General features: G+C 43.3%; 1 protein-coding gene across 1 annotated transcript; it reads right to left on the reverse strand.

The window, feature by feature from the left end:
* Positions 1-5,847: 5,847 nt before the first annotated feature.
* On the reverse strand, positions 5,848-28,329 carry LOC148020332 (uncharacterized). Its single transcript, XM_087700629.1, has 3 exons — positions 27,943-28,329; positions 27,764-27,842; positions 5,848-6,599 (listed from the first exon to the last, which is right to left on the reverse strand). Exons 1-2 carry the CDS (start codon positions 28,102-28,104, stop codon positions 27,777-27,779), a joined length of 228 nt encoding a protein of 75 aa, XP_087556755.1. The 5' UTR covers positions 28,105-28,329; the 3' UTR covers positions 5,848-6,599; positions 27,764-27,776.
* Between the last annotated feature and the right edge of the window lie 43,760 nt (positions 28,330-72,089).

The following is a 72,089-nucleotide window of genomic DNA, read 5'->3' on the forward strand; positions in this document are numbered from 1 at the left end:
TTTATACTTCCTACCACCATATCACATAATGCTTTGAAGAAGAGAGACTATTTACAAGATGGGGAAACTTGAGACGTACTACAAGATGACAAATTGCAATGTGGACTGTCGTGGAGCTTTGGACAATTTTTGCATTGTTGGTACTAAGCAATGCCTATTTTTCTTACTTTGAAGGTCTATTAGCTCTTAACGAAACTGATTCCACATCACTCAAGATCTCAAGTCATAGCAATTGAGGTGGTTTGTTTGGTGGCATAGACTTTTTAACAATCCATTCTCACAAGCCAACTGCATCTCACATTCCATTTGGTGGATGAGATAGCTATCTATGAAAAAATACATGCTTGATGGATGTTCTTTCTTAAGCACTTCTTGAAAGCCTCGAAGGATTTTGTGAGGCAAAATACAAGGCCAAAAAGTAGCATGGTTGAGGCTTGGATGGTGCAAGAATCACCTATGTACATCTAATATGTTATTTCCAACCTATCCCATGGATCACACCTCTCTCTCTCTCTCTCTCTCTCTCTCTCTCTCTCTCTCTCTCTCTCTCTCTCTCTCTCTCTCTCTCTCTCTCTCTCTCTCTCTCTCTCTCTCTGACAACAGTCATTTCTCAAATTGTCATGTTTATATAGCCATCGCAATTCTCTCTCACAGCTTGTGTGCTATCTATCTCCAATTGGTGGTTGTTTCTTTGTAGGCTATAGAATAGGTCATTTTCCTTTTTAGTCTTTGCAAAGTACAACTCACTAATCAACAATAATTTACATTTCAATAACTTGTCCATAATCACCCCCATCCTCAACTCACAAAACTCTCTCTCACCAATCTCATAGCTCAATTGAAGAAGCCAAGTGCTCATTCAAACAATTAGCATCTTCTCACTCTCTCACATATATCTGAACAACAAGGTGTAAATAGTCATCAAAACTTGTCCCATTCTCTCTGTCAATTTTTTCTCTTTGCATTAACTATGGTCTTGCCAACCCACACGTGTCCTTTTCTTTCTTTCCCATTGCATAAAATCTTGTTCGTGCGAATGAGCTAATCTATTCTTAATCCCCCTCATCACATCCCCCCAAGATGCAAAGGAAATACATAGGATTGAGGGTTTCCCTGACAATAACATGAACCCAAAGACTTTGTTAACGGTCTTGGCATCACTACCCAAGCCAAATTGAGAGCCAAGCTCACAGGAGGAGTATTTACATCAAAACATTCACAACTTGGAAGCAGAGAATTGATTTCGAAAGACCGACTTACCAAAGTGCTTAAACGCTGGGTGAAACTAGAGGAAAAGTTGACAACAAACATGGCTACAATCAAAAAAAGATTGAATATAAAATCAAGTAGATAACGACCAAAGTACAGTAGGAAGTATAGAGAGAGATCAAAACAAGAAAGGGTTAAGATCAACAAGTGCAAAAGGAAATCGAAACAAAAAGGTAACTTGACAAGATATGAAAAACACCATTCTTTCAATAGTTAATGCAGCTCTATAGCAAACAGAGATTGCATTCCATGCACTTATAGACCTCCTTGAGAAATGGCAAGTGAAGAAACATGAGAAACTAGCTAACAAAGAGCATCAAGAATACTCAAAATCGTACATGCTAGAGACCGAACTAAGGCCAATACTACAAGAAAAAGGATTCAAGTGGATGGTACCATCAAAAGTCGTCAAGCAAGGAATGACAAGCAAGGAATGAATCAAGCAATCTTGGAGTTTAGAAACATGGAAGATAAAGTCTATATATTAATGCAATCAAAATGTTTCAAGGGAACCAAACTACGGATCACAAATGAACTTACACCAACACAATTTAGAGCGCAACCAGGAAAATTTGCCAAGTTAAAGGCAACTAAAAATGAGGGCAAAATGGGCAATTTATCAAGGTGGCAAAGTCATCATGGATGAGCTCAAAAAAGCCTAAGCAAGAAGTTACTTTTGGTAGGACAATGAATCATGAGGTACTAATAAGTAACTTTGATATCTTTAGTGATTCATTTCCTTTTTTGTGCTAATGGCACCTTCTTGTGGGTTTCTTTTTGTGCCAATGGCTCTCCAAGTGGATAGTAACTAAAAACCTTGATTTGTATATTTGTTTTATACATCTTTAAGGCATCTAAAAGGATGTTAATACAACTCTCTCAAGATGAGCACACCATATACATGTGAGTGAGAGTGTGGTGAGGAGCACACTTTGTATGGCCTCATGTGTTATTTCCCCCCTATGATGTCCAAATACGCTCCACCCAAGGGGTAATCACCATATGTGGCTTTGGATAAGGATATTTGGGAGTTGTCAAAGGAGGAAGATATTATCTTTCTAGGAGTCTTTAATGCCAGGAAAGCCTTCTACGAAGTGTCTTTCTTGATACATGTAAGGAGATGCTACAAGCGCAGGATGTAGCAAAGCTACAACTGGAGAGGACATCTCAAGGCATAAGGGAAGTCACTGAATATGGGAGATGCCTTGTGGAGATGGGCACATCACAGAAATTGGCCACCCTTAATGGCCTAGCTAGATACCCTCTATCCGATGCCTTTACATGTTATCCCCATCAACATGGTTCCATTAGACTATGTACTTGATCCACCAATGCTGATATCTCACATCCAGGACCTCTTAGTATTACCACATCTCCTTAGAGTTGCAGTGGACCATGCCTACTTAGCATTCACCATTGACCTCCAGTTCGTTGATATGCAGATCCATCATGCAGCTCACTAATATCCAATATACCTCTTTTCCAAAGACATAGGATATCTATGAGCCAAAGGTCCTCAGATTGTTACATGATGCAAACTCTAACATTCCATTACAAATGCTAACTTGGCAATTCAATGACGCCCTACACATAACTACAAGTGTAGCCTTCCCACACCCACAACCCACATAGAGAGCCCCCATCGGGGTGACACCTCGAAACAGTTGGTAAGGTTATGAGTGCCATGGGACCAAAGCACTATTACATAGAGAGATTGCACTAGGTTCCACTACCCACAAGCAGGCACAAATACTCTTTAGACGCCTGGCACAGCAAAAGAAGAGAGCATTCTTGGCCCAACTAGAGCAAGATCTATATCAGTTGTTCTTGAGCTAGGACCCTAGAGAGCCTTGGAGTCTTTTAAAAGAGCACTCCCCAACCACACCTATTATATCCACTGCTACAAAAGAGGAGTATGTAGCTAGTCTTTATACTGTAGAGGATCAACCTCCTCTTCTTGATTTACCAAAGCCTTATCTAGAGACCACCACTTTCTTTACAAAGAGTAGGATCCAAGTGGCCATTGATAGACTCAGCAGAGAAAAGACACAATATCATGATGGATTAGTAACTGAGCACCTAATTCATGCTAGAAATCTAGTGGCAACATTTCTAGCTTACATGTTTAATAGAGCCATGTGCAACGACCTCCCAAAGAGCTAAAGCACAAACACTATTGTGCCTATCTTCAAGTTACAGGACGCTACTTTGCCCAATAACTATCAAACTATCATGGTTGGGCATACATTGGCTAAGTTATATGCTTCCATCTTAAGAATGAGTTGAGCAAGTGGGTCGAAATATGGAGTCTTAGAGCACAAGGATAGATTGGCTCTAGGAGAGGCTTCTCCACATTGGATCACATCCTCACAATCATAGCAATCATTGAGAAGGGAAGGACCCATGGCTAATGGACTTGCTATTGCTTTGTGGACTTCCACAAAGCCTTTGATACAATGTCGAGAGACAAGTTGATACACAAATTGCATGCCATGAAAGTATTAAAAGAGTTAGTTGGGGGTATTTTGGCATTGTATGAGAGGGTTATGGGTAGAATACGAACACTTGAGGACCTTTCAACACCTATTCCCTCCACCATTGGGGTGAAGCACGGATGCCCCCTCTTTGCAACATTATTCGACATGTACATTGATGGGATTGTTGATTATATCTCACAAGGATACAACGAGCTCCACTAGTTGGCACCTATCTCATACTATACACAAATGACATTGTATTGATAGTTGATACTCCAAAGGGGTTGCTATGCATTAAACACTAGGCTTTTAGTAAACTTTGGTAAAACCAAGGTAATGGTATTTAATACTACACCATAGTGGGTTGGGAGACCATCACCTAAACTCACATATGGATAGGAGTTGGAGTATGTGGATTCTTATACATACCTGGGAGTCTTATTCACAAGGCCCACCTTTTCTATGCAAGGGGTACAAACGCTAGACTAACTCGCAAGTACACAACACTAAGTGGTTTGGAGAGGATGTGCTCACAAGTATGGTTCCAAGAACCTCGAACCAATGTGGCTCATATCCACACGACTCTATAGAGTACGAATATGGAAGCCAACTCTTAATCACCGCAACATATCAAGGTGCACTTATCACGAATGGAGGTCTATGGAGAGACCCTTGGTGTCCATGATATCTAAGATGATCAAATGTAAGGCATCAATTCCACATGAGATTATCAAAGCTTAGCTAGTGGCTACATCGATTGTGGTAAGATGCCCTCACTCGATCAATCACATACATACATACATACATAACCTATGAGACTTACCCAAACACAAATATGGACGATTGGCTCTTCAATCCTCTAAACACAACTTGCCAAAGAGGGTGATAATTCATGTTCGTACGCACACACATCAGCCTAGTTTGAGCTACATGGCTTTAGCACAAACATTTATACCCCTCTTTCAATATTCCCTTGATGCACCATCTCTTGATATGAGCAAGTTAGAGGTTCACGGTATCATCGAGATAGATCTTACCCAAGTGGGGACATGGTTAATGCCAATGCAACAACTGAGGATGAAATTATCTTTCTAGCACAAAGCATTTTCTTCATACTACAAATGATGGATTTATCGCACCCCCAATATACATAGACACCCACCTTTCACATGGAATCAAATGTACTATTAACCACCTATGCACCTCCTTAAATCAATTGGAAATTGAAATTGGCATATACAAATTCATCCCACCCAAGGAGCGTTTGTGCCAAATATATCAATATATCTATCCCACTACCAGCTTATTATGAGGTTCCAAGCCATTTCCACCATGTATTTAGAGACGGATTTGAACCACTATCCTAAGACATGGATTTTGCCGATCAATGATACCTTGCCCTCTTCCTCCTTAAGATACAATGGCTTCACGATATGCTTCTCAAAAATTCAACTGCTCGAAGATGCCACGACCCCTTTCTAGAGACAATACACTGACTTTTTTGCAAGGAAGACTTTGAAGACCTCAATACAATTACAACCCCAATCTACAAAGGAGACTCTAGGCAACACAATTCACACACAAACAAGTTCTAATTGATCAAGCCATTCAACTTAACCAATCCAAACATCCTAAAGCCTCCACACAAGCACCAATGACATCATAGACTGATTCAAGAGATTATCGATCAAGCTAGAGCTAGGCCCTCCATATCCACATGAGATTGTACCAAGGGGGCTCACTATTACTAGATAAGAGTTCTATGTTTTACACAGTCTTAGTTTGTTTCCTTGTTATTTGCTTTGTGCTACATGTTTTGCTCACATAGTTGTACCATCATACACATGATTGTAACTCGTGGTCTTGTAGGTCATTTTGGCCTTTTGCAAACATTAATATATCATTTCATTTCTCCCCCATACAAGATGGGAACAGAATAATATGGCATAGTTAATGTCTAACACAAGTGATAATCCAACAGGAATGGCAAAGCATAAACCTACATCAACGAAGCCATAATAACAATGAACACGTGCATTAGAAGAAGCTCAATCCTGCAATTGTTGAGAAGGCCTTTTATAAGAAAAGCACTAGATTTTAAAGCAATCTAAAAACAACAAAAAACTGGCCAAGTGCAAGTTTTTATTGGTTAATGTTTCAAAGCCATATGATCCCCATCCCTCACCATTCACTAAGCGTCCTTAGACCAACGCTAACAGATTTGTCATTAAACTCCAAAATACTTAGTTTTCTGGATAATAACAAGAGCCCAGACTTAAACAGGATACGCAGACAGTGGGGACTCAACATTTCTCAAGAGGTAGTCTATGAGATAATGCAAAATCCATGAGAATCATCATTCAAATTGCTTCATAATCAGCCATAAAGAGATCTGGGATTACTATTGTGCTGCTCTGCATCAGAAGAGCAATCTGATCCACAATTGTCACTGCAGCAACCATCCCATGCCCTGCATCAATATGCACTTCCTCAAGTGGGCCTATGCACTGTTCATATCAATCGAAGAATAAATGGAGCCACTCCAAAGTCACCGTTTTCTGGCCTAATCAATGGAGCTCTGCATGGAGTCAGTGGAGGACAAATGGCACCATGGAACCTCTTCTGCCCAGGTAGAGGGAAGGGTACAGCTTGTAGTGGTATTGCAGGTTGTCCAAGTCAGTAAGGAAGTCGAACTCGCCAGGAACTCCGGAAGAAAGAGCTTGCGAGATTGAGCAGTGGTCACAGGGCACCACAATCCCTGTTGAGCAAGCTGCTGCAGGGAGGACACATTGTAGCAGAAAGAATCGAAGGATGTGGGAGGCTGATGGTGAGCAGTACAGCTTGCCTCCACAGCTAAAATGAGACAAGAAAAATGAGGCATATATCACTTAACAGGCTTTCAAGCACTTAAAAATTAGTTAAAATCATTAGCTATGTTTAACTTCAGTTAACTACTGGTAAAGTAGATGTAACTCTACAAGTGCGTGATTCCAACCCCACTCCCGACTGCACCAACCATTAAGCATTGCAATTTACCTTAGGGCACAGCTAGTAAAAGCAGCAGATGGGGGGCTCCTTCTATTTGATAAATGCTTCAGCTCGCAAAAACTTGCACTTAGAAGCTAACTGCATGGAGCTTCTTCTGTCAGATCATGCTTCAGCTCACCCACATCTTGCATTTGAATCTATTCCAGCCTTTCCCTATAAGTCTGAGACTAAGTTGTTCACCTTGTCCCAGATTCGCTCTAGTGAAATTGCTTCAGTTCATCTCCTCTTACTCCACTCAACTAAAAATTTACACCATTGGTTCAGATCTGTTCATGGAGCTGTTTATAACTCACAAGATTAGGTAGCAACTCTATAGAATTGACCATGTTAAATACAGGCTGGTCTTTTATCTCCCGTCCATCATTCTCACATCCTGCTGTACATATTTTTAGGGCATGGTCACAAAGAATGTGAAACCCTGCATCAAAGTCTCAGAGATTAATCTCCTGATATTTATTCACCCTATTCCTGTCAGTCTTTGTACATTTACTTCTTTGCTCAAGAATATGGCATGAGCTGGAGGCAACATTCTGGGCAATTTGTGGCTCATTGACACAGCGAGTATCAATAGCTGGAAAAGGATGATCTAGCCCAGCTGCCCAAGGCTACAGAATGTTGGCCTTGTGACAGGCAGAAGCAAGCCAGCTAGATCAGCTACTCAAAAACAAACTGAAGACAGATCTTCTAGCACCCAAATTGAAAAAGAGGAACATAGAGAACCCACTTCAGAACAAGCACCGGCCACAAAGGACCAACTTGCATACGCTCTGCACATGAAAATAGCTAGCTATTCCGGGTCTGAAAACAATAGCAAATAAGCTCCAGGACAGTTTATATAGAAGCTATGAATGAAAATTCTTTGAAAATATGAAATGGTTCTCTTGAAAAGAGATCTGAATTTGATCAGGGACAAGATCACACCACTTAACCTCTTGAAATGCACAAAGGCCCCATCCTCCATGGAACTCATGTTGGTGAAAGCTCCCCAAACTACTTCAAGTGCTGCTTTCAAATCTTGAGAAAGTAAGACTTACCCTCACAAAGATCAAATTCATGCCAATGCTTGTGAGCCTCCTTTTGTTGTCCTTTATGGATCTTCTCCAAGCCTGCTTCAACAACCCACCAGCTCATCCACTATATATTCCATGGAGAAGTCTTCAACCTCTATTGAGCATATTGGTTATTGGGGCCAATAGACTATCAAACTGTGCAAGCTTGGTAGAAGTTTGAATTGTATTACTAGCTCGACTAATGGCAAGTAATCCCATGACCCATAATGATCCTAATAATGGACCCATAAACCATCTCAAAAACTGTGCAAGCTTGATAGTGTAGTGACGGGGAGGCACGAAGATCGACACAATCGTTGTTCCTTAGGCACGGAGAGACAGAGGGAGTGAGAGAGAGCAAAGTAGAGAGCGTGCACGATTTCTGGGTATAATGACGAGTGTACCACTTCAGGTTTTTAGATAGATATATATATGTAACTAAAAGTGCTAAGGGTGTGTTCACACCCGAGCACATTAAAAGGCACGAGGGCCTTTATTCCCAACAACCTCCCACCTAAAGACAATGTGCCTTAAGAGGAGAAAAGAATCAGCTAAGTCTAGGTATGTACAAAGCTGAAATACATATATCTATCCAACTCCCATCATCTGTCGGCAATGAGCAAACCGCTCTGCTGGAAGACCCTTTGTAAGAAGGTCTGCACGATTATCATCTGTATGCACTTTGACAAGCTCAATGCTCTTGCTGTCAAGTACATCTCTAATGAAGTGGTACTTCACCTATATGTGTTTCGTCTTTGCATGAAAGACGGGATTCCGTGCTAGTATGATAGCACTATGACTATCACAATGGAGAACATGTAACTCTACGATGCCAAGCTCTCCCACCAAACGTGAAAGCCATAAAGCCTCGTTATATGCCTCAGTGGCAACCACATACTCTACCTCTATAGTTGACAATGCAATACACTTTTGTAGCCTGGAGATCCAAGAGACTGCTTCTCCTATGAAGGTAAACACATACCCAAAAGTGGACTTTCTGCAATCTGCATGACCAGCATAGTCTGCATCCGTAAAGCCAACAACAAATGCCTTCTGCTTTCCAAAACAAATGCACAACTCCTTTGCGCCTTTGAGGTATCTCATAATACCTTTCACTACATCCCAATGCTTTTTGCCAGGGTTTGCAAGTATTTGCTAACCACTCCCACTGCAAAGGCAATGTCAGGACGTGCAGCAACCATAGCATACATCAAACTGCCAACAACTGAAGCATATGGTATCTTGGCCATTTTAGCCTTCTCATCATCAAATGTAGGGCTGTCCTCTACACTGAGTTTCACATATGGAGGTAATGGAACCCCAATTGTTCCCCCCCCCCCCCTTCCATATTGAAACACTACAAAACCTTGGAGATATACTACTGTTGAGATAGATAGAGCAATCCTTTTGACCTATCTCTGAGTATTCACATACCAAGAATGTAATTTGCATCACCAAGATCCTTCATGTCAAAGCTGCCATGAAGACTTTGCTTCAGTGAATCCAAGGCATAAGTATCCCTATCAACAATCAGCATGTCATCAACATACAGAACCAAGATAATCAGGCTGCCATCTACTGCCTTCTTAGTGTACAAGCAGTGATCCACTTGACTTCTATGGAAACCTTGAGATTGTATGAATGTATCAAATTTATGATACCATTCTCTTGGTGCTTGTTTCAGCCCATACAAACTTCTTTTGAGTTTACATACCATCTTCTCTTTCCCTTTTTCCACAAACCCTTCAAGCTGCTACATATATATGTCTTCATGTAGATCACCATGTAAGAATGCAGTCTATACATGCATCTATATGAGCTCCATATCTTCAGCTGCAACCAAGCCCAAAATGGTTCTCAATGTAGTCATTTTGACTACAGGAGAGAATATCTCATCAAAGTCAATTCCATGCTTCTCCTTGTATCCCTTTGCAACCAATCTTGCTTTGTACTTTGGTGAGGAACCAGAAGTGACCTTCATCTTGTAAACCCATTTGCATGGAAGTGTTTTTTGCCCTTTAGGCAACTGCACCAAGTCCCAAGTGCCATTTTTCTCAAGAGATTCCATTTCTAACAACATGGCTTTATACCATTTCTTGTTATCACGTCTATCCATTGCTTCCTTGAAGTAAGACGGTTCACCACAGTCTGTCAACATGACATAATCAGCCACATTATTTGCACCAGGAATGAATCTATCAGGTTGTCTAGTAGCCCTAGACGATCTCCTAACCCAATGATCATTGTTTGTTGGTTGTTAAGCATTTTCAGCTTGTTGTCCTAACATTTCAGCTTGCAAATCAACATTAACAGCTTGTTGTCCTGGCTGTTTCCACACATGTAGTGACTCATTATCATGGGCAATAGCTGGCTGGTCATTTCCAGCATTATTTTTTGCATTTACAGGTTCGTTTATAGCAGGTATTTGCTGCTGTACAGCGGGCACATTTTACTGTCCAAAAGGTATTTCTTCCCGGAATACAACCCTACGAACCTCCTCCGTTTTTTTGGGTTGTTTATGCATGCGATCTTCTTGGAAGATAACATTATTGTTGTGTACTACTTTCCTTTTCTCGGGATCCCACAATCTATAGCCCATTTCAACCTCATCACCATATCCTAGGAAAATGTATTTATAGAACTTTGGCTCAAGTTTGCTGCGTTTTTCTTTACGAATGTGCACAAAAGCCTCGTAGCCAAACACTTTCAGGTGAGCATATGAAGATGGCTTACCCGACCACGCTTCTTGGGGAACTTTCAAGTCCCAAGTGCCATTTTTCTCAAGAGATTCCATTTCTAACATGGCTTTATACCATTTCTTGTTATCACGTCTATCCACTGCTTCCTTGAAGTAAGACGGTTCACCACAGTCTGTTAACATGACATAATCAGCCACATTATTTGCACCAGGAATGAATCTATCAGGTTGTCTAGTAGCCCTAGACGATCTCCTAACCCAATGATCATTGTTTGTTGGTTGTTAAGCATTTTCAGCTTGTTGTCCTGACATTTCAGCTTGCAAATCAACATTAACAGCTTGTTGTCCTGGCTGTTTCTACACATGTAGTGACTCATTATCATGGGCAATAGCTGGCTGGTCATTTCCAGCATTATTTTTTGCATTTACAGGTTCGTTTATAGCAGGTATTTGCTGTTGTACAGCGGGCACATTTTACTATCCAAAAGGTATTTCTTCCGAGAATACAACCCTACGAACCTCCTCGGTTTTTTTGGGTTGTTTATGCATGCGATCTTCTTGGAAGATAACATTATTGTTGTGTACTACTTTCCTTTTCTCGGGATCCCACAATCTATAGCCCATTTCAACCTCATCACCATATCCTAGGAAAATGTATTTATAGAACTTTGGCTCAAGTTTGCTACGTTTTTCTTTACGAATGTGCACAAAAGCCTCGTAGCCAAACACTTTCAGGTGAGCATATGAAGATGGCTTACCCGACCACGCTTCTTGGGGAACTTCCCCTCCCCCCCCCCCCCCCCACCCAAAGACATATTTGGTAACCAATTAATTAAGTGTACGGCTGTCATAGCAGTCTCTACCCAAAAACCATGGGGTAATGCAGCATGAGACAGCATCGTACGAACCTTATCTTGTATGGTCTGATTCATACACTCTGCAACTCCATTTTGGAGTAGATTATGAGAGGCAGTGGGCTCTCTCTTTATCCCTTTGCTGTCACAAAATGCCTGAAAGACCTTGGACACATATTCCCCACCATTATCAAAGCAAAGACACTTGAGTGTCTTATCACTTTGATTTTCAACCAATGCCAAGAAATTTTTAAACTTGTCAAGCACTTTATCCTTGCTACGAATAGGATAAACCCATACCTTTTGTGTAGCATCGTCGACAAAGGTGACAAAATATTTCTTTTTCCCTTAAGATAATCCTGGCATCTGATATACATCTGAATGTATTAACTCCAGAGAAGAAGATTTCAATGAAAGAGACTTTTTGTGAGACGTTTGTGCATGTTTACCATAAATACAATGATCACAATGCTCAAAATCAGCATAATGAAGACAAGGCAAGTAACCCAAACGAAAAAGCACTTTCATTCTTGTTTAACTCATGTGTCCCAACCGGCCATGCCACAAAGAAATGCTTGGCTGCTCGGTCACGGCAACAACATGATCACTCGCACTAGATACATGGAGAGAATACAAAGTATCACTTTTATAACCTTTGGCAATCACTCTAGATCCCTTACAGATCTTCCATTTTCCATCACCAAAGGTGGTATGAAAACTATCATCATCTAGCTGCCCTGTGCTAATCAAGCTCTTCTTGAGCTGAGGTACATGCCATACATGCTAAAGTGTGAAAACAGAGCCATATTGAAACTGCAACTGCACATTGTCAACACCTGCAATGTCACATACATAGTTGTCCCCAAAATGGATAACACCATGTTGACCCCCTGTATAGGCAGAGACCTACTCTCGATGAGGGGTGACATGAAAGGAAGCACCTGAATCGAGAATCCAGTTATACATGTCCTCATCTGTATCTGAAAGTAAAGCATGTGCACCAAAGTGTAAAGAGACCAAAAGTACGTCATTCCCACTGTCCTGTCATGAGTGACTACATTCACCTCTTCAATTTTGACACTACTTTTCTTGGGTTGACTCTTTTTCTTCTCTTCCTTGCTATCATCTGTCTTCTTGCCTTTTTCTTTCTCTTTCTTCCATTTGTAACAGTCACGTTTAAAGTGACCCTTCTTACCACAATGGTAGCATTCAACATCTTGCCACGTCATTTACTACATCCCTTGCTATCAGATTTTCCTTTCTGCTGTGATCTGCCCCTAGTATGCAAAGCACTAGAAGACTTACTGGATGCATTGTTCTACCGATTCATTTCTTCCATGAGTAGAGCACTCTCTACATCAGCATACAAAAGAATCGCATTCGAATTGCTCATAGCAGTCCTAAATGTATCCCATCTCTCTGGAAGAGTGCAAAGTAAGAACGTAGCCTTAAATTCTTCATCAATCAAGAACTTCAAGGCAACCGGCTGGCTGAAAATAGAGTTAAACTCACTTAAGTGAATAGACATTGCTGTATCCTCTTTCATACACAATGCTGAAACACTGCACTTCCATGAGGACAGTATGCTTCCAGGCTATCTGATCTGTTTACAGCCTGTTTAAGGCTGCCTTTTCTGTCTACAATCCTTGTTCACCCTGCATTTTGAAGTCCAGACTCGCTGCCCACTTCTTGCCTACTCTCTGATCTTCCTTGCTGGCATCACCAACTCTGCTGTACAGCGGTCAAATAGGCCCCAAACAGGCTGAAAACATCATCTTTTTCAGGTCACTTTCTCCATCAGTTGCAGTGTTTCTTGCGTTTCTCTTGCAGGTTTCTTGAAGGACATCTATGGCAGACCATGACAATAGGCATGATTGGGTGGATTGGGACCACAAGGACTATCAAATTGATGACTAAGACCGCGAAGACAGCATTCACAAAGCCTGTTGGGATGGAGCCCAAGTGTGTGACTGGCAAGTTATGGCAGATGGAACTTCATGGAGGGTTTTGTGTGTGTGTGTGTGTGTGTGTGTGTGTGTGTCGGGGGGGTTTGGGTGGGTGGAGGGGCGCTCTTGCATGTACACAATCTGAATAGACAAATTGATTGATAAGCGAGATGAAAATTTAAAAATAGGGCCTCATTGTATCGGCGTAGGGTTTCCCTAAACCTTTGAACCTTATTTAATGCTAGGAGGTGTAAAAGGTATTCACAGCTTTCACACACAGTGGTGTGTTCACACACAAGGGGAAATTACTAAAAAACCCCTATTCACATACTAAAGATAGAAAAGGAAATGGGAAGGTCTTACCTTGAAGAGGCAATGTCTAATCCCATACAATGATTCTAGAAAGGAGATACGTAAGTGAGAGAGATGTAACCTGAGCTAGGTCCTAACATGGTCTACCAAAAGGACTAGGGACAAAAAGTAAAACATGGTTCATAGGTTTATGTGCATAGCTAGGCTAATCAAAAGCTGGCATGGCTCAAAGACACTGGGCACATGACCAAAGGCCGAATACACAAGTATGGCTTTCACACTCAACTCTAACTAATGCAAAAAGTGATTTCAACTCCCTTGAAACATGACTCTTTTGAAAACTGGAAGGAAATGAAATAAAAAGAAATGTAACTCATTTTGGATTGAATCCAACTAGAGGACTCCACACAATTATTTAATAAGTGACAAAAAGGTCTTAGTGCATGCATACTCTACAACCAATGTCTAATTCCAATCACATTTTAAAAATTCTTTTGGTTGCTCCAAGATATGAACCCTTTATCAAAAGCAAAGTTTTACATAGCAAGTTCACCTTTATTGCAAAAGTTGTTGGCCTAGGCATAACTGTTAGAGATCAGATCAGGGCAGCAGGGCAGGCCTGGTGCAATCAGACTGCATGCAGTCGGACTGCACAGTCGGACTGCCACGTGGCAGTCCGACCTGCAGCCGCCTGGCTATTTCTGGCGCCCTATTTTCCCCCATTTTTCGGCTATTTATACCCGACATTCTCAGCAGTTTGGTACACTACTCTGCTCGCAGATTACAGACGGGTGACACGCGCAGATTCCGTCTCTGTTCGCAGATTTCAGACAGCAGACAATGCAGACTGCAGCGGACTTCGAGGTGGACAGCAAGTTGCATCGTCGAGGTGGAGACACGCAGTCCAGCACACTGCGCCCGTGTATATATCTGCATATCTTTGTATTCAGCATTCTTTATACAGCAGATCTTCATCGTCCACTGTCTCTCTCTCTCTCTTCTCTCTCTCTCAGTCCTACGCTTCCGCACTGCTACACTCTGACATGGTATCAGAGCAGTGTTTGAGGGCTGACTGAGCGCAGAATCAACCTGAAGAGGAGTTTCCATCGCGACACAAATTTGTGTTTTTTGCGTTTAAGGGCAGACAGGAGGGCTGCGCCTTGGAACAAGGCTGAAACGAGTGTGGACGCACAGGAAAGGAGTACAGGTGGTGGATTTGCTGCTGTTTACTGCTGTTTAACGCGGAGGAAGTTTGAGTTTTCAGCCTACAAGTGCAGGTTTTGCTTTTTCATCGCCTCCGGCGGGTGAAGAAGGTTCAGGACGCGGAAGAGCCTTAGCAAGCTGAGTTTTCCCAGTCAGAGGGGGCTGCTTTTGCGTTTGTGAAGGCATTGCAGGTGAAGATGTCTACAGAGATTGACTTGGAGTTCCAGGCGATTATGGACCGGAAGGTGCCTGTCTTACCGGCTCTTCCTACAGATCAGAAGCTCGACGGTGACAACTACCACATTTGGCGCGTCATGATATTGGCCATTCTTGAGTCCTATGATTTGGCAGAGTTGGTACAGGAGGAGATTGACCGGCCGTCGGTAAGAGATGAGTCCAAACTCTCTTCCGATGCTCGTGCGGAGTTGGCCAAGGCCCAGTCTCACTGGGACAAACTGAATGCCAGGATTCGATCCTTTCTCTTTCTATCATGCACTACAGCCGTGATCGCTCACATCGAGCACTTGACGGTGGCTCGGGAGATATGGCTGGAGCTTGATCAGATGTACAATCGAATGACCCTAATGAAGCGGGTTTCTTTGGAGGTACAGATGCGGACCTTGTCCGTAAATAAGTCTTCTTCGCTACGGGAGCACATTAACAAGCTAAGGCAGCTACAGATGCAGGTTCAGAATGCGGGGAAGCCGATTTCCTCCGAAGACATGGCGATCACACTATTGTCCCAGTTGCCGCCACGATTCGGTACATTTTACTCTGCCCTTATTGCCTCGGAGCGAGAGTCTACTCTTCGGTGGGAAGAGTTGGTTCCTATGGTCTTGGACCAAGAGGAACAGTTAAAGGAACAAAATGCTTCCAAGTCGGAAGCGTTGACAGGTCAAGCCTCTCAGAAGAAGGGGAAGGACCAAAAGAAGAAGAAGGGGGATAACAAGTCCAAGAAGGACAAGGAGAAGGACAAGGACAAAGACTCCACATGCCATATTTGTGGAAAGACTGGCCATTGGAAGAAGGATTGCCCTGACAAAGACACGAAGGACACCAAGAAGAAGGACACCAAGGATTCCGGAGCGGTGGCTGCACCCTCATCAGCTGCATTTCTTCATCTAGCTGTCATTGAGGACGCTTCACCAAATGCTTCTGATGTTGCGATGACGGCTCCCCAGGCTCGAGAGTGGATTGTTGATAGTGGTGCCTCACGGCACATGACTCCTTCATCAGATGGTGTTGCCCAGTTGCGACCCTCGCGTGGGCAGATTCTCATTGGAGACAGCTCTTCAGTTTCTGTTGCAGGTCGGGGTAAGATGCAGCTTATTCCGGATGGACGAGGTGGTACCCATACCTCAGAGGTTTTGCATGTACCAGGATTAGGGTACCATCTCCTTTCAGTTCATAAGATTTGCTCCCTTGGTCTTCTGGTGGAGTTTGACAGTACTACGGTGCGCGTCCTTGATCGTGGGTCGAGGAAGGTTCTCTCATCCGGATATGAGGAGAACGGCATTTACAAACTGAAGTCTTCCACCGCCCTCTCTACTCTTCTTCTTACCTCTCAGTCACAGTCCGAGTTATGGCATGCTCGGTTTGGTCACCTGAACTATGACTATCTTCGGAGGGCGTCACGTGGACAGCTTGTTCGAGGGTTGCCGGATATAGTGGTGAGCCAGCAGCCATGTGTCTCCTGCATACGGGGGAAGCAGCATAGGGATGCCATTCCCCACACAGCTTCGCGGCGATCTACTTCACCGATGGAGCTAGTATCTACGGATCTATGTGGCCCTATGAGGAATGAGTCCTTGCGTGGGAGCTCGTACTTCATGCTGATCGTGGATGACTACAACAGGATGACATGGGCCTACTTTTTGGCACTAAAGTCAGAAGCTTTCTCGCACTTCAAGGATTGGCTTCTCTTTGAGGAAAACCGATCAAGCCGGAAGTTGAAGACCTTGCGATCCGACAAGGGAGGTGAATTTGTGTCTAATGAGTTTGCTCGGTTTTGTGCAGATAAAGGAATTCACCAGGAGTTTGCCAATACCAATACTCCTCAAGAAAATGGTATTCTTGAACGGAAGAACCGCAGTGTGATCGAGATGGCGCGCACCATGATGGAGCACCGACAGACCCCTCAAGTTCTGTGGGCCGAGGCTGTGGCTACTGCAGTCCACATCCTTAATCGATCCCCTACTTCGGCCGTGGAAGGGATGACCCCATTTGAGGCTTATTTTGGGACGAAGCCAGATGTTTCTTACTTTCGGGTCTTTGGGTGTGATGCCTATGTTCACATTCCCAAGGCTCACCGTGATAAATTTGAAGCAGCTTCCCGAAAACAGGTATTTGTTGGCTACAGCTCCCAGTCCCAAGGCTACCGACTGTATGATCCCGTCAAGCGGGATGTGTACACTAGCCGTGATGTGCGTTTTGTGGAGGTTCCGGCTACTTCAACGGGTGAGGAGCATCCCGTTCTTGGAGATCCAGGGGAGAGTTGGGCTCCTTCGACAGTACCACTGGAGCCCGTGCCTTTTGATTATGATTCTGTTTCTGACACGGAGTCTACTGTTCCACCGGACACCTCTGAGGAGTTACCGCCGGTGGATATTCCAGAGTCTTCTGCTGATGGAGAACGACGAGGGGAGGTTCGGCCTCCTCCTCGCTGGGCCCGTGACACACTCCGTGATTCAGGGATCGAGAGGATTCCTGAGGAATGGGGACCGCAGGATGGTCCGCGGCAGTCACGGAGGCACCACGCACATTCTACGGAGCTTGTTTGCTCCAACTATTGTTTGATGACCCGTGTTATGCAGGATCGAGAGCCCACCTCCATGAAGGAGGCTTTACAGTCCGCACCATGGAAGAAAGCTATGGAAGCCGAGTTGGAGGCTATTGAGAGAAATGGCACTTGGTCACTCGTGCCTCGCCCCCCGAAGAAGAAGGTGATTGGAGTCAAGTGGGTCTTCAAGACCAAATACCTCAGCGATGGTACTTTGGATAAGCACAAGGCTCGCCTTGTTGCTAAAGGTTTTGCACAGCGCCCAGGGATTGACTGTCATGACACTTTTGCCCCCACAGCTCGTATGGCGACCATTAGAGCTGTTCTTGCTTTGGCTGGTCATAGGAGATGACCTGTTTATCAATTGGATGTGAAGTCGGCCTTCCTCAATGGTGATTTGAAGGAGGAGATCTATGTTGAGCAGCCTCCTGGCTTTGGATCTTCCGATGGGAAAGTCTACAGGTTGAAGAAGGTCTTGTATGGCCTCAAGCAAGCTCCGCGTGCATGGAACGAGAAGATTGATTCGTTCCTCCACTCTCAGTTGGGATATCGGCGTTCCAAGGCCGATCCGCAGCTGTATGTTCACACTTCCGAGGATGGTTGTGTACTGTTTGTATTATATGTTGATGATTTGATTGTCACAGGTGATGATGCACAGCAGGTCCAAGAGACGAAGTCAGCTTTACATCGGACGTTCGAGATGACGGACTTGGATCTACTCCATTTCTTTTTAGGCCATGAGATTTATCAGTCTCAGAGGGGGATCTTTATCTCTCAACAGAGATATGTACAGGAGCTCTTGGTGTCTTTTGAGATGGAGGATTGTCGGGCCCTATCTACTCCTATGGATCCGAACTGGAAGGCCACTTCCCATTCAGCTTCTCCTTTGGCGGATACGTCCCGCTATCGACAGTTGATTGGATCCTTGATTTGGCTTCTCAACACGAGGGTTGATCTATGTTTTGCTGTTGGGCTCTTGGCAGGGTTCATGAGTGAACCTAAGACGGTGCATTGGCAGGCTGCTCAGAGGATACTTCGGTATTTGAGGGGGACGTCTGATTTAGGGATTCATTACCCCGCAGGGACAGATGGGTCAGATCTTGTACTTGCAGGTTGGAGCGACTCGGATTGGGCCGGTGACGTGGACCACAGGCGGTCTACTACAAGTTACTGTTTTACTTTGGGTGCAGGTGTTATTTCATGGAGTAGCAAGAAGCAGCCCACGGTAGCCCTTTCGTCTACTGAGGCGGAGTATCGGGCCGCGTCTTCCACCACCTGCGAGGTTGTGTGGCTTCGGAGATTATTGGAGGAGCTTGGGTGCCCCCAGACTCGTCCTACATTGCTGCGATGTGACAATGAGAGTTGCATTGCCTTGGCACGGAACCCTGTTTTTCATGCCCGGACGAAGCACATTGAGATCCAGTACCACTTCATTCGAGAAAAGCTTCTGGATGAGACCATCACTGTGGAGTATTGCAAGACGGAGGACAATCTTGCGGATTTGTTTACGAAGGCGCTTCCTCAGGCTCTACTTCAGAGACATTCCAGATCCCTCAGGCTTCTGCCTTGCCCAGGCTCTGAGAGGGGGTGTTAGAGATCAGATCAGGGCAGCAGGGCAGGCCTGGTGCAGTCGGACTGCCACGTGGCAGTCCGACCTGCAGCAGCCAGTCGGCTGCATTTAATGCAGCCGCCTGGCTATTTCTGGCGCCCTATTTTCCCCCGTTTTTCGGCTATTTATACCTGACATTCTCAGCAGTTTGGTACACTACTTTGCTCGCAGATTACAGACCGGTGACACGCACAGATCCCGTCTCTGTTCGCAGATTTCAGACAGCAAACAGTGCAGACTGCAGCGGACTTCGAGGTGGACAGCAGGTTGCATCGTCGAGGTGGAGACACGCAGTCCAGCGCACTGCGCCCGTGTATATATCTGCATATCTTTGTATTCAGCATTCTCTATACAGCAGATCTTCATCGTCCACTGTCTCTTTCTCTCTCTTCTCTCTCTGCGTTCTCTCTCTCTCAGTCCTACGCTTCCGCACCGCTACACTCTGACAATAACGTGATCACACGATGAATTGATAGAGAATGAAAGATAATGAATGAATCAATTGATGCACAACAGCTCAATCACAAAATGAAAGGCAATGTATTAATGAGTAAGAGAGAATACAACGCTCAAGACGATCACAATGAATAATGCTACACTTTTGTGCTAATGAGGCACAAAGTATCTTTTTTATAATAAAATCAAACTTAATGGCTTAATCATCATAGGAAACCCTAAATGAAATCCTAACCCTAAGTGACATTAGTGCCTAGGACATTAGGGGCAACAACTATGTTTAATAACACTTTAAATGCCTAGGGTGCCCGGATCATGGATCAAAGAGTATCACTATGTGCCCATGAGATGGCCCACAAACAACCCTCTATGAAATGGGTGAATTATTCTAATAACAATGACAAAATTCTAAAACGTGAAAGAAAATATAAGGTCATGGCTGCACAAGTTCATCCAAGTGGACATAGCAACCTATGATAATACAGAGTATAACAAATCGTAGAACAAATGGAATCAAGCTCAAGCCTTGCCAAAAAGCCTAGAACTTTGGTCGAGAAAGAGCAATCGTGAAAAGATCTACCAAGTTGTCTTTGGTGGATACATAAGACAACTCTATTTCTCCAACCAGTATTTACTCACAAACAAAATGGTAATGAACTTCTATATGCTTCGTACGGGCGCGGAATACTAGGTCCTACAAAATAGCCAACGCACTATGGCTGTCAATGTAGACAAGTATCAGAGCAGTCCGGTGCACATGAACATTTGCAAGTAACTTATAGAGCCAAACACACTCCATTGTGGCTATGAATATTGTTCTGTACTCAGCTTCACAACTAGAAGAAGCAACCATAGTTGATTTCTTACCGAACCAAGAAACAAGAGAAGTATCCAAGAAGTAGCAAATGCCACTATGAGAGAGACGAGAATCTGAATATCCAAGCCAATCACTATCAAAATATCCATACAAAGAGAGTGAAAAATCAGCCTTGTAGAAAAGGCCAAGGTCCAAAGGGTCCAAAGTGCCCTTAAGATACCAAAAGACACGCTTCACTGTCTACCAATGAAGTAATGAAGGGTTGTGCATAAATCTTTTCAACTCTGAGACAGCAAACTAAAGATTAGACCTTGTGTGACATAAATAAATCAAACATCCAACAGCCTGCTAATATAAAGTAGTATCAAAGGATCCGCTACCATCATCAAAAGTGAATCTGAAACCAAGCTCCAAGAGAGTACACACAGGCTTGCAATCCTCAAAATAAAAGCACTAAAGCAGCTATCTAATATACTTGGACTGTGACATGATGTTGCCCCCCTCAACAATGGCAAATTGGATACCCAAATAGAACAAGATCCATCATGGCAAAGGTTTGCTGTAAATCAGCCTTAAATGCTGCAATTTGACCAACATTGGTCCCAGTGACAAGCATGTCATCAACATAAAGCACAAGAATAATAAAATCAAATCCCCCATGTCAAATGTAAAGAGTAGCCTTAGTACGGCTATTCTGAAATCCAAGATGCATTACATGAGAATTTATGCAAGAATAGCAAACACGTGGAGCTTACTTTAAATCATACAAAGCCTTCCTGAGACGACAAAGCCTTCCTGAGACGACAAACTTTGAGCTCAGAGCCTTTAACTGCAAATCCTAGAAGTTGAGAAACATATGCCTCTTCAGTGAGATATCCATGGAGAAATGTTGTCTTAATGTCCAATTGAAAGTGGGTAGCAAGGGCAATAATACTCCTGATGGTAGTAATGTGAGAAATAGGGGCGAAGGTCTCCTCAAAGTCGATTCCTTGTTGTTGGGCATAGCCCTTGGGTCCTAGAAATAAGGCGGGCTTTGTACATGTCAATAGAACCATCTAACTTTCTTTTAATTTTATAGACCATTTAGTACCTATTGGACACTTGGAGCCATTATGAAAAAGTGGTGGTAAGCTATCAAAGATGTCCAAGCATCAATAATTGGTTGTTTTTGACACTCCAGCAAAGGGTGAGAAGCATTTTCAATGAAGATAACATCTGGGCTGACAATAATCTTGCTTATAGAGGGTTGATAAAGGCAGTACCCCTTTGCTTTCAACACTATATCTAATAAGTATGCAGCAAACAGCCTTATCATCCAGCTTGTATCTGTCAAAAATGGAGCAGCAGTGAAAGCATAAACATCTGCTATAATAAACTACTGAAACACTAGACAAAAGAGAAAGGGAAAGAAACAACATTGAAGAACACAATACAGATGAAAACTCGGATATATGCTCAAGAAATGGAATCCACATATCCAATACGAGACAGTCGCATACAACAGTGAGTCACTGGCTGCGTGGACACCGGCATTGGTGTAGGGACCGATTAGGCACGAAGATCGAGGCAAGCAGTCGTTACGTGCAGTGAGAGACAAAGAGTGCTAAGAGTAGAGTAGAGAGTGAGCACGTTTTTAGGTACAAATGAGGAGTGTACCTTTAGGTTTTTAGATAGATATATGTGTGTAAGTACAAGTGCTAAGGGTGCGTTCACACCCAAGCACATTTAAAGGCACGAGGCCTTTATTCCCAACAACCTCCCACCTAAAGGCAATGTGCCTTAAGAGGAGAAAAGAATCAGCTAAGTCTAGGTATGTACAAAGCTGAAATACATATATCTATCCAACTCCCATCATCTGTTCAGTAATGAGCAAACCGCTCTACTGGAAGACCCTTCATAAGAAGGTCTGCAGGATTATCATTTGTATGCACTTTGACAAGCTCAATGCTTTTGCTGTCAAGCACATCTCTAATGAAGTGGTACTTCACCTGTATGTGCTTTGTCTTTGCATGAAAGACAAGATTCCGTGCTAGCATGATAGCACTCTGACTATCACAATGGAGAACAGGTAACTCTGTGATGCCAAGCTCTCCCACCAGACGTGAAAGCCATAAAGCCTCCTTGCATGCCTCAGTGGCAGCTACATACTCTACCTCTGTAGTAGACAATGCAACACACTTTAATAGCCTGGAGATCCAAGAAACTGCTCCTATGAAAGTAAACACATACCCAGAAGTGGACTCCCTGAGCAATCCGCATGACCAGCATAGTCTGCATCCCTAAAGTCAACAACAGATGCCTTCTGCTTTCCAAAGCAAATGCACAACTCCTTTGTGCCTTTGAGGTATCTCATAATACCTTGCACTACATCCCAATGATTCTTGCCAGGGGTTGCCATATATCTGCTAACCACTCCCACTACAAAAGCAATGTCAGGACGTGTAGCAACCATAGCATACATCAAACTGCAAACAGCTGAAGCATATGGTATCTTGGCTATTTCAGCCTTGTCATCATCAGATGTAGGGCTATCCTCTGCACTAAGTTTCACATATGGAGGCAATGGAACCTCAATTGTTTTCCCCCCCTCCATATTGAAACGCTGCAAAACTTTGGAGATATACTCCTGCTGAGATAGATAAAGCCTTTCAATCTATCTCTGAGTATTCGTATGCCAAGAATGTGATTTGCATCACCAAGATCCTTCATGTCAAAGCTGCCATGAAGACTTTGCTTCAATGAATCCAAGGCATGAGTATCCCTGCCAGCAATTAGCATGTCATCAACATACAAAACCAAGATAATCAGGCTGCCATCTATTGCCTTCTTGGTGTATAAGCAGTGATCCACTTAACTTCTATGAAAGCCTTGGGACTGCATGAATGTATCAAACTTATGATACCATTCTATTGGTGCTTGTTTCAGCCCATATAAACTCCTTTTGAGTTTACATACCATTTTTTCCTTTCCTTGTTCAACAAACCCTTCGGGCTACTGCATATATATGTCTTCATACAGATCACCATGTAAAAACGCAGTCTTTACATCCATCTGTATGAGCTCCATATCTTCAACTGCAACCAAGCCCAAAATGGTTCACAATGTAGTCATATTGACTATAGGAGAGAAAATCTCATCAAAGTCAATTCCATGCTTCTACTTGTACCCCTTTGCAACCAATCTTGCTTTGTATTTTGGTGAGGAACCAGAAGTGACCATCTTATAAACCCATTTGCATGGAAGGGTTTTCTACCCTTTAGGCAATTGCACCAAGTCCCAAGTGCCATTTTTTTCAAGAGATTCCATCTCTAACAACATGGCTTAATACCATTTCTTGCTGTCCTGTCTGTCCATTGCTTCCTTGAAGCAAGACGGTTCACCACAGTCTGTCAGCATGACATATTCAACCACATTAATTGCACCAAGAACAAACATGTCAAGTTGTCTGGTAGCCCTAGACGATCTCCTAACCCAATGGTCATTGTTTGCTGGCTGTTCCTGCAAACTTCCATTTTCAGCATGCTGTCCTGGCATTTCAGCCTGCAAATCAGCATTAACAGCTTGCTGTTCTGGCTGTTCCTGCACATGTAATGGCTCATTTTCATGGGCAATAGCTGGCTGATTATTTCCAGCATCATTTCCTACATTTACAGGTTCATTTACAGCAGGTATTTGCTGCTGTACAGCGGGCGCATTTTGCTATCCAAAAGATATTTCTTCCCGAAATACAACCATTCGGACCTCCTCAATCTTTTCAGGTTGTTTGTGCATGCGATCTTCCCGAAAGATAACGTCATTGCTGCATACTACTTTCCTTTTCTCGAGATCCCACAATTTATACCCCATTTCACCCTCGTCACCATATCCTAGGAAAATGTATTTACAGACCCTCGTCACCATATCCTAGGAAAATGCATTTACAGGACTTTGGCTCAAGTTTGCTGTGTTTTTCTTTACGAATGTGCACAAAAGCCCCACAGACAAACACTTTCAAATGAGCATATGAAGGTGGCTTGCCCGACCACGCTTCTTAGGGAACTCCCTCCCCTCCCCCCCCCAAAGACCTATTTAGTGACCGATTAATTAAGTGAACAGCTGTCATAACAGCCTCTGTCCAAAAACCATGGGGTAATGCAACATGAGACGACATCATACGGACCTTATCTTGTATGGTCCGATTCATACGCTCTACAACTCCATTTTGGGGCGGATTATGAGGGCCAGTGAGCTCCCTTTTTATCCCTTTGTCGTCACAAAATGCCTGAAAGACCTTGGACACATATTCCCCCACCATTGTCAGAGCAAAGACACTTAAGTGTCTTATCTATCCGATTTTCAGCCAATACCAAGAATTTTTTAAACTTGTCAAGCACTTCATCCTTGCTACGAATAAGGTAAGCCCATACCTTCCGTGTAGCATCATCGACAAAGGTGACAAAATATTTCTTTTCCCCTAAAGATAATCCTCGCATTTGGTATACGTCCGAATGTACTAACTCTAGAGAAGAAGATTTCAAAGAAAGAGACTTTTTGTGAGACGTCTGTGCATGTTTGCCATAAATGCAATGATCACAATGCTCAAACTCAGCATAACGAAGACAAGGCAAGTAACCCAAATGAGAAAGCACTTTCATTCCAGTTTGACTCATGTGTCCCAACCGGCCATGCCACAAGGAAACGCTTGGCTGCTCGATCACGGCAACAACATGGTCATGCACACTAGATACATGAAGTGGATACAAAGTATCACTCTTGCAACCTCTGACAATAACCCTAGATCTCTTACAGATCTTCCATTTTCCATCACCAAAGGTGGTATGAAAACTATCATCATCTAGCTGCCCTGTGCTAATCAAGGTCTTCTTGAGCTGAGATACATGCCGCACATGCTGAAGTGTGAAGATAGAGCCATACTGAAACTGCAACTGCACATTGTCAACACCTGCAATGTCACATACATAGTTGTCCCCAAAATGGATAACACCATATCGACCCCCTGTATAGGCAGAGACCTACTCTCGATGAGGGGTGACATGAAAGAAAACGCCTGAATCAAGAATCCAGGTATGCATGTCATCATCAGTATTTGCAAGTAAAGCATGTGCACCAAGTGTGAAGAGACAAAGAGTACGTCACTCCCACTGTCACTGTCACTATCATGAGTGACTAGATTCACCTCTTCAATTTTTACACTGCTCTTCTTAGGCTGATTGTCCTTCTTCTCTTCCTTGCTATCATCTGTCTTCTTACCTTTTCCTTTCTCTTTTTTCCATTTGTAACAGTCACGTTTAAAGTAACCCTTCTTGCCACAATGATGGCATTCAACATCTTTGCCACGTGATTTATTGTGTCCCTTTCCATCATATTTGTCATTTGCTGTGATCTGCCCCTAGTATGCAAAGCACTAGAAGACTTGCTGGATGCATTGTTCTACCGATTCATCTCTTCCATAAGTAGAGCACTATTCTCTACATCAGCATACAAAAGGATTACATTAGAATTGCTCATAGCAATCCTAAATGTATCCCAACTCTCTGGTAGAGTGCAAAGTAAGAAAGTAGCCTTAAATTCCTCATCAATCATGAACTTCAAGGCAACCAGCTGGCTGAAAATGGAGTTAAACTCACTCAAGTGAGTAGACATTGCTGTACCCTCTTTCATACGCAAATCCATAAGCTTTTTCAGCCAATACACTTTGCTTGCAGCACTCTTCTATGCATACAGTTCTTCTAGTCTGGTTCATATAGCATATGCAGAATCCAAACCTTCAATGTTGAAGAGCAAGGCATCAAAAATCGATAGCTCTATGGTTGAGCGTGCAAGCTCATTCAACTCATCCCAATCATCCTAATCCATGTCCGCGGGCTTTGCTCCTTTGGTTTTGATCGGCTTTGCCTGCTTCTTTTGTAACATGATATTGTAGCAGTGCTTTTGCCAAACTGCAAAATTGTGTGCGCCTTCAAGATTCTTTATGTGCATCAGATTACTACTGTCATTGCTGCCAGCCATGATTTTCAGCCCAAATGTGACCAAAAAACCAGCAAATGCAAACCCAAACTGCCACCCAAGTGACCAAGGTACAAACAAGTACCAATCAGCAATAAATGACCACGCAGAAGTACAGATCTCAGATCTGTAATTAAATTTTCAGGAGCACCAAACCATGTGCATTATCCAACTGATTACAGCTGTTCCAAGGGCATGTGCATCACATTACATGAGGAATCCCAAAATTTCAGCTGCAATTTCTGTTGTATATGTACCCACAGGCATAAAATTTGACACGAACGGTCAAAAGCCCCAAAATTTTGTGCTCAAAGCATCAAACACACATCTACATTTCCTCTGTCATGCTAGGACAGTCCAATTTTGCCAAAATAAAGCAATTTCAGCAAAACCCCCAAATTTTACCAAGTGTTGATGTCCAAATTGCGCAGAATTCAACCTACATGTACATAAAATGACCAAATGCTGCACAAATTTTGCCCAAACTGCAAAAGCCCCAAGTCGCACGGGGTACAATGTGCATCAATGTCGAGAAATTGGGTAAATTTCAGCCCAATTTGCACATGTACATTAAAATTCCTGCAATTTCTGAGACGGATATCACTGTCGCATCTTGCTTGCACCAAATCTAGACAAATTCCCAAATTTTCCAACTCCTGCGTGCACTAATTTCAGTGAAATTGAAAGAATTTCACTAAAATCTGAAAAGCCCCGAAAAATTCCCGGGAAAATGTGCACCGACTTTGCAATCCTTACGTTTATCATAAGCCAAAGTTCTTGACCTCAAATATCACCTATATGATCCTTACAACGGTCAAATAGTGGGACTAAAATAGTTTAGCTGATTGTGCTCAATTTCAAATGTTTTTGTGTGACGTTCTCAATGACTTGTAAAGCTCAACGGTCAAATAGTGGGATTAAAATAGTATAGCTGACGTTCTCAACTTCAAATGTTTTTTGTGTGACATTCTCAGTGCACTTCAATCAACGAAAGGACTAGTGTGGCGGAGAAAAATAATATTTTATGAGGGGAGACCATTCCGTCACCCGTGCCAACAGGAAGGCTAGTGGCTCGCCAAGCATCTTCGAATTGGCGAAGAGCCACCAAACCAAGGCCTGCCTCCGCCAGAAAAGGGTGAGAAGTAGAATTGATAATCCTGTGTAGTCGTTAACGAAAGGCTATGCTCTTATGAAAAGACGTTTGCGAAGCTATCACAAAAAAGAAAGCAATGCACCGTACCTGCTAAGCAAATTCAGCGTCTCAAGGGAGGGGGCTGAAGCAGAATCTGCTCGGTCTCGATGGGATCAGACGTTAAAAGCTGCAATGTAAAGCATGCAAGTTATGATGGAAACACGGTTGAGAGAGAGACAGAGAGAGAGAGAGAGAGAGAGAGAGAGAGAGAGAGAGAGAGAGATTACAGGGTCCTTTAGCACGGGCTTCGAATCGTCGAGCACCACGCGGAAAGGAGGCTTGCTCGAGGAGAACAATGGTGCTGCTGCTGAGGTTGATGTTGTGGTAGTGATGGGAGGTGGAGGAGGCGGAGTCACAGACGAGAACTGGAGATCCCAGCCCGTCGACATAGCTACACCTAGAACAATAACAGATCGTAGGCTGTGAAGAAATACGTATCACACAGACTGGTAGGCTACATGAAGATGCAAACGAACATCAAGATGGAGAATATTAGGGTAACTTCACATTCGTCCGGACAGGAACCAATCCCTAATGACAGAACAGAAAACCTTCTTGGCTTTGATTCAAGCCTTGATTTCGAGAATTTTTAAATTGGTGGATCAGTTATCGAAACTGCCCATTGTGCCTTTGGCTCAATCCTTCATTTCGCCTGGTTTTTATTTTATTTTGCGTTTGGGTGGCATGGACAAGCCATATGGAATTTTTGGTCACGGATAAGTTTTCGAACATTTCCGCAACACATCTGCATCACGCCTTGTGTCCATAACATGTCCGCATTGGTGTATAATCAACATGTCTCCCTCCCTGCTCCATGGTGGCTATGCCTCATGGAGCAACCATCGTTCTTGCCTCCCAATGTGCAGGGTTCTCATTTAGAGCAAGGCAACCGGGCCCCTTGCTCTGAGTTCAAGTCGAAATGACTTTTTCTTAGGACAGGTAGGATTCGACCCGTATCGCCCCTGTGGCACCATGGTCCAAGATGATTGAATAAGGATCCTTGTGAGCTCGAAACTCCTCCGTGTGGCATGATTCGATGTCTCCAAGTGCCAAGTTACCCTTGCGAGTTAGACAAACACGTTACACATGCTGTGTGCGAGCTACGACACGGGAGGGATATCAACAGCGTAACAGCCCGTGACGCAATGCAACGCGATGGGTGCATGCTATGACGCGATGGCATCGACTTGACATGTCTTGCGAGTTGGCTTCTGCTGCGTGTTCAAGACATGACCCAATGTTGCGTGCCCACGAACCATGTTACTTGTGCGGGACCAGGAGAGCAGCATCACACTATTGTATTTTAAGTTTATCCTAGGGAAATTTGACTATTTTTTTGCCATTGTAGTTACAAAACCAGCTCATACCAATTTTTCTTTCCCCCAAAGCCAGTCACATTTCAACCTTTCCACTTTTCCAATGGATGGGGAAAAAAGTTTTTCAAGAACACCAATCCTCTCCATCCATATTCATCTAGCCAAATTTCACCATAGGAGTTTCTTATACAAACTACGAGTGCTTGCTCCTTTGAGAAAGGGAGAAATTAAGGAGATGGAATCAAATTGTGCCAAGATTATCCTCCTGTGGATAGTTTTACTTTATATTTTTCTGATGGAATGATTACAATTAAGTGGTACATCCCTATATCCTTATATACTGAAAGCCTTATACAAGCTACAAGTGCTTGATCTTTTGAGAAAGGGAGATTTGGGCAAATAGAATCAAACTAGGCCAAAACTCTATCCTCCCATGGACAACTTTATTTTATGTTTTCTCGAATGGAATGATTACAATTAAGTGGTACATCCCTATATCCATATATATATTAAAAGCCTCCATATGTCTATGAAACCTCCATTCCTTCCCAAATCTTTCATATAATTTTTTGCATTGTACAAAGATTTATGCGTGACTTATGTTGACATGTCTATTCAAGGGGTAGGAAAAATTATCACTAGGGATCTATAAGAAGAGGAAGAGGCCAGTTCATATCTCCTCTTAGCATATCGAAGACAGCATTTCAGTCCACTAGAGTTGTCTTCCAATTTTCCATTTCTACTCTTGTTACAGTCTTCTTATTGCCTAGGAAGACTAATCCATTAAACCAGCCTCAATCAATTTTACATTCCCTTCCAAATATATCTAAGTAATAGATGGTAAAGTGCTCCCTTCATCGCCACAAAATTTACTAAGAATGTAATACGTGCAATCTTGGCATGCCAATCTTTTAACACCCTCAATCACAATGGGCCTTAAAACCATTAGCCATAGTAAGATTGAAGTGCATGCTCTTAATAGGTGGGTTCTCCCAAGCTTCTTGATTGACTATACTACCTCCAACTCTCCTGTCAATGATTCCTCTTCTTACCAAGTCACTATGGCTTCTCCTAGAAAGTTGACACATGCTCTTGTTGGGCTTTTCGCTCAATGTTGGGACTTAGGTGGAACTCTTATTTATTTAATAGCTTTAGCCATATTGGCTACACTATCTCTCACCTAGCTACCTACACTCTTTCTCTATCCAACCAAGCACTCATCATTCTACCAAGAAAACAAATGCATAACTAGATTTGAGGTGTAGCAAGCTCGCCTACTCACACGTCGCATTGTAATCGATGCTCAATAAGCTTGTAAATGGCTCCACAATCTAAGCACTGCTCCTTGATCCACTTTATTCACTCCTTTACAACCAACCTGCTATGCAAGTGCTCCATCATAGAAAGAAAGCATAGAAAAGAAGGAAGTGTACCAACTTCAACCTCACACTCTACCTCTGACCCTCCAAGATATGGAAGAAAAAGGGGAAGAAGAGAAGAAATGCAAGAATAAAGAAGAGCTTCATCCTCCAAGCTCCTCACTTGTACTTTCACAATCCCTATCAATAAGTGAATAGAAGCTCAATGCCTACAACCTTATCTAGTTTGCAAGCCTTCTAACCTAGCTCAAAGATGAGTTTCCTAATATATGATTTGCCAATCAAGCTATTGACTCAACAAAGGCATGCAAGGTCTCCCACTCTAATGTTGTGATTAACAAGATATCACTCAAAAAGAAGAATGTAGATATACTTCCCCAACACCAACCTTATGATTGTGCCATTGAGTTGCAAGAGGGAGCTCAACCACCCTTTGGCCCAATGTACAAGCTATCTCAAGATGAATTGGTAGAGCACAAAAATGTGTTAGTGAGAATCTAGTCAAGGGTTTCATATGACACTCAATGTCACTGACAAAGAGCTCCAATGTTATTTGCCAAGAAGAGGGATGGTTCTCTCTGTACGTGTGCCAAAAATAGAGAACTCAACTACATAACCATGAAGAATCGTTGTCGACTTCCCTCGATCCCAAAACTCTTGAAGGGACTTAGAAGAGCAAAGCTATTTACAAATATTAATCTTCATGGAGCCTATGATCTTGTTAGAATAAGGAAAGTAATGAGTGGAACACAACTTTTTGCACAAGATATGGCCACATTGAGTTTAGCAATCTTCTGATATCTAATGAATGGCTATAAAATTTTTAGCAATTGAAATCAATTATGAGATTCATGATAAGGAAATTTTGGTCATTATTGACTCTTTTGAAATATGGAGGCATCTTCTAAAAGGAGTAACCCACAAAATCACAATCTATATAGACCATAAAAATCAGAGTCCTTCATGATTGAGTTCTCAAGTCTTAAATTGATGGAAAGCAAGATGGAGCATCTTCATTTCTAGATTTGATTTTATCATATCATAACAACTTGGCAACCAACAACTGCAACCAATGCAATTCATGACCAACAAGATTCTATTCACTTAGAACCAGAAGATCCAACCTTCCTTTTGCAAGTTAAGAGAGAACTTTTCAAGGATCGCTTTATGTAGAATATTAAGCAAAAAAGCAAGAAGGGTGTACAAACATTGAGGACTTCCAAGAAGTTGAAGGTTTGCTCTATTATTGAGGGCTACCATAAATATCACCCAAATCACTTCAATTACACATACTTGAAACAAGGCATGGCATTCCAATTGCATCAATAAAATAATAGAGCTCATCTCTTAAGAAATTTGGTGGCTTTGGATATGAAAATTACTCAAAGAATTTGTATGCACATGTGATACATACAACAAAGCCAAAGTTCCTTGCCATTGATCTCATGGGTTGCTCCACCTCTTGCCTATCCCTAATCACCCTTAGTCATTTGTGTTAATGGACTCCATCATTGGTCCATTGTCTTCAAAGGGGTTCGATTTCATTATTGTGGTGGTTTATACATTTACCAAGATGGCACACTTTATCCCCACTTGCAAAACAATTACTAGCAAAGGTATGGTCCAACTTTTCCTTGAAAATTCTATTGCTATCATGGGTTATCTGATGACGTTATCTTAGATTGAGGACCATATTTTGTATTAAGTTTTTGGAGAAGTCTCCTCAAGCTCCTAGGTATCCAAACCAACCTCTATTTAGCCAATCATCCATAAAGAAATGGGTAAATAGAGAGAGTAAATCAAGTCTTAGAACAATACCTCTAGTGTACAATCAACTATCATCAAGGTAGTTGGGTGGATTCACTTTCCTTCGTTGCATTTGCCTATAATGATGCTAGTCATACCTCTATTGGTGAATCCCATTCTTTACTAGCTATGGAATGCACTTAAATGGCCATTTATATGAGCCACCTGATGAAGAATCTAGTAGCTATAAATCTAGTCAAACAATTCTCAAAGATCTAGTAGCTATAAATCTAGTTGAACACTTGTCAAGATCCATAAGGAGTTGAAGTCGCATATTTAAAAAGACCAAGAAAGATATAAAGACAATGCCAATTGTCAATAGATGCAACATCCAACTTATAATATTGGAGATAGAGTTTGGCTTTTACAATGTTGTGTGGTCATAAATTCAATAAAACAAAATATCTGGAAAGACCATCTACAATAAGATTTTAATTGTATGCCTATGGGACAAGGTTCATGTATTCTTCTCCTTATTGTGATGCTAAAACAAGAGAAGAACCAATAAGCTATCCAAGTAGAATCAACACCACAACATCAATTATAGAAGCAATAATGACAATAGTCAAAAAGTCATCAAACCATACAAAAATTGAGAAGAACTCTTGTAACTCCCTGACTCAAATTTTATAACCAAGACATATATACACGGTGTATGTATAGGTGTCTACTATACAAGCTATTCTTTGATGAGCTTTGTGGCCATGATGCCATGAGGATATTTGAGAGGGATAGATAGAATATGATATATAACAAATACAAAGACACTCTCCTTGGCAGACATAATGGCTCCTTCATACTCAAAGTCTCCATCCACAAAGAAACAACTATCAATCCAAGGTTTGAAAATGAGTAGCATCAACATACCTTCACACACCAGCAATTTCTATGAAAATCACAGGGGAGAGGGAGTCAATTCTTGATTGCCACCTACTCATGGTCCTCAACAAATCACAAACTACCTAGGGACATGCTCAAGGGATTCAATCAACCCCACACTTGTAGTTACCACTTGGTCTTCCACCACAAACTTCACCCCCTACTTGCAAGTAGGGAGTTTGAACTCATGAACAATAGCACCTCCTCTATACTCATTATCTTCTTTGTTTCAAAATCCTTCAATCAAATCTATGTGTGATGATGTTGCTCCACATATTTGCTCCTTGTAGTAGTACCTCATCCTTCAACTTGTCACTTTTTGCTTCACGTAGCATATCTTACTCACCTCTCTCCTCATGTGTGTGTCCATAATGAGTGCCTTCACCTCCTTATGTAGCCTTTAAGGTGTAGCTTTTCGATTGCCTTATTAAGGTTATTCTCATCCTCACATAAAAAACATTACTTTATCATCATCATTCCTTGTTTAAAATCCATCATCATCATCCTATTCATCATGATTAAGTCAAGAGGATATATTTGGCTTCTTTCATTGAAAAATCCCAATGATTGCTCTAGATTGCATATCACCATCACACATGATACTTCAACATATAAAGCATTGCATTTCTAGCATCAATTTGGTAACAAAAGCATCATGCTTACCATCACACATGATGTCATATCCTCACAAAAACATGGCAATAACTTTTCCTTCAAAATCATCAAGATGGTAGATTAAAGCATGCCATGACATTAGCATTAAAAGCAAGTTTATCTTTATGCTTAAAAAGCATAACACCATACCATTTTTACATGCCATAGTGTATCTTGTGAAGTCAAAGTATCATCAAATAAAATCTCCTCCTCCCATTATGCAAATACCTCATTTTATCATGCCTAGGGTTGATGCAACAAGTCTTGTATCCTTGGCTCAAAATTGTCCATGATGATAGTTTTTGAATCTTTAGTGCCTTTAGAGACCACATAGGCTCAATTCTTACTATAATGATTGCGACTCCAAGATAAAACTATGCTATCCATGGAGAAGAAGCTCGAAGTACTATTCTTAATCCTTCACAACGGAATCATCCAAATCCTTTGTGCCATTGATGTACAAAACCATTCCAATTGTCTCTCAAACATGTAAGTATGTTGTAGTTCCCTTAGTCCAACTTTGGGTTTCAAGAAAAGTTCTCATGTCATGGTTCTTCTATATATTATATTAGAGTATCATTCAAAAGATGAGTACAATTAGAAATTTAGACCCACCAGTCCTGGAAAGATTGATATATGCTCTTGACACCACTGGAAGTTTGGTCGAGTGGGGCAACTAAATCCAAACATTGAGGTCTCTGATAGAAAGGTCATGTATTTTGTAGTTGATATCCAACGATGGCATATGGCAAATGATAGGGGAGCCTTCTTGGGTCTCTTCATGAAGTTGCTTCATGGCCAAAGCAATCTTAGCTAATGCAAACTTGAGTAGGTCTAGGACATTCTAATGGTAGATGATCTCCGTCAGTGTGTATACATTGAATAACTTTGTCCATATATCCTTGGTCACTTTATGGTTTCTATGAGCTTTGAGAGCTCCTTCATTGTTGTTTTAAGTTGTTAACCCTCAAACGAACAAGGTGGAAAATGCAGAAGACAAGGCCAAGGCAAAAGTGAAGAAGACGAAGGTGAGCCAAAGAAGAATCTAGAAACACAAGAAGTGCAAAATAGTCCTAAATCAAGGAGAAATGCGCATAAGAAAAATCACAAGTCAATACTTTTGTAAAAGAGCGGATTTATTTTAAGAGCGTCGGGCTCTCACCCGTGCAAATTGTAAAAGTTGATGGACAGTAGGAAGGAAGCTAGGAAGATAGGAGGACAATGGGAAAAAGGGCCGGTCAGCCATATAAAAAAGGGGATAAGGGGATGACCACCCAAAAGGGATTTAGGTTTTTGTATATAAAGTTGAAAAGTGAATGAGAAGCTCATTCTTATGTGTGGCCAAAAGTGGCTCTCTTCTTCTTCTTCTTCTTCTTCTTCTTCTTCTTCTTACCTGCTTGAGCTTGTGCTTGAGAGAGGGAGTGTGAGAGTGTGAGGGAGTGAGTGTGTGAGGGTGAGGGACTGTGGTGGAGAAGCTCTCCATCTTCTCCTCTCTTCTCTTCTCTTCTCTTCTCTTCTCTTCTCTTCTCTTCTGTTCTCTTCTCTTCTCTTCTCTTGCTCGCGGTAATGGAGCTTGGAGCGTGGAGCTTGAGGATGGAGCTTGCTTGAAGCTTGCACTTGGATTGTGGAGCTACTCGAGTGCTCAGGAGAGGAGGTAACTCGATCAGGCATGGAGGTAAGCTCACTACACCCGTAGAGATGGATGGTGCGTCGGCTATGTGAGAGGTAGCCATTAGTGCTTAGCTTGGAACGCTTGAAGCAATAAGCAGTCCGTAGGTCTTGGCGGTTGATTGTCTCAACATTTTGGTTCCATTGTCGGGACCAATGGATTCAAGCCTTGAGCACTTGCACGCTTCAAATCGAGCATTGAAGTAGGGTTTTTCCTGAATCGGTGCTTGAGCTAGATAGGTAGGAAGTGAGGGAGTTTGAAGAGGTATTCGATCTCCTTAGCAAGTAGGTTTCTGGTTTTTTGGATTTGAAAAAGTAGGTTGGAGTAGTATAGGTATTTTCTTTATGTTTTTTGCTTCCACCTAGGTAGGATATGAGCAAAACATTTGAGCACATAGAAGGGTTTTCTGTTGTTGTATAATAGACTGAAACAGGGAAAAGAATGGTAAAAAATGAAAATTTGGGTTAAATATTGGTGAGGGTAGCAAGACTAAGGTGAATGTAGGCCTTGGCAGGATAATAAGAGGCCAGGAGTGGCAGGAGAGACCTTAGTTTGCATCTCAAGGATTTAGGGAGCTGGAGAGAGAGGAAGGCCTGATTGCGTGGACCTACTTCGATTTTGCTATCGAGGAGTTCTTTGCCCACTACAGGTACTCCCACACCTTCTCTTGCATGAGTAGCTAGGATTTGGAGGTGCTCGACTAGTAGAAAGACCTTGATCATCCGGCGTGATGAATTCTTTGCAAGTCCGGTGAAAAATGCATCGCGTCCGACCCATTCGAGTGACAACGATTCGGGACCGAGTCCCAGAATCGGCCCTTGGACCACCTGACTCAGACGCTGACTACTTGGCCCACTTGATTTGGCCCTCGATCATTTGGCCATTCAACCCATTTGACTCGAACATTTATCTCTCGGCCCATCTGAGTCAACCATTCATATTAGCTTGATATTCAGCCCTCGGCCTTGCGGGCTCAGCCCAATCCCACTCAAGGACAAGCTGACATTCGGCCGAGTCAAATTCACCATTCAGACCAATCGTCCAATCGGATACCCAATCGTCCAATTGGACAACCTTTCCCAACCGGACCACCCATCCAGTCGAACACCCCGTTCGTCCAGTCAGACATGCACAACAATCAGATCACTCTATAGTCGACGGACCAACCATTGGACTCGGACCCAACTACCAATCGGACTACTCTTTGGAATCGGACCCAATCCAGTTGGACCGTCTGACTCTGAAAGCCGGACCACCCAGAATCGAACAGTCCGATTCTATGAATCGGACCAACAAACCAGAACAAGAGAATACAGACTCAGAGACCATATAGAGCCAAAAGCACATTATAGATCTATCACTGGGCTGAAATCTAGAGTAAGTAGTTCAAAACTTGAACGGCGGTCCTTCAAATCACGCATGGTGTTTAGCATAACGGCCTTGCAGGCCAGGGGGGGGGGGGACTGCCCCCCCGCCGGACCCCCACAAAGGGGGCTTTGCCCCCTGCGCACCCGCGATAGGTCCTCCAAAGTAGATCCTAGTGTAGTAATGGCTCTACACAAGCATAGATTCTCACTTGCAAAACAACACCATACCCAAACAAAGACAAACAGAGACCCTAGAACCTCAACGGGCCAATCTAGCCAACAAGGGCAAAAGGGCCACACCACAAGAACACATATAGGTTGCATTCGGACAGCATCTAGTCAAAGTGCAATGCAACAACATCAAGCTACGATTGCGAGGATGACTAGACATGACAATCTTGACAATAGATGCACCTTGAATTTCACTACACAGTCGGCCCAAGACATCAGTGGAGAATCCACATCTAGTTGTGCAGTTGGGGACGTAAGGGCATTTATTAGAAGACTTAAATTTATTAGCCAAGACCCAGAAGATGAAGACATAGTACCACTTACTTATATCTTAGGGTCAAACTCACCGCAAAAGGAGAGCCCTATGTCGATGCTCTTATTGCTGACGGAGCTGATTTTAACATCTTGACCTATGAAATATGGACCCTATGAGGCTAACCAGAGCTCACACCAACTGATGCAACTCTTAATCCTTATGGGGGATATCCACAAACACTTATAGGGAGTGCAAAATCCTTGTAACTATTGAAATGGAAAGCTTGCCGTTCCTATTCCATGTTCCTCCAAATAGTGCTAATTGTGGAAAGGAAACCCTCCCAGGAAGACCCTTCAAAAGGGCGATGAAGTGTGAGGCTGATTATGTAACTCAGAGGATACACTTGACACTACTGGGTGTGAAGATAATCACAACCTCTAGTAAGCGTAACCTCATCAAACCTCGGGGGAAAGACAAGGAACATTTTGACATGCCAGGCAATCCTAGTAATGAGAGCAAGGACTTATTGAAAGAGTTGATAGAAGCATATGTTGAATAGAGAGAACCAGTGAGCGAGGCCATGCTTGAACCAAGAAGGTCAAGTGACAATGCCAAGGATAGGCTTTGGACTTACAAATATCATAGAAGACCACAAAAGAAGCCCAAGCCTTATAGACAAAGGTATAGATGGAGAGTTAGCACAACACCGCGATGGATATCCAAAGCATCGTTACGTGCTCAAGGGTATTACGCAGGTAACCGATAGATTTGGGTACCAAAACCCCATGCTAAACCACCTCTATCAGTTGAAGGCCAGGACATATCTACAACAAAGAAGCACAGAAAGACATCCAAACAAAAGAACAAGTCTCGAGTCAAAAACATTGGAGTGACCAAGCCTCTCATGATTGAAGTCCAGAAACCAAACGGGACTGCTCGAAGGATAGATCCCTAGACTAGCGTGCTTAACAAGCAAATATCAGATGTAATCGTTGAGGATACATGAAAGCCACTAGTGCCCAAAGAGCCTTTGGTTTCCTTAGAGGATAGCGAGCATCATAGACACAACATTGCTCGTGGTAAGGTTGATTGCTCAACAAAGCAAATAACAGAATCATCTAACATCCACGAGCAAATCTTCCAACTAGTGCCAAGTCCCCCTAGGAGTCCCAAGTCTCCTACACCCTTTTTCCCTAAATGGACACGAGAAGCACAACAACAGTTGTCAAGTGCAATTGCTCGATCCCAATCTCTATCAGCATCTAAGCTTCCAAATGTCCAAGAGGTGAGACATGACACCACCCTTAGCTCTTAGCCTAAGGATATGCCTGTGCAATCCCTTAGCTCAACTAATGCTCAATTTGCACAAGTGAATGTGCAAAGGGCAACAAAAGACATGGCCAAATCATAGCAGTCACAGCCTTTGGCCGTGATGATGCCTCTTGTGGAACGTGTCCTTAGCAATTCACCCATGGAAGAGGCATCGCAACCAACATTCCTAACACCTCTAGCACTACTAAAGCACCTAAAGCCTAGGCTTGAGGAGAAATCTCTCAAAGATTTGGCCAAGGAGATGGTACATTTGACCAATCAACCTAGCGAGGCTATCTAGCACGTCGTGGCTATGTCCCATAAGGGCACACCAAAAATAGAGAATGATGAGGCCCAACCAGGCACATCAATGACTGGCCTAGTTCAGGGTCCTGAGTCCTTAAGGGATACATCACAATTGCCCAAGAAAAAGAGGAGAAAACAACAAAAACAACGGTAGTTGCTAATGGCTGTAGATACTAAGAAGATTGAGACCAAGAGCGCTGAAGAGCTAAGGAATAAAGCATCGAGTCCATCCACCAATTGCCATCTCTCCTAATAGCAGTGAAACCTCAGACACATCCGTGTGTTTTGCAAAATCAAAGAAACCATTACCATCAACGGTTGCTTGCAATACTCTCCACCGACCAACAGAGCTCACATTGGCCAATCAAGAGTGGATACAACACTGTCACAACAAGTTGACAAAACTATACCAGTCACATCCGAGGAGAACCATAACGCAATAGCAACGAAGCCTCAGGAGAAACATGAAACCCCGAGGATATAGGCAATCCTAGCATTGACCAATCTTGCTCATCTAGGCCCGATCCCCCAGCTATGCTAAAGCCTAGAGAGACTCCTAGAACCTTACATGAGATAGCAATAGAGCAAGCCTTCATAGAGCATAGAGGTGTCACAGAGTGCTTGACTGATTTGGTCGCTAAAATCAAATTATTTGCACGTGTTTACGTCCTTGCAGATATGGGCACATTCCCTAGGGAGCAGCTTGAAGAATACTTGCCAGGTCCTCTATTTTTGGGAAGAGCAAGAATATCTTAATGACCACTATGACACGCTCCTACATGAGCACATGCAACTCATCTTTGACGAGGAGGCTGATGAACTACACTTAACTGTGACATTCAACGAAGCACTTTGCCAACCAAATCTCTTAGAGATAGAGCAACTAAAGCAACAATTAGAGGGTTGAAGTCAATTTGAAAAATGTTGGTTTGAAAACCGCGTTACAATGGCCAAACTAGGAGCCTAGATTATGACGGTCTCAGAGGATCAGTTGGCCAAATGGCGGTCTCAAAGAGACCCAACCTATGTGGCGCCAACTTCCCTTTGAGTACTGATTGCCATTCGGGGTATGGACTTAGTCGGAACTAGCCACGAAAACTCTCTGATTGATAAGATTCTCATTGAGGAGGAGCTACATGTTGCAAATAGACTTGGACAAGGTACCATGCTACTCGATGTTGCAAAATATCTGTTGTTATTGAGTAAGTTGCCACAAGTACTGGATGTGTGTACCACACTCCAGTACAATCTTGAGTTCTACAATTGGTTCTTATCCTCACAAAGTGACATGGGCTCATAAATATGTACATAAATAAACAATGAGTTTTGTAACAGTGTACAGATAATACCAACACACACAAGTACTGGTAGTCAAGTGTAGGGAGAAAAGTTTGGGTTTGACAGGCTGAGCCCCTAGGATCCTCCTCTCACCACACATCTAGAAGTTGTGGGACTGCTTCCGCCTCCAGGTGGAGGGCATGTAGTCCTCATGGTTGCCATGGGAAGCCTTGACCAACACCTTTGAGGGCGTACATAGGGCGCTGCCCCCTTCTATAGGCTTTCCCCCTTTTTTGATCTATCCTTCCGAGGATGAGCCCTGCCCCATTCCATCACAACCAATCCATGCAACTTGGTGTGAGCAAAGATATGCTATTGACTGAAATACGCCCTGTAGTCGAGGCCGAACAAACACCATCATGGGGGCCGTCCCTCTACTGCAAACATTGCATGCCTCACCTCACCCCTCCTCGTCATATGCGCTTGATAATCCACTGTTAATCTCTTCCATGAGAATAGTTCTATCCTACCTCAGGGCACCCTTGGTTCACATTTTGTAGGTTTTCCCACAGTAGCCGTCATGGAGCACATAATGTAGTTGGCCTGCAAAGAAGCTCTCTACCATTGGAGAGAGCAAAAATAGGTACCACTGATTCATTCACTTTGAGGAAAGCATCCTTCTCATCGTCATCCACTTCCTGGACCATATTCAGACCCTATGCATACAATGCTCTAGCTTCTCTGGGCAAGGTTGCAGTTGGTATCATACTCATATGTACCTTCTTCTTTCCCTTCCTTATTGTTATCTGTGCTGCCCCCCAATCTTGCCTGACTTTAGCTTACTTTAGCTTACTTTAGCCATGGCCTTCCCAACAGAATGGGTTATGGATTGTCCCCTTCATCCATTTTCAGTACCACAAAATTAACAGGAAAAGTTAAGCCTGAAACCATGATATGCTGGTTCTTGAGTATTCCCAAAGGGTGGATCCTTCTCTGATCTGCCATTTTCAACTGAAAGGGTGCTTCTTCTAAATCAGGTAGCTTCAGTTTTGAATATAAAAAGTTAGGTAAAATGTTAACACCTGAATCTCCATACAGCAATGCTCCAGGGATTTCCTGTTCTTGAAAAAACACAGTAATTTTTGGCACATAGTCCACATCCTCAGGTTCAACTTGGCAAGCTTCAGGATCATACTGCTGTTCTTCTTCATAACTAAAACTCTTCAACACTTGTCTTTTAAATTCAGGAACTAGACTCAGAATTTGGTCCATTGTCACAGTAGTATTCCTCAACACTTCCTCTGTCAATGCTGCTTCCTTTGTCGCTTGTTGATATATTTCCTCTTGTATTATCAGTGGTATTTCAGGTAAGGGTTGATGTATTTGTTTCCCAACAGAGTGTGTTTTTTGAATTCTTTGAATCTCCTTCACACATCCTTGTCTGACTTGTCTTTGCTTATCCCAAAATTGAGGATTTTTCATTTCTTTATGAGAAATAACAGGATCAGCTACATACTGTGCTCTAGATCTGGTGATGACCAACACATGTGCTGACTTGTCAGAAATCTCCTGTTGCTGCAAACAATTAGAACAGTCACACTGCACATGCAAGACATTCAAATCATCTTCCTGTTGCCTATGCACAATAGCTGCATGAACTTGTTTGCCTTCCTCCACAATTACTACATTAGCTTGTGGTGGCCTGTTCTGTTGTGCCTGTGCAGGTGATCTCTGATTATTATATCTGATAATGGGAATACCTCTCTCCTCTCTATGCTTACACCACAAAGGGCAATTGGGTCCTTGCATGTGACCTAACTCTGCATAATAATTGCATGGATCATTAGGTCCCTGTTGATTGGGTGGTACCCAATTATTTCTTTCCTGAAATCTATTTTGCTGGCCATCCATTGCCCTGTTTCTGTCAAGTTGCACTGCATTAGGAGCTGGTGCATTTTCCCTCTATGCTTGCTGATTTGGGTTTGCCCTATTGTTAGGGTTATACCAACAGTTAGCATTAGTATGCCCCTATTTCTAACAGGTATTACAATAGGGTTTCTCCTTTTTGGTAGAAGTGGAAATGCCCATGCTCTTTAAAGTTGCAACAATCTGTTTGTTCAGATCCTGGACTTTATTTTTGGTCTTGCCCTTTCCTTTCCTATTGACGAAGGAAATTCGGTATGGTAGCCTCTATACTATGTCAAACTCCCTTCTGCCACAAAGTGAATGAGGTAAGGGCACCATCTAGTCATGGAAGAGCAGACTAGGACACTATGCAAGAGGGAGAGGAGCTTGTGAGGGAGAAGAGAGGAAAACAGAGAGAGAGAGAGAGAGAGAGAGAGAGAGAGAGAGAGAGAGAGAGAGAGAGAGAGAGAGAGAGAGAGAGAGCTACAAAAAAATAAATGAATCAATAAACTTAAGAGATGGAGAACCCTCGAGACATAACCAATATACACAATATGGACACCAATAGCATGGGCTTATTACACTATAGAGCATGTATAAGATATAGTAAGGGAATGAATTGCATAAGCTCATGAGAGAGAATGGGGAAGGCTCAATAGGGCTGAAGAAGGCCTCTTGGTTCTCTCTCTTCTTGCAAATTACAAAGGGGAAGGCCTCTTTATATAGGCCTTGAGGGTGTTTAGGGAGGAGGTTAAGATAGAATAGGAATTAACACTACCAAAGCTGCATTAAGGCGGTTCCACCAATGTGGAAGCTCCACCTAGATGTTTTGTTGACCAATTTTGTACTTAATCAAGTTTCATCATAGTTGAGTTGTCTCCATTCTCCCCCCATAGCTTAAGTCCAAGAGCTCTCCTATAAAAAAATATAGAGAATCTTCATAAAATAAGATCATATCTAGCAACAATAGAGAGAGAATAGTGAGGATTCATACATTACTACTACAATTAAGGATGATTTAAGGGTGATTTAGGAGGGAAATTCTAATGGTTTATTAGCTTGAGAGAGAGGAGAAGAGAGGGGAAAGAGTTGGGAGTCTAATGAATGATATTTTATGGAAGTGTTAAGTGTGGGGAAGAAAGTGTGGGTGTGTATAAAATTGGGAGGTGGTCTCCACCGTAGTTGGAAAAAGTTGGCATCCACCATTTTGGCCATATCTCCCGACTCGTAGCTCCAAAAAATTATAAAAAAATACCAGCCAAAACTTCAACTCACGTGCTACAACTTTCATGTGAAAAGTTTTTTTGGATCGGAGTGGAAGTATTTTTTAAAAAACTTACAAAATCATGTGCATGATTTTTTTTTCCACTAATGTTTCCAAGAAGGGCCCCATTTGGTTGAATTATCATAAGGCTCCAAAGTCATGACATTATGAGCCTCACATGCCCTTTGGATGGCTCCAAATCCATTTCATGTCTTTTCTTTTCACATTATATATTTTCCCTTCACCTTCCTCCATTGATCTTTACTCTTCACCCCCCCTTGGTAAACCAGTCCATGAAATATTTCCATCCCATGATTTCTTGGAATTCCCAAGAGGTTGTTCCCACCCTCTTCTTTATTTCAAAGCTCCAAATGTACAAAAAATCAACAAAGTGTTAGACAAATATTTTTTTGTGATTTTCTCGGATCATATAGCCCCCTGCCCCCCCCAACCTGGCTAGAGGTATTTATGCCTCTAGACACTCTTTGGTATCTTGAGCTGACCCCACCCTGATGTGATAGGGTTTTAAGCGCCATCCATTTACCCTGGTCTTGTGCACTTTTCCCTCAATGTCTTGAAGTTTGTAGGAACCATTGTTGAATTTTTTTGTGACCCCAAACGGTCCCTCCCATCGGTAGAGAAACTTGCCATCCTTTCTTTTATCAAAGCAAAGCACTAAAGATCCCTCCTTGATGTTTTTATCTGTTAGCTTCTTGTTGAACTTTTCTTTACGCTTCTCAGCTTCCTGGGAGTAGTGGTTGATGGCTTCTTCACGATCCAATTGTAGCCTCTCTAGGTCCAGTAATCTTTGATGTAACTTCTCCTTTTGAGAGCCTACTCTGCCACCTAATACCCGAAGGCTAGCTAATTTCACCTCAATAGGCAAAAGAGCCTCTTGTCCATAAACTAGATGAAAAGGTGTGAACCCTAACATGGTTTTGAAGGAGGTTCTGTAAGCCCATAGAGCTCCACTAAGGTGCTTATCCCAATCCCGGGGCCTTGAATGTACCTGTTTGGTGATGATTTTACAAATCATTCCATTTACCTTTTCCACCAATCCATTGCATTGAGGGTAGTAAGGGGTAGAGTGTCGTCATTGAATATTTAGCTTTTGCATGAGTTCACCCACCACGTTAGCTCTAAACCCTGGTCCTCTATTTGATAGTATTTTAAGAGGGGTACCAAACCTATAACAAATGTGTTCAAAGATGAATTTACTCACTTCCTTAGCAGTGATTCTTCTAGTTGGCATAGCCTCGGCCCATCTAGTCATGGTCTTGAGGGCCTGCCGTGACCTGCTCTTGTGACCCTTCGATCCACTGCTTAAGATCTTGCCATAGGGTAGGATGCTGCTTAAGTAGATCTCCCAGGCTAAGTGTTACAGGGGTAGTCACCAATGTGGTCAGGAGATCGTTGGAGACTCGTCCCTCCCCTAACCCAGATTATTCGGGCCACTGGTTGCGACTGACCTGTGGCTTTGTCGGGTCAAGACTTGGTCTCAGCGGCACTGCTTGTGGCGCAGTTGCTTCTGCCGACTTAGGTTGAGGTGGTGATATTGGCGTGCTTACACTGGAGAGATCATCGATCTCGTCCTCTATGATGGGCTCAGTGCTTTGAGATGCTCTTGAGCCTCCTTCACCCATTCCTTCACCTTTTCTATGGCCTCTAACTGTTGCTTCGGATGCGGGTATTCCCCTACCTTAGTGCTTCCCTTTTCGGCCATCTTAGGGGCTGAAGTCTCTGCCTCTGCATCTGAAACCTTCTTTCCCACAGGCAGAGTCGTAGCACTCTCGGTTTTTAGTGCGACTTTAGCTTCCGATCTCTTCTTTTTCCGCCTGCGGCTTTTCTTCCCTATGGAGGCTGCATCAAGATTGCTAGGTCCTGGCAGAGAGATGCCGGCTTGCTTCGTTTGGGCTCAGGTCATGACCCGCAATGGAATAGGTGTGGCCTCCCCATCGGGGTTTTCGACACCAAACAACCCCAATGGGACATATGGCAAGTTGACTGAGCTAGAGGATGGCCTTCGCTTTGGGCAATCTATGAAAAGATGGGTGATTCCGCACTCTGCGCACCTTTGGTCAGCCTTGTCTCTGTTTTGTTGCTCTCTTTCAGGGCAGCGTGATGAGACATGACCGGGGTGACCACAAGTCCAGCAAGTGACTGGATCCTACGGGGCTGCCCTCCTAGGCCTCTACCTTGTCCTTGTCCTAATGCCATCACTGGCACGGGTCGATAATCCATGAGGACCGCATTGCCCTCATCGTCATGCGAGACGTAAGGGTATATGTAGGTCTCTTCATCGTTCGGCTCCTCCACGTAGTGTACTGGAGCATCGCTCGATGGGTGGGTCATGTAAGGACCCGACAGTCTAGGAATGCCTGTAGGATTTATGTCCATTCTAGGGATGGCTGGTTTCATATCGTTAGGTGCGGGAAGAGCCAATGGGGCTCCCCTTCCGAAGAATGGTTGCGGCCTGTTCGCTAGGTAAGGCTGGCCATAGGGTTGCGAGTATGGAAGTCTTCTTGGTAATCTACAATGCGTGACATCATGGCCGAACCTACCGTAGTTAGCACAAGGTCTTGACCTAGGGTCTTGACACTCGGCCGGCAAGTGGTTTCCGCCACAGTACACGCATTGGACGTGCGGACACATTGGTAATCTCAACATGTCTTGTAACTTGGCTAATTCCATTTTGACCTCAGCCAAGCCTTGGTCTGTCTCGGTGGCCTTCCCCTTATCTTGGGATGATGGGATTGACCGCTCGCTAGAGGCTGATATTCTCTCTGAGCTTCGCGAGTTGGTCTCCTCTAGATTTGAGCTCCTGGAGCTCCGCTCTTTCAGCTGATCATCGACTCTGATGGCTTCCTCAAACAGTCTAGCCACCGCGTCCCATTGCAAGCTTGAATTGCCTACCAAAGCCTTATACAACTCCTCATCTCGAATTCCGCTAATGAATACAGTCAAAACTGCTCTATCGGTCGGTCGCTCGCCTAGAGGGATTCTCTTAAAGAGACTCTTTACATGGGTCACATAGTCGCGGATGTCCTCCTTCTCTTTTTGCTTGATGTTCATCAAGCGTACTAGCAGGTTATTGGAGTATCTGGGCTCGGCAAATCTCTTGACGAAGAGATCCTCGAGGTCATTGAAACTGGCTCGCTCTATAGCATCTAGGCTCGTATACCATGTCCTACCCTTGTCACCTAGGCAAAGCCCGAATGCTTGCGAGCGTTGAGTTTGGTTGTTGAGGCCATTGGCTTTGCAGACTTGCTCAAACTACTCAACAAAGTTGTATGGGTCGTCATGAGGTTGGTACTTATCGAGTTGCTTGGCAACAATCGGTATTTTGGCCTGGCTTTTTGAGCCTTGGTTTGCTCCTAATCCTGCGAGCAGTGACGTTGCTAGTGTGGTGGCACTCTGCTCTACTGCGGTGTTATCGAGCAGCCGTTTCATGAGGAGCTCGCTCAACATCAAGTCTCCCTCCAGTGCTCTCTCATGGTCCATTCAGTTTCGGCCAGCCAAGTTCAGCACTCGCTGCACCTCATGCAGCTCCGTGCTTTGCCTTTGGCTCCTAGCCTGCTGATCCCTATTGTACTCAGCTATTCCTTGCAATGCCTTGTGGGCTAGCCTTCTCTCCTCCTCTAGATCTGCAATGATTGTGTCTGTTGTTCTGCCGCAGTGCTCGTACTGGGCGTGCGCGTCGTAACTGCTCACTAGCTCTGCTGAATAGCATCTGGGAATATGTTCAAATCGAGCTCCTCACTAGACCGATGGTCGGAGCTCTCTTCTGTCATGATCAAGTTCTTGCGCTCCACTATGCTGTCGATCAGGTTGAATAGAATTGACAGATCCTAGTTGTTGGAGCTCCTTGCTTGGTCCTATTCTGTGCTTTGATGGTTTGTCTATGTCTTGGTTCTCTCCTGCTGGTGGGTTCCTTGAGTGGTTTTATCTGGGTGAGTTCCTTGACTTATTGAATACAGTCCTCAATTATTACTCACTCAGGGTGTGTCTTTTCTCGTGCACTTGTGGTCAATCAGGCTTTCAGCTTCCTCATGTGTACTTCAAGTGCAGAATTCAATGTGAGTGCATCAACAATCTCTATATGCTTATGCTCTCTTGTCTCGTCTCGGGCCTGATAAGCTTCGTCGCTCAAGTCCTGGCCATTCTAGTGGATTCTGGGGTCTGCCTTGCTTCTTGCTGTTCACTAGGGGATCGATCACAGGTCCTACGATTGGATTTCCGTTCTCAACGCGTCTGGTCATTGGGGGGTGCTCCAGCACTGTCCCCCTATCCCCTGGTCATGACTCCTACGTCGGGAACTGCCTACAAGGCGTTCGCTATGTTGTCCTAGAGCGAGTTGCGCTTCTAGTCAGTCGTGGGGGTAAATTTTCGATGTTCTCTTTTTCTTTTCTGCCTAAGGGTGTGTCCGATTTACCAGTGGTCCGATTCTAGGAATCGGACCATGTGGATTCGAGTTTGAGCTGTTCGAGTCTCAGAATCAGATGGGGGTTAAGTGTCAGATTTTTGAAAATCGGACAAGTGGTCCGATCAAACCAGGCATGTGGTCCGATTGCTGACGTGTCCTAACTCGTGAGTCCGATTTCCTTGATCGGACGATTGGACTAAATCGGATGGGGTTGGTCCGAGTGTCCGAGTGGTCCGAGTCCCAAAATCGGACGGGTTGCTCCGATCGGACGGTTGTTCGAACGTCTGATTCTGAGAATCGGATGCTCAATCGGGTTTCCGATTTCGTCGACCCGAATGCACTTTCGAGCATAAATTCGTCCAAAATCTTAAGATATCGATTATTATAGGCTACAAGATTCAACAGAAATGATGGTGGAGTGATGGGGGAGAAATCTATATACCTGGGGATCGCCGATAGCAACATAACTCCTCGCACTGATCGATCGAACGGGTCGCCCAAGCTCTCTCTCTCTCTCTCTCTCCCTCACTCTCAGCTGGTTGTAAATGAGGATTCCCTTGCCCTTCAAGAACTTATAACCCTACTGAACATTACCCAGATGTTACCGATCACTCTCCTTGCGATTCCTACACATTCAAATGAGCATTTCCTCCATTTTCCACCTGTTTTTCTCGATTTTCTCCTTGTTTCACAGCAGCAAACCCTATGCCTCTCGGGTGTGATTTCCTAATGTTAACCTACTCTAAATGCAACAAAAATCGAAAGCAAAACATTGAACTAATTTCTCCATGTTTTCGAATCATCAAACAACCAAAATATCCCAAAATACTTACATGTTTTGAAGATAAAAAATACCCAAACTTCCTACCTATCTCGAACTCCATTTCGGGGATGAATACCCTACTTCGATGCTCGATATGAGGCGCGCAAGTGATCAAGCTTGAATCCGTTGGTCCCGGCAACATAACCAAAATGTGGGAGCTTTCGCTCAACTACTAAGACCCACGGATCGCTTATTGTTTCAAACGTTCCAAGCGAGCTCTAATGGCTATCTCTCACCTAGCCGACGCGCCATCGATCCTACGAGTGTAGTGAGCTTACCTTGATGCTTGATCGAGTACCCTCCTCTCTCTTGCACTCCGGTAGCTCCACCATTCTCGATGCTAGCTCAAGCATCCTCAAGCCTCCTCCATCTCTAAGCTCCATCCTCCATAGCCGCGCATGCAAGAGAAGAGAAGAGAAGAGAAGAGAAGAAGAGGAGAGGAGATAGTGAAGAGCTTCACCCTCTTGATCCCTCACTCCCACACACACTCACTCCCTCACACTCTCACACTCCCTTCCTCAAGAGCACACATAAGCAAGAAGGAGAGAAGAAGAGAGGAAGAAGAAGACTCTTTTTGCCACACACCAAAAGAATGAGCTTCTCATTCGCTTTTCAACTTTATATACAAAGCCCAAAATCCTTTTTGGGCGGTCATCCCCTTTTCCCTTTTTTACATGGCCGGCCATAGCCTAGGCCCTTTTTCCCATTTCCCACCATTCTAATTTATCCTATTCCCAACTAATGAGTACACTTTGCACAGGAGCGAGCCTGGTGCTCTTTTACAAGGGTTCGGGGGCGCTTCCACATTTTAATGGTGCGCCTTTTACTCTTTTGTTGTCTCGGGGCGACACTGAGACTTTCTGAGGGTCGTGCCCGAACATTTAAATTTTTCAGGGTCTGGTTACCGGTCAAGGCACATTTTTCCACTTTTAGCCTTTTTTGCTATTTTCTTTTTTCCATTTTTCGCTCCTCTGTGCTGCGGGAAACATGGTAACACCCACGAACCGCTTATTACTTCAAGAATTTCAAGCTGATTCACCTTCGATCCTATGGGGGTGTAGTGAGCTTACCTGATGCCCAAATGAGTAGCCTTCTCCCTCAAGCAAGTCGGTAGCTCCACGATTCGAGATGCAAGCTCAAGCAATCTCAAGCCTCCTCCTTTGAGCTCCATCCTCCTTAGTCATGCATAAGACAAGAGAAGAGAAGAGAAGAAGAAGAAGAAGAAGAAGAAGAAGAAGAAGAAGAAGAAGAAGAAGAAGAGAGGAGATTATGGAGAGCTTCTTCTCCAAGATCCCTCACCCTCATTCCCTCACACTCCCTCTCTCAAGCACACACAAGCAAGCAAGAACGAGAGAAGAAGAGAAGAAGAAGAGACCACTTTTGCCACACACCAAAGAATGAGCTCCTCCTTCACTTTTCAGGTTTATATATAAGCCCTAAATCCCTTGGGCATCCATCCTCTTTTTGACATGATCGGGCATCTTGCCAAGGTCCTCTTTTTCTATTCCCTTCTAGTTGCCTTATCCCTTCACCTATGTCTGTTTAGACTTTACAACTTGCACAAGAGGGAGCTTAACGCTCTTGTCAAATGAATTACATTGTGACCCACACTTTCCTTGCAAGAGCTCTCAAAGGTTCTCCTTGATCCTTGAGAGAGCATCATTCATCCTTGAGAGAGCCTCCTTGATCCTTGAGATGGTGCGCAGATCGGTCGCAGATAGCTCACGTGGTGAATCCCGAAAGGTCCCCAAGAACAAAGTACTCTACTTTTTAGCACAAAAACCCATGTAAAAGCAAGCACGACAAGAGGCCAGAGACAAATTGGGTTCAATCTCCCCCATGCCTTGTGTGAGCGCTTCACAAAGCATGTATTTTATGTATATTTCCAATCTTCATGCTCAATAATAGCCCAATTACAAAAATATGACAAGCTTTTAGCTTTTGAGTTTGCTTTTCTACAAAAATAGTAAAATAAAGCTAATGGACGGTGCCCATAGTGTCTGGCACGCCCAATCTCAATGTCCAAATAGAAATAACATATCCAGGCACATAAGCGCATACAAAATAATAATAAATAATCGATGTCTCAATAGACATAACAAAATATAGGCGTGGCGCCTATCAAAATCTAGTCCAAAAGTCGAAAACCCGCTAGACTCCAATGCTTTCCTCCGCCACTGCTGCTATCTCTACACATCAACTGAAGCATTCACAATCGTTAGTAAAATAATACAATTAAACCGACAAAAGTGAATACCTAGCAGTCTTCAGCTACATAAATAAATCAACTGGTTAGAAATAAATCCTAACCTTAATTTATTACGAGTGTGCACTCTAAACTCATAAACGTTTATTAATTTAATATGCATTTTGCGGAATCACCCGCTATGGAATCACCCATGTACACACTAAATTAATGAAACGCCCGAAAAGGACAGGCGTCCCCATCAACTTCTCGCACAAAGAATCCTCTTTGTGTATGAGCCCCGGTCATCTAAGTTTACGGAATCCACCGTAAAACCTCACGGAATCCACCGTGGAATATGCCTCCTGGCATCATACCCCAGGGTGGGATAGCAATTGACCTCAATTCCTATTAGCTCAATGTGGAGCTAACAGAGTGGGGAAAGCATTTAAGTCTCTAGCGTGCATCCATTGTGCTTCCTCTATAGGATGGTTCTTAAATTTCACTAGATATCTAGAATACCTTCGGCCAGTTCTAGTGGTCATGTAGTCAATGTTTATGATGGCTTCGGGTTCAAGTATTTCAGTCTCTTCTTCTAGTAAAGGTGGGTTTTCATAGATAGGGTGGATAGGTAATTGGCCTCTAAATGGTCTCAATAAACTAATATGAAATGTATTATGAATTTTCCAATGAGATGGCAATTCTAACTTGAATGCATTGTCATTAATCTTATGAATAATTCTAAATGATCCGTAGAATCTAGGAGCTAATTTGACAACTGGATGTCTATCTACACTTTGCAGTCTACGCTTTTCTATTCTAAGCCAAACATAATCATCAACTTTGAAATTCATGGCTTGTCTTTTCTTGTTGGCTTGTTTGGTATATGATTGTTGGGCTTTAGCAATCATATCCTTTACCTCATCAAAAATAGAGTTATGCATAGTAGCAATATCATCGGCACTTTGTATTCTATTAGACAAAGATACAACAGGTGTAGATAATCTATATCCATAAATAACTTCAAAAGGTACTTTCTTTGTAGATGTGTGCGGTGTATTGTTATATGCAAACTGTAATAAATGTAAATGAGTATCCCATGTCTGAGGTTTAGAGATAGTGTATGCACGTAACAGATCTAGAATGGTACTATTTGTGGCTTCTGTTTGTCCATTTGTTTCTGGATGAAATGCAGATGAGAAATCAATCTTTGTGCCTAGATTTGCAAACAGTGTAATCCAAAAATTATTACAAAATCTAGAATCTCTATCTGAAATAATCACTTTCGGCAATCCATGGTTAGTAAAAACAGTTTTCAAAAATAACTGTGCTGCTTGTGATGCTGTTAAAGTTTTCTTACATGCAATGAAATATGCTTGCTTACTAAATCTATCTACAATTGTCCAAATCATGTCATGGTTAGATTTAGTATTTGGTAAGCCAGTAATGAAATCCATAGATATATGTTCCCAAGGTTTAGATGGAATAGATAAAGGCATTAATAGTCCATACTGTTTACCATGATGTCTCTTTATTCTTTGACAAATCAAACATTCAGAAACAAAATTAGATACATCTGCATCCATATGCGGCCAATAAAAATCTTCAGTTAACATGCGTAATGTAGAGATGATACCTCTATGACGTTGATATGGGGGACAATGAATTTCATTCAAAACAAAAGATCGGAATGGAATAGTAACACACAGTCTCTTTTCAAAGAACATAAATCCATCATTATATGACAATGAATCAACAGGAATGAAATTATTTTGAACTAATTTTTGCCAATCAGAATGAAAAGTAATATCCTGGTGATATGTGTCTTTCATAGCAATCAAAGAATCAAAAGATATGATAGAAATATTATGAATTGCAGGTCTTCTACTCAATGCATCAGCAACTACATTTTCTTTTCCAGGTTGGTATTGAATGATAGGATGGAAACTTTGAATGAATGAAGCCCATTTGATATGACGGTCATAAATTTGGGGTTAGCTAAGTAGATGTCTAATGCTTTGCTGGTCAGTCTTTATCATGAATTCTGAACCCATTAAATAATGCTTCCATTGTTTTAATGCTTGTACAACTGCTAAGAGTTCTTTGTCATAAGTGGAATATTTAAGCTCAGAGGGTTTCAACTTAGAACTAGAATATGCTATTGGATGGTTGTCTTGCATTAGTACGGCTCCTATTCTTGATCCGCTAGCATCGGTCACAACTAGAAAGAATGGTCTATTAAAGTCAGGCAATTGTAGAACAGGGGCATTGGTTAATGCACGTTTGAGTAAGTCAAAGGATTTCTGCTGATTTTCAGTCCATTGATAAACAATTCATTTCTTAAGAAGTTTGGTCAATGGTAAAGCAAGTAATGAGAAATTACGTACAAACTTCCTATAGAAACTAGCAAGACCAAGGAATGAGCGTAATTCATGTACATTTTTAGGAACAGGCCAATGCAATATTGCATCAATTTTCTTAGGATCAACTTTTATTCCTTCTTTTGATACAATATGACCTAGATATTCTATTTCTGTCTTAAAGAATTCACTCTTGTCAGGATTTGCAAACAATTGATTTTCTTTCAGTAATTGAAAAACTAATGATAAATGCTCATAATGCTCTTTTTCACTTTGGCTGAATACTAAAATATCATCAAAGAAAACAATCACACAATATTGATATTTTAGAAAAATACGGTTCATCATTCTACTGAAAGTAGCAGGTGCATTAGTTAATCCGAATGGCATGACTAAGAATTCGTAATGGCCAAACTGTGTCCTGAATGCAGTCTTAAATATGTCGGATCTATCTAGCCTCACCTGATGATATCCAGACTTAAGGTCAATTTTACTAAATATAGAAGATCCTTGCAGTTTGTCCATAAGGTCATCAACTCTAGGTATAGGATACCTATTCTTTACAGTGATCTTGTTTAATACTCGGTAGTCAATACACATACGATAAGTATTATTCTTTTTCTTGACTAAGAGCACAGGTGCACCGAATGGAGAACTGCTAGGTCGAATTAAGCCTCTATTTAGTAATTCTTCAACTTGACTCTGGATTTCTTTTTGCTCTATTTGATTGTGCCTATATGGGGCTTTGCAAGGTGGTTGTGTGCCAGGTATTAGGTCAATCTTATGGTCTTCTGGACGTGATGGAGGTAAACCTGGTGGTAGGTCTTCTGCAAAACAGTCCTTAAAATATGCAAGAAATTCCTTATGCCTAGGGTGCATATGATTTTCCTTTGCATGCAATTCATTCACCCAAATGAGATATGATTTAGTATTCTTGCGTAGTGCACGTTTTGCTTGAGTATGCGAAAGCAGTGGAAAAATAGGAGATGCATGCATACCAAATAATGTAATAGATTTTCCTTGAAAATTAATATTCATTGTGTGTGTGGAATAATCTATATTGGGATTATGTTGGTGTCTCCATGGCATTCCTAGAATAATGTCGCTTGACTGTAATGGGACAACTAAGAAATTTCTTCTTTCAATATATGGACCAATTTGAATTTCTAAATCTTGAACTTCTTGTGTGCCATTGTACCTAGTGCCTAAAAATGCAGCTTTTATGCGATAGTGCGTAGGTACAGTATATAGTTTCAATTCCTTTACCAATTTGGTTGAAATAAAGTCATGGGTACTATCGTCATCATGCAATATAGTTCTTTCTTTTCCATGCACCATACATTTCATAGTCAACAATGAATGTGAAGTGGGCATACTTGGTAAAGTGTCGGAAGTAGTAGTAGGATCATCTTCTTCTTCAGTGAAATCTGGCATATCCTCATGCTCTTCTTCGTCCATGGCTCCAAGGTAGTTGATATGTGCTGATGGCTTCTTTGAATGACAATTTGCTGCGAGATGCCCTGGCTGGTGACACTTGTAGCATACGATGGGCTTGGCTTTGGTCACATTATTTGCAATGGCTGGGAGTCTGGGTATATTTGGATTTGCTTGTGGAATAGGCTTAGGATTTGGATTGACAGTGGATGGTAATACAGGTGGTTTAGGCCAATTCTTGCGGAAAGATGGTGATGAGAAACGACCTGGATTAAACCTTTTGAAATTGGAATTGAATTGTTTAGATCCATAATTACCGTTTGCTTGGAATGGCTGTGGTCGTCGATCTCTTCCGCGTAACTTATCTTCAGTGTCGTGAGCTAAGGAGATGGCGTCTTCAAGGGTAGCAGGCTTGAACATGTTCACTTCAGCGTAGTAATGTCCAAGAAGTCCAGACATATACTTCCGCTTATGTGTCGTCTCTGGTACGTCTTCAAGCATGCGTAGCTGTAGGAGTGCATTCCAAAAACGCTCTGTATACTGTGGAATAGGCTCACGATCGCGCTGTTGAAGTAAATCCCATTGCTTGATAGCCTTCTCATGAAATTGCGGTGGTAGGAAATTTTGCATGAACTTCTTCTTGAAATCTTCCCATGTGGCAGGACATTCTATGCTCTTGCGGACTACAGTCCACCAAAGTGATGCTCTGTCTATCAGATGCTTAGTAACACACTTGATTTTATCTTTTTTAGGATAAGTTTCCTCATGGAAATAGTCATCAAACTGGCTAATGAATGATAAAACAGTCTTTCCTTCTCTTATGCCATTGAAAGTGCGAAACTTGAAACTTCGTTTACTTATCTTAGATTCCTTGCGAATGGTTTGTGCTTCAAGAGTGGCGTTGATGGTACGGCGAATCAAATCTTCAGCTTAAGGTTCTTCTTTATCAGTGGACGCTCCTTGTAGATTTGTCAATTGCGCTTGCAAGGCTTGCCTAGCTCTTCGCTCTTCTTCCAATTGCAGCATGATAAGATCCAGCTTTTGTTCCATGGTAGGCTCGGGTAGATCGTCTTCAGCCATAGGATCATCCATATGTGGGGTAGTCATCCTGTAAAACTCAACAAACCTTTCTCACTCAAAATCAGTTAGCGGGATGAGCGTAGCTCAAATTTGGGGTTACAAGGCTATGTATTTTTGGGTATTTCTTCTTCAATTTTCAGAAATTCTGCAATATTTCTGTCTCCGTTTGCTGAAAGTACTTCAACGAACTTGTAGATAGGTAGAACAGCTTGCTGCAAATAACTTTCCAGTTCAGAGTTTTTGCATACGAACAAGTCTTCTATGAGTTTTAAGCACTAGTCAGTTCTGATTTAGTCTGACTTGCAGAGTTGCAGACTTAGCAGACTTGCAGAGTTGTGGACTTGCTGAACTTAGGCCGACTTGCAGAACTTGCAGGACTTGATTCTACCTGACTTGTAAAACTTGACTTTGGCAGCGCAGGACCTGGAGTTTGTGGACTTTGTTGCCCTGTGTGACTTGCAGAAAGCTTAGAAGCTTTGTTTGACTTAATGGATTAAGAAGCTTTAAGCTTCTTAATCCGTCGTGGATTTTTAGGACAAGAGTATGTCCTTCACGGATTTGTGCCGCCCTGGACAGCCTCACGCCGCTTCGATTTCGATTTGCTTAAGAGAAGCCTTCTTAAGCTTCTGATCAAATTGATTAAGTTGTAACTAGAAGCTTTGAAGCTTAATGAAGAAAAAGAGTTACTCTTTTTGTCTGTTATCCACGATTTTGGTGAAGGAGATGATTGCGTGGTCCTCCGCCTGCAGAGCTTGGTCCTTCGCGATCTGACTGTGGAAACAAGGGTTCTTGATCGCCAAAAGTCTGCCTGTATCGACGGTTCGCGACGAGGTTGACTGTAGAGGCCGTTTGTTCCTGGAGCTCCGCCTTCGCCCGAGATTGGTAGCGATTGGAAGCTCTTGATCTCTGCTCCGCTCTGATACCACTGGTGCGCAGATCGGTCGCAGATAGCTCACGTGGTGAATCCCGGAAGGTCCCCAAGAACAAAGTACTCTACTTTTTAGCACAAAAACCCATGTAAAAGCAAGCACGACAAGAGGCCAGAGACAAATTGGGTTCAATCTCCCCCATGCCTTGTGTGAGCGCTTCACAAAGCATGTATTTTATGTATATTTCCAATCTTCATGCTCAATAATAGCCCAATTACAAAAATATGACAAGCTTTTAGCTTTTGAGTTTGCTTTCTACAAAAATAGTAAAATAAAGCTAATGGACGGTGCCCATAGTGTTTGGCACGCCCAATCTCAATGTCCAAATAGAAATAACATATCCAGGCGCATAAGCGCATACAAAATAATAATAAATAATCGATGTCTCAATAGACATAACAAAATATAGGCGTGGCGCCTATCAAAATCTAGTCCAAAAGTCGAAAACCCGCTAGACTCCAATGCTTTCCTCCGCCACTGCTGCTATCTCTACACATCAACTGAAGCATTCACAATCGTTAGTAAAATAATACAATTAAACGGACAAAAGTGAATACCTAGCAGTCTTCAGCTACATAAATAAATCAACTGGTTAGAAATAAATCCTAATCTTAATTTATTACGAGTGCGCACTCTAAACTCATAAACGTTTATTAATTTAATATGCATTTTGCGGAATCACCCGCTATGGAATCACCCATGTACACACTAAATTAATGAAACGCCCGAAAAGGACAGGCGTCCCCATCAACTTCTCGCACAAAGAATCCTCTTTGTGTATGAGCCCCGGTCATCTAAGTTTACGGAATCCACCGTAAAACCTCACGGAATCCACCGTGGAATATGCCTCCTCGCATCATGAGAGGACCTCCTTCATCCTTGAGAAGAGGACCTCCTTCATCTTTGAGAGAACCTCCTTGATTCTTGCTAAGAGAGCCTTGCTAGAATATTCGGTACTCTCCCATGTTTTTTCTGAGCTTTTCCTATTGGGCAGAATGAGCTTCTTCATTCACTTTTTGACTTGGGCTTTCTTGGTCTTCCTCTACTTCTTTTTGGCTGCATGTTCCATAACCATGACATATCTTGTAACATTACCCCCCCTCCTAGTGCCAGTCCCATGGCACTTGCGGTTTTGAGTTGATGAAGATCCGGTGATTTGAGGGGCGGTCGTGTGATTCAATGATGATGGGGCCTCTGAAGTTGGTGGCTTGCATTGTTTGGAGTTAACTGTAAAGAAAAGAAGGTGCACTACCTAAGGGTGTGTCTACCTTACCGTGTGGTGCATTGTGCTTGTGCTAGTGGAACTAGGAGTTGGGTGGTAGGCTTGGGTGTTGTCCCACACTTGAGGACCTAGTTCTTGCCTAAGTCGGTGCGATGAGTGTGGCTTAGGAAGACGGGTCCAAGATGACCTTCCTAGGTATGTCTTGCCCTTGATGTGTTTTAAGTGTGATGTGGGGAATCAAAATGGGCTAGGGGGTTAGGGACAGAGCCGGTCGACCAAAGCCACTGGACGTTCCTAACTTGAGGACCCCTAGAGGTGCAATGACTATGGACTACATGTAACGAGATCATTCGGTTGCTTTCTCTGTGATTTCCTTCTAGTGATCTCTTATTCGTTCACTTTCCTTTTTTAGTTTTCTTTGTCTTTCCTCTGCTTTACTTTACTTTTCTTGTTTCTTTCTTTCTTTTCTTTCCTTTTTTTAAATGTATAAATAGACGAAGATCTAGTCCTTGTCACATCAGAGTCATGTGAGGGGAAAGTTGGAGGCTTAATGGAATTGCTAAGTAAGTGTCTACTTTGTATGTATTCCTTTATGCCTATTCGAGTGTTAAGAGGAGTGGTGGATAGGAAGGGATAGTTGCAGCTACTGAAATGGCTATCGCTCATATCCTCTTCTAAGAGGGCTATGCAAAAAGATGTGTTGAGTGTTGAAATGACTTGTTTTTTGGCTGATTTTTGTTATTTTTGAGAGCTGAATGGTTGATTTTATGAGATGATTGATTGGTTTGGAAGTGGTTTGAGAGTGTTTTGGATGATATTGAGAGTGTTTTGGAAGATCATGATGTTTGTTGATGTTTTTATGATGTTCTGATAGGTTCTGATTGGTTCTGTATACCTTCTGTTTTGTTCTGTTTTGGTCTGTTTTTGTTCTGATTGTCTTCTGTAAGGAGGGAAGGAGTATTGATTGATGAAGAATGAGATATTGTGAAAGCTTAGTGAATGGTTTGTGAGAGTTTGGAATGGTTTGAGAGTGAGTTATGAAGTTTTGATGATCTTCTGTAACCTTCTGTAGGTCTTCTGTAGAGCTTCTGTTTCTGTTCTGTTCTGTACTGTAACTGTTCTGGTACTGTTCTGTAGACTGTTCTGTAAGTGTTCTGTGGAATGTATGTGTGATTTTGGGGAAAGTTTTCTAGCCTTGGAAAGAGGTGAATACAAGTGCAAAAGAGCTGAAGGAAGTGGAAGAAGTAGCTGCTGAAGACTCAAGAGAAGACTAGAGTGAAGTGACAGTAGTGAGCTATGAAGAGACACTGTAGTGGCTCTGGTGACCTTTCATATCAGACATACCTCTTGGGAGGGGTATCCACGACCTAAGAGTGATTATTGAGAGTAATTTTGAGAGATTGTAGTGAGGATATGATGTATTATTGATGGAGTGTGTGAGAGAGAGTCAGAGATAGCCAATTCTATTGAAACAGAGTGATTGTATATGAGAGATTGAGAGAGAAGACTATGAAGATATTGAAGATGAATACTATGTGATGTATTTCCATTCAAAGATGGTGTATTTCTTTGCTTTCTTTGTGATATTGATGGATTTTATGAGGATGTTGAAGAATATGGTTGATTCTATTAAAAACCGTGGGAGATTTACATGATGCTGCATGAAGATTTGTTGTGCCTGGTGTTCTTTTCTTCATTGTGACAATATGAAACATGATAAACAAGCTTGTTGATGTTACAAGATAGATTTTCTTGCAAGAGAATTCCCTTTTCCTTGGTGTTCCTCTCGGGGCTCCATGTTTTTGGTGCGCAGCCGGGGAAACTTGCCATCAACAAGCACCAAAAGAGGCTGAAAATGAAGGAATTGGCATTGCCAAGAAGAGAAGAATTCAATGGATGTTTGTAAAATTCCTTCTTCCACTGAAGAGTTGGAATTTCTCATAATCAAAGCCACTTTTCATAAGAAGTTCATCCCACAATGGCGGAAACACATCACCATCATGATGCATGCTCTATGTGGTGGACAGTTTCCTCTTCCTATTGAAGCAGCAGAAACTTGCATCTTGGTGGCAAACTGTTTGGGAACAAACTGAAGAGAAGAAACAGAGAGAATGAACATCCATGGAAGATTTGGCATTCATTGAGAAGTTTCCAGACAACATCAAGTGGGAGATTGTGAAGAAGCTACAGGAGTCTTGGTCTGTAGAGGTTCACAGGGACAAGAAGGAAAAGAGTTGGAATTTGTTCGTGGATGCTCAACAGCAAGATACATGGGATGCTTGGTGTACTGATAATCTTCTGTTTGTTCAATTAGCAACCCACTGGAAGTTGGTAGACAGAGTGTTTTTCACAACATACACTATTGAAACCATCAGAAGCTGGCATTACTATGATGATGGCACCACCACGATGCTCAGACGTATGCATTTTGACACCTTCAGAACCGAATACCTTCCTCTGTGCAGTGGCATGAAAGCAGAATTTAGGGACGTTGAAAAGAAAGAAGTAGAAGAAATGTTGGCAAGAGAGTCCTCCAGAGACTGAAGCCTTCTGTTAACCCTCTGTGGAGCACTAACAACATAGTGGAGTCAACCCCCTGATGAATGACGCAATAAAAAGGCAAGCGTTAGAACGAGTCCAGAGGTACGTAAGAAGAGAGAAAGCAAGAATCAAAGCTGAGAGCGAGCTCGCAGCAGAAGCCGCCTTGGACGCCCTTGCGGAACTCTTTACAGAAGTCCCAATGGCACATCAAGCCCTTCCTCCTCCTGCTGGAGGTCCACTTCCAAGCCAGATCCGTCCTGGAAATATTGATGATAGACCAGCGAATGTAGTCCCATTGCCAGTTTTTAAGGGAGAGTACAATGAAGACCCCGATCTTCATGTAGCAGAGTTTATGGTAGCGTGTGTGGCTAACAATGCCAGAACCCCTGAGCATTGGTTAGCAATATTCCCCGCCACTTTCAAGGGCGCGGCGTTTCAATGGTATGAGAGACAAGCAGCAGGAACTTTTGGCACATGGGACGACCTGAAGTTGGCCTTCCTCACTAAATTCAGGCGTGAAGGTTTTGAAGAGCGGATGCGAGAGGAATTCATGAACCTAAGTCAGTCCTCTGGAGAAAGAGTAGAAGCTTATGTCTCACGAATGGAATCCATCCTGAAGAGATGGACTAACCATAATCTAGATGATGGCATTCAGAAGGGAGTGTTTCTCAGAGGATTACAACCAGAAGTCCGTAAGTTTGTGGAGCTACAAAGACCAGCCACCCTGCAAGCTGCAACAGAAGGTGCAAGACTGTACGATGAAGTGGAAGCTAGATTAGCAATGAATACAGGAAGAGGAGTCTTACCTCCTCTGGTGCCAGGAATGATGTACCCACCAAATGCAGTCCCAGGGACTGTTCCTTATCCATACCAACAGATGCCCCCGGTATCACAGTACAGTGCACCAAATCCACAGTGGCCACAATCCATGCCTCAAATGATGGTTCAACCGCAACAACAATGGTCCCAACCAATCTCCTCAATGCCAAATCAGCAGCAACAGTGGAACCCTACCAACTGGAGTCAACAGCCAACAGTTCAAACAGGAGCTCTGAATCAGAACCAGAACAGAGACCCCTCTGTACCAGCCCAACCCGTTTATGCAGTGATTACAGAGACTCCTCAAAACCCTCCTGTCAGTACGTCTGGAGGAGAAAGCTTGAAGGATTATTTATCCAACTCAGTTGCAAACATAAAAAAGGAGTTGATGGATGTGATTACAGAGCAACTACAGACGCTGAAAGTGAACACAGCGAGCATATCCAACGTTGCAGGAGCAGGAAGAGATGTGATGCGGTCAAATACTTGGTGTGGTAAGTGTCATCAAGCAGGCCATTTAGCCACTGAATGTACACGGAAACCAACCATCCCTGGAGCCTTCTGTTCCTACTGTTTGCGGAAGAACCATACAGAGGACATTTGCTCCCTGAAGGAGATGCATGATAGGAGAAGGAAGGAAGAAGACGCAAGATTTAACTTGCTGGAATCCAAAATGACAACACAAGATATTGGACCCAAGCCTAGAGAATTTGGTCCTAATTTCGGACCCAGAAGATTTCCTTCTCAAAGTTACAGAGGAAGACAGTCTGGCGGTGGTCAGAGATCAGAAGTGGAGTGTTACAGATGCGGAGAAAAGGGCCACATCTCACCAAATTGTCCAAATCCTCGAAGGTCAGTGGATTACAAGCCCTTATGCAGTCGATGCAAAGGAGAAGGCCACACTGCAAAAGACTGTCCAAGCCCAGCCCCAGCGAAAAACAGTGCTACTGATAGTCCGGTCAAGGCCCAAGAGCCTACTTCCAATTTAGTGGAATTGGAAGTTGCTGCCATCACTCGTGCAAAGCAGAAGGAACCACCTATCCAGAAAGAACATAACCCTCCTGCCAGAACAGTGAAGTTCAATCTTCCACCAGAAGAACAGAACAGAACAGAGCCTAACAGTGCCGTACAGAGCCCTACAGAGCCACAGAGAGTTACAGAGACAGTTACAGAGGCGGGACCAGAGGTCCAGGATACAGAAGAGGAGGAAGTGCCACAAGTGGCAGAAGAAGCTCCTGTAATTCCTTTGTTGGAAGAAAGAGGGAAAATGAAAATGGGTGTTGCCCCATTCCCTAATCGGTTAGAGAAGCCAGTGGATCCTATTAAGGAATACGATCTAGTTAGAGATCTAGATACCTTTAAACCAAACCTCACATTTCGACAATTATTGATGTTGTCTCCCAGTTGCCGGAAAAGATTCAAAAGCATACTGACAAAAAGACGTGGTTTAAGGATTGCTCCCTCAACAGTGACAAAGTCCAACAAGGCTCCAGAGCCTGTAAAAGAAGTGGATGTGGCTAATGCTTTTTTAGATCCGGGTACCCCAGAGACTGGCGTATGGATAGAAGGCTGCTTCATTGCAAATGCACTGATTGATGGTGGTTCATCAGTAAACATTATGACGGATGTGACGATGAAGGATTTAGGCTTACAAGGTGTGCAACCAACCCAATGGCTCATCAGACTGGCGGATCAGAGCAGAATCAAGCCTTTGGGCATTCTCCCATATGTGAAGACTACAGTGGCTGGAAAAGATTATTGGCTAACCTATCTGGTGGTGAAGCCAAACTCTTATGGTACATCCTATCCTCTGTTACTAGGCAGACCATGGCTTTTTGAAGCCCGAGCAAGGACGGATTGGTTCAAAGGAACCTTGACCTTGGGCAGAGGACCCAACAAAGTGGTGCTGAAACTGTATGGTTCTCAAAAAGGACATGGATCCACCTCCTTGGAATTATCTTCTGATTCCCCTAATGAGGCTACAGATGGAACATCAGCAGACGAAGATGCTGTCAAACAAATCCTTCCTAAGAAAACAGTGGCACATTCCTTAACAATGGATACTGTAAGCCGACTTCCAAAAGATGCAAAGCCATTATCAATGGGTGAATACTTCCTGCCTGAACCAGGAATGCCTTCTGAAATCACTTCTGACAGTGAGATAGAAGCATGGATGTACTGCTCTCCCTGTTACATGGCCACAACAGAGACAGAAGCAGAGCCAGAGACAGAAGCAGGAGAGGAAACAGAGAATCTGTTCTTCTGTTACAGAGCTCCTACAGAAGCAGAAGCAGAAGCAGAAGCAGAGACAGAAGCAGAGACAGAAGCAGAGACAGAAGCAGAAGCATCAACAGAGACAGAAGCAGAAGCAGAGACAGAGACCGAAGAGGATGAATATGATATGGACGAAGAGAATGATGAAAGTGAGCCAGAAGAGTCTATCCCCCTTGAAGAGGATACATTTGGGGAAGAAGTTCCAGAAGCATCAGAAGCCGATGAGCTCATGCTATGGGACAGAATTGCAATGGTACCATTTGGTCTGGTAAATGGATCTTCTCATATGCAAAACCTTTATAAGACGTGGATTAAGAAGAACAAGCCGTCTTTCAGTAGTGGCTCCTGCCGTCCTAACCTATCTTTGCCAAAGAAAGATGATGATGATGCACCGTGCCAACAAGCACCAATCCCACCAACCCAACAGGCATCAGAGGGTCCCTGTTATGTGACGTTCCTGGATGTATCATCAGAAGATGAGTCTTCAAGCCAAGACGTAATTAATCTTGAAACCAAACCCGAAACGGCGCTTATCCCATTCCAACGTCTTAAGGAGCAACCTAAGTCTCCACCAAAAGACGAAGTTGGTTCTAGTGGGACATCAGAAGAGGACATCACTCCCTTGAAGGAGTCGGATCTGTATCCAGAAGCAGTCCGCGGGACCTTCATCCGTGAAGTAGAAGGTGAAAGGCAGTTAACCTTTGTGGATGCAGAAGGCACTGAACGCCACTTGAAGGTGGGTAGCACTCTCCCAGAAGAGGAGTTGTTAACCTTGTACAATTTGTTGAAAGAAAATTTGGACGTGTTTGCATGGTCTTACAAAGACCTAAAGGGGATTGATCCCACAATATGCCAACATCATATTGACTTGGAGCCTGATGCCAAGCCAGTACGGCAACGACAGAGGCGAATGAACCCGAATTATTCCACATTGGTGAAAGCGGAGCTGCTGAAGCTTCTAGAAGCCGAGTTCATTTATCCAGTGGCAAACAGTGAATGGGTTTCACCCATCGTGGTTGTACCCAAGAAGAATGGAAAATTGCGAATATGTGTGGATTTCCGAAAGCTTAATTCCAAGACGAAGAAGGATCACTTTCCTATCCCTTTCACAGACCAACTGTTGGACACAGTGGCAGGACATGAACTTTATTCTCTTCTGGATGGATTCAGTGGATACAACCAAGTGCAAATCGCAGAAGAAGACCAATCCAAAACAACCTTCACCACAGAATGGGGGACCTACGCTTACCGAGTGATGCCATTTGGGCTCTGCAATGCCCCTGCTACTTTCCAACGAATCATGATGGCTGCATTTCAAAATCATCTGCACGACTTTATTGAGGTATATTTGGATGACTTTTGTGTCTATAGTTTGATCCGTGAACACTGGGACCACCTGGAGCAATGCTTTGATCGATGCCAGGAGTATGGGATTTCCCTCAACCCCGACAAATGCACCTTTGGGGTCTCTTCTGGAGTTCTGTTGGGCCACATTGTCTCTGCACAAGGGATATCAACAGACCCTGCAAAGATCGAAAAGATCTCAGCTCTGCAAGCACCCACCAACCTCAAACAGTTGAGGGGATTCCTAGGCCATGTGGGTTACTACAGAAGGTTCATAGCCCATTTTGCGACAAAGGCAACTTCCTTGCACAAGCTCCTGAGGAAAGATGCAGAGTTTACTTGGACAGAAGAATGTGACAAAGCCTTTCACACTCTGAAGCAGTGTCTGATAGAGGCACCCATCCTGCAACCTCCTGATTGGACGAAAGAGTTCCACGTACACACTGATGCATCAATTGAAGGTTTAGGTGCTGTCCTCTGCCAAAAGGGCTCCTCGAAGCTGGATCAACCGATCTATTATGCAAGCCGAAAAGTCACTGATAGGGAACGGAACTATACAGTGACAGAGCTGGAGTGCTTGGCCATGGTGTTTGCCCTGGAGAAGTTTCGCCATTACCTCCTATCTACCCACTTTAAATTTTATGTGGATCATGAGGCCCTGTCCTTCTTAATGAACAAAGCAGATGTGAAAGGACGAATGATGAGATGGCTCCTTTTATTCCAGGAGTTCGACTTTGAGGTGATTACTAAGCCTGGTCGTTCCCATGTTCTGGCTGATCATCTGTCGCGTATCCCACAAACTGCAGACGAGGAACGAGATGATCCAGACCTCCCTGATGCTTCCCTATTCTTGGTAGAAACTGTAAATCCCTGGTATGCAGACATTGCCAATCTACTGGCAACCCAACAGTACCCTCCTGGTATCTCTAGTCGGGAAAGGAAGAAGCTCATGCTAGAATCATCCCCCTACACCCTGCTAGGCGGTGCACTGTACAAGAAAGGCAAAGATGAAGTGCTCAGAAGATGTGTTGCAGGAGACGAGATTGGGATTGTTCTGAAGGCTTGCCACGACGAGCCATGTGGAGGTCACTTTGCAGGAGAAGCTACAGCCAGGAAGGCTCTGCTAGCAGGATATTGGTGGCCTACCATTCACAAAGATTCCTATGATTACTGTAAAAGATGTGATGCTTGTCAAAGAATGGGGAAACCCACCAAGACAAGTGCCATGCCGCTGCAACCTATCCTTCCGTTGAAGCCGTTTGAGAAGTGGGGCATCGACTTCGTAGGTCCAATCGATCCTCCTACCAGAAGGAAACAGAACAGATACATCCTCGTATGTACGGATTATGTCACAAAGTGGTGTGAAGCTAAAGCCCTCAAGCGGGACGATGGTAACAGCGTGGCCCTGTTCATGTACGAGAATATCATCACCCGTTTTGGCAGTCCCTTAGAGCTGGTAAGTGACAGAGGCACTCATTTCCTTAACAAAGTCATGGGAGAGTTGACAGAATTGTATAAGATCCGCCATCGCAAGTCCACTCCTTATTACCCCAGAGCCAACGGCCAAGTCGAAGTCACCAATCGCATCCTCTGCTCGATTCTGACAAGAACGATTGCCGCACATCGTCGTGATTGGGACGATCGACTTACAGAGGCCCTCTGGGCGTACAGAACCTCCCATAAAGCAGCAACAGGACAGACACCTTTCCAGTTGGTGTATGGTACAGAAGCTGTTTTTCCTGTTGAACTGGAACTACCCTCTTTGAGAGTGGCGATCAAAGAGCGGTTGGGGGATGACGATTCACTGCAACGCCGTCTCCTGCACTTGGAATGTTTGGACGAAATTCGTAGGATGGCTCTACAGTGCATGGAAGCCACGCAAGCTCGACGTAAGGCTTACCATGACAGCTTCATCAAGCACAAGGAGTTCAAAGAAGGTGATTTGGTCCTAGCCTATGATTCACGATTTGGCAAGTTTCCTGGCAAGCTCCAACAGCGGTGGATGGGCCCCTATAAGGTACTTGCCGTCAACCCTAATGGTTCTGTCCAAGTGCAGACCGTTGATGCCTCTGATGATCCCTTTCTGATCAATGGATATCGCCTGAAGAAGTACTTCCCTCCTTGGGGATCTTGACAATTACGGACACTTGATCTTTTCCCTCGTTGGCGCGGCACTGTACTTCTTATGATGACACTTCTGTTAGCCGTTCTTCAATCACTCCTGCTGAAGTGGATGCAACCCTCTGTTCCCTCAAAACCTCCTTTCAGCCTTGATCTCTTATCTTCTATTTTCCACCAGCGGCAGTACAGAGGATGGTTTTGACACATGGTTTTTTCCACCATTCCCTTGTTCAATTTGAAGAACAAAAAAAAAAAACAAAAAAAAAAAACACAACATATCGGTCATGGGAGAAAAGGACTTAGGTCCCTGTCATGCCGACCTATTCTTCGAGAAAAGGTGGAAACACCCTCGGGGATAGGGAAAAAAGAAAAGAAGAAAAAGAAACAAAATCAAAAAGAAAAAAAAAACAAAAAAAAAAAACAAATCTGTTATGAGAGAAAAGGAAGCAATTCCCTGTCATAGCAGGCCTCGTTCCAAGAAAAGGTGATAAACACCCTTGGGCGAGAAGCTGGCTGTGGAAAAGGTGGTAACACCCAGCAGTCCAGAAAGTGGATTCATTGATTGATATCCCTAGGATCCAATTCCGATGCTGCCTCCCTTGGTACGCTGTGTCTTGGGTCTCTTTGCAAAGTGACTACCTGTCCTCTAGCAGACGACATATTCCTATCCAACACAATATTCGATTTGATGGCTACCTCCCTGGGTACGCCTTTTCAACAACTGATGACGCGATCTTCATCGACAACCCCTTGAGTGATGTGAGCTTTCATCCTAACCGGATGGGGAAGTGAGTATGGGTTGCCCTCCTGTATCTATCAACAGAGAGTGAGACAGAGGGTGGGGCGAGAGACCAGTCTTTTCCCTTCAAATCGAATGAGAGGTGAGAAGTGTGAATGAAGTGTTGCACGCACGGGATGGGCCTCTCAATGCACAAAGCACAATTTGTTTCTGTGCACTGCACCATAAGGCTCCCTGGCCTTCCTTCTTGCACCGTATGCCGGCACAGGGCGGGATGCACAGTTGCACCATCAACTGCGCACAAGGCATACACCCTTTGCACAAGTGATTGTGAGGATTACATCAATGGGTTTCAGGAAAAGGCTGCCCTCCTGTATCTATCCATAGAGCGTGAGACAGAGGGTGGGTTGAGTGTGACTGGAGTTTCTTCAATCAATTACCGAGAGGTGCGATTGAGAGACGTTACGACACTTGGAGTCAGGTATGTTCCCGTTTCCCTATGCACCCACGGGATGGGTCTTTACCATCAACACAAAACACATCACCCTGTTCTGTACACTGCACCCTAAGGCTCCCTTGCCTTTCTCCTTGCACCTATGCCAGACGGGTTGGACGCACTAATGCACCATCAACTGTGCACCCTGGCATACTCCTTTCTACACCATTCCCCCTTGTCGATTCCTCAACCGGGTATGCGATATGGGTTTTAATTATTCTTCTGCGAGTGATATTAGTCATGGGGCGAGTGACTGTTCCTTCATTTCGTTTGAGTGACTGTGAGTTGAGTGCAATATCCCTCATCGACAACGAATTTCCTACGATTCCTTCCATTAGTTACCTCCCTGGGTGCTGCCGCGTGGTCCCTGCCATGACGAACGTGTGCCAAGAAGATGCCTTGGTCCCTCTAGCGCCGACAACAACATTGGACGTGCCGTCGACATTCAACCTTGATTTTTGACGAAATGGGCCAAGTTTTTCTAACCCTCCCATTTCTGTTTCTTAGTGACGGTCATGTTTTAAGTGTGGGGAAGTTAGTGGATGGTCTGTGGCATGGTCCTAGGTCCCTGTTGATCGGTTAACCCTATCCGTTAAGGTCTTAAGTGTGGGGACGCGCCCCTGCGCGTCTACATTGCATACTCATCTACATATGCCTTATCTTGCTCATGCATGTATACCATGACTTGCTTTTACCTTCCTGGGGTCCCTTCCCACCCACCCGGTTATGTTCCACCCACCCTTGGGGCTGTTCCTTTGCAGTTTTCCTTCATTCCCTGATTTTGCGGTCCTGTCCTGTGAATGCACCCTACGTTCACTTCAATCCAAATCCAACCTTATAGCCCTGTTCCTCTCTTTGAACGGACCATTTTTCCTTTTTACCTACCCCTGTTCCGGTGCACGGTTTTTGAGTTATTAATTTTTGACGTATTTTCCGCAATTTAGCCGGTTTTCCATATGAACGCGCTTTTCTTGCTTCAGAACCGTGATTTGACCTCATAGCCCTGACCAACGCTTTTCCCCTGACATTTTTTCTTTTTATTCCACATCATTCTGATACACGGTTTGTCCGTTATTAATTTTCCGGCTTTTCGCGACTTTTTCGTGCGTATTTTTGACATTTTTCTATGTGAACTTGCCCTATTGGCATCGGAATTCCAATTTGATTTGACAGTCGTGTCCGCTGTGCCTTCCCTTACCTTTTCCCCTTTTCCTCCACCCTTTTTCAACTTCTTGATTTTTACTTATTAATTTTTAAATGACTTTTCGGGAGTATTTTTGGAGTTTTTCACATGTGAACCCCTCCTATTTCCGCCGGAACTGCGTTTTAATGTGATAACCCTGTGCCACCCCTTCCTGCGGACATTTTTTCTTCTTACTGCATGTCATTCCGGTGAACGGTTCGTCCGATATTAATTTCCAATCCCATTTTTGGGTTTATTTTTTGGGTTTTTCCCATGTGAACGCGTCTTATCTTAGTCGGAATTCTGTTTTGACATGATCGGATTGTCGGGCACATCTTTCTGCACAGTTTTCCTTTTTTCCACACTTCATTCCGATGCACGGATCTTTCGATATTAATTTTTAAATTGCGTTTTTGGTTCGTTTTTTGTGTTTTTTGCACGTGAACGCCCTTTACCCCTCCCGGAACCCCCGTCCCGTCTTTTTAATGTTTCCCCCCTGTCGTCCTGCCCACTTTTCGTTTTTACGGTATTTCGTTTTGACATCCGGATTGGGAGTTATTAATTTTTCTGTATTTTTGTGTTTTTCTCGCGCTCGTTGTGCGCGTGAACGCGCCCGTTTTCGATTTAACGCGTCTCCACGCGCCCCGGTCGTGTCCGCGTAACCCGTACCGTCATCCCCGCATCGTTTCAATCCCGTCACGGCAAATTTTTTTACCCCGCCCCGCGCACGTGCGCGGGACGGGGATACGTCCGCCATTGCCCTTGCCCACCCCTATTTCCACTACCCACCCGCCCATTGCCCCTGCCCATCCACCCTGCCCATCCCTTTTCCCTTTTTTTTTCCACCCCCCCCCAATGCCCTTTCCTATTCCCCCCCTACCCCGACCCCCCCCACCCCAACTGCCTCCCGCCACCTTCTTCTCTCTCTCTCTCTTCTCTCTCTCTTTTTCTTGCTTCTCTCTCTCTGTGCGTACCCACGCCTGCTCCTTCTCTCTCCACTTCTTCTCCCTCTCCCTCCATCTCCACCATCTCTCTCCTTCCTTTCCTCTCCCTTCTCTCTTTCCTCTCCCTTCTTCCTCCATCTCCACCTCCCCTCCTTCTCTTCTCCCTTTCCTCCCACTCCTCCTCCTCTCTCTCTCTCTCTGCGCCTTCTCCATCTTCCTCCCCCCCTTCTTTCTCCTACCTCCTCCCTCTGGCCGTCTTCACCCTCCTCCCTCGCCACCGACAGCGCCCTACCTCCTCCCTCTGGCCGTCTTCACCCTCCTCCCTCGCCGCCGACAGCGCCCTACCTCCTCCCTCTGGCCGTCGTGTTGTGCCCCACGCCGTTCGTGGCCCGCCCTAGCCGCCTACTCCACTGTGGTCGCCCCTGCCTTGGCCGCCGTGAACACCACCCCGCCGTCCTTAGCGCCCTCCTGCACGTCGCCTCTGCCCGTCGCCGCCCTGCGCCCGCCACGTGGCCGCCGTGCTCGCCTGCCCTGCGCTGGACCCCACGTCGCCTCTGCCCGCTGCCGCCGGCGCCGCCTCCACCTCCTGTCGCCTCCCTCCACACCCCCACCTCCAACCTCCACCAGCTAACCTAGGTTAGTCACTTAACTAACCTCAGTTAGCAACTAACTTCACTTAGTTACACCTTAACTAACTTAACTAAGTTAACACTTAACTAAACTAACTTAGTTAAAATCTAACCTAACTCCCTTAGTCAACACCTAACTTAACTCACTTCGTTAGACTTAATTAACTAACTTAGTTAGTCAGAACTAACCTAGGTTGATTTCCCTGACTAACATGACTAACCTAACTTAAGTGACTTAAGTGATTAATGTGACTTGTGCTAATGTGACTTATGTGATTAATGTGACCAATGTGACTTACTTAATCACAACATTCATTTTTTCATAAAAAAATTTCAAATTTTTTTTTTACAAATTCCTTCTGTCTTTTGCCAATTTTTGGACCTTTGTCTGCTAGGAATTGCCTTTCCTATAATTTTAGAAAAATCCATCTTTCCTAAATTACCCCTAAATTGCAAAAAAAAAAAAGGAAAAATCAATTCAAAAATTGTAAAAAATTCTAAAAATTTCTAAAAACATTCTAAAAAATTTCCCTCACCTCCCTTGCTCATTTTTTATTTATTCCAACATAAAAAAATCACAACTAAAAATCAAATTAAATAAATAAAAATAAAAACCCAACATAAATCAAATTAACACATCTGCTAAGGTGTTCATTGTTGTTTCATCAGTGATTTTTGCTTTTCCTCTCCTGGGACTCTTCCGTGCGCATTCCTGCATTTCATACACACCCTGCCAGGTATTTATTTTCTGTTATTTATTTATTTATTTTTCCCCCTTAATCACAATTAATTGTTAAAATAAACTCTTTAATTCACCCACCATGGCACGCGCATTCGCGCTAAACACACATCCTTTTTTAATTAAAATAAACCAGCCGTTCACTTAGCACGCGCTACGTGCGCTACAGAGGCACTCTAAGATTTTAATAAAATAAACCAGCCGTCACTTGAGCACGCGCTGGCAAAAAAGCGCTCCACATCACCTTAATTATAATCAATGAATTGCATTTAGAGACCCAGTCGGGAATCGAAGTCCGGGAATCGTATAACTGCACCGTTTAACCTAATAATTGGTAATTAAATTCATAATAAGGAACCGCCGTTTTCTTATTAAGGTTTATCACCTAATAAAAATTCACCCATTTTTAATAATTGATTCAAATGAACCCTTCATTAAATTAAATCCCCCCTCACTGCACTTAATCCC

This window comes from Lygodium microphyllum, chromosome 19, assembly GCF_053477565.2.
Source record: "Lygodium microphyllum isolate KBCC chromosome 19, Lygodium_microphyllum_v1.1.10, whole genome shotgun sequence".
Classification (NCBI taxonomy): domain Eukaryota; kingdom Viridiplantae; phylum Streptophyta; class Polypodiopsida; order Schizaeales; family Lygodiaceae; genus Lygodium; species Lygodium microphyllum.

Excerpts from the sequence above, each read along its gene's own strand:
- LOC148020332 (XM_087700629.1), bottom strand. The coding sequence starts at position 28,104 with ATGTCGACGGGCTGGGATCTCCAGTTCTCGTCTGTGACTCCGCCTCCT. Across the intron at positions 27,843-27,942 it reads AGCCCGTGCTAAAGGACCCT|CTTTTAACGTCTGATCCCAT; the intron begins GTAATCTCTCTC and ends TTTACATTGCAG.